Source organism: Syngnathus floridae, chromosome 9 (genome assembly GCF_059516105.1).
Source record: "Syngnathus floridae isolate MCC-2025c chromosome 9, RoL_Sflo_1.0, whole genome shotgun sequence".
NCBI lineage: Eukaryota > Metazoa > Chordata > Actinopteri > Syngnathiformes > Syngnathidae > Syngnathus > Syngnathus floridae.
Window position 1 is genome coordinate 2,715,728 of NC_142421.1, and position 68,878 is coordinate 2,784,605.

Sequence of the window (68,878 nt, forward strand, 5' to 3'; positions counted from 1 at the left end):
GCGCCTTTGGATAGGCCATCGCGCCTTTGGATAGGCCATCGCGCCTTTGGATAGGCCATCGCGCCTTTGGATAGGCCATGGCTCCTTTGGATAGGCCATGGCTCCTTTGGATAGGCCATGGCTCCTTTGGATAGGCCATGGCTCCTTTGGATAGGCCATGGCTCCTTTGGATAGGCCATCGCTCCTTTGGATAGGCCATGGCTCCTTTGGATAGGCCATCGCTCCTTTGGATAGGCCATCGCTCCTTTGGATAGGCCATTGCGCCTTTGGATAGGCCATTGTGCCTTTTCATATGGAATTATCCCATTCGGCTCCTCTTGCAGCCTACAAAAACACAGACAGCCATTAACTGTTTGCTGGGAAGCTAAAACTCGACAACCATTGTGTGTTGGGAAGCTGAAACTTGACAAAAACAGGTTTTCACCTGATTTAGGACTCCTCTTCCTCAGTGTCCTCAGCATCACTGAAAGGGCTCCTCAAGAGCCTCCTGCTTGCTTTGTATAGAAGGATGCTGGCTGGGCGGCCTTATTTAGTGCTACAAAAGACAAGCAAATGATTGCAACAAAAATAGACATTGAGTCGAGTGCCAATGGCATGATTTTTTACCAACAATTATACATACTAGGAGTTTTACATTTGAAAAAAATATTATATTGTAGTAAGTTATGATAATCGATCAAAATTATAGTTCATATTTGAATTTGATACATTCTAAGTAGAGTTTTACATTTGAAAAAATATATAATCATCACATTGTAGTAAATTATGATAATTATTCAGGATTATAATTCATATTTTAATTTCATCATTCATCAACTCCCCTCACATTGAACAGATGATCCAGGTTGGCGGCGTCCAAGACGGGAGAAAATAACCCGGGCAAATGTTTGTTGCGTAACGGAACGAGAGCGAGCGGGCGCCATCTTTGAATGGATTTGGTCCGATTTGGACACGACGTAACATATACGTTGCATTCACCAGCAGTTTGCATGACACGGAAATGGCACACGCATCATATAAAATAATAAAAAAAATGGTTAAGTTGACTAGAGTCAAACTAACATTTCCTATGGTCAGACAAACACGCGCTTATCGGCGGCGTCATTTACGAACAGTCTACACAGACGAATGAAAAAAATGCTGGCCAGCATGAAAAAAAACAACCGCGAAAGACATTTAAAATACCACCAAAACGCGCGACGACGCGACGCGACGCAAAGTGGATTGTGGCGTGCCGTGTCGTGCCGTGCCGAAACCTCAAGCACTCCCGAGACAGCGAAAATCCTGCAAGAAATAATAAATGGCAGCGTAAGAAACTGCAAACATTTGCTCACGGGCTAAATGGCCTGCGGCCTACAATTTACCTCCAGGCCCACCGTCGCGGTGGACGTGACGTTGCCGAGTCACGAGAGTACGACAATCCTGCGACAAACAAAATAAATTTTTAAAAAAAAGGCTTGTGAGAAAAAGCAACAAAGCGTGCCGTCGTGAGAAACGGCAGGAGACGGCAAACATTTGCTAGCATGCTAGCTTACGTGAGAAACCGTCCGCCGCCCCGCGCTCGGTGGCACCTGCATATGATAACTTCCCTTGAGCACACCTGTCTTCAATTTACCTAAAGCCCACAGCCGTCAATTCAAATCTTCTTCTCCTGATCGTCCAACGGCGCTCGGCACACTGACGCCACCGGGTGGTCGCCTGTCATGGTGACAACTGTGGAAAGGGTTGCTTCGGACTAGTGATGTGCATTACAGTTCTCTTAGGTGAACGAATCTTCAGAATCAGGTTCACTCAAACGATTCATTCAAACAAATCGTTCAACGAATTCCCCCCCTCCCGAGACGGGAAATTACGTCACTGATTCATAAAGTCCCTCCTCCATCTAACCCTCGCTGGCGCTGCTGATTGGTTGTTCGCGTAGATTCACGAGTGAGTCACAGACAGCATTGCTGCTATGCCATTGCCACATGACACACGTTAAGCCGACATTGATATTTTAATTTTGTATTTATTGGCTTGTAGTTGATAGTGTTATTGCACCGAATGTGTTTGTGTTTGAATAAAACGTTAAAAAAATATTAAGTTATGCCGACATTTTCAATGACCTCATATTCACATAGTCCCCGTTTACGATTTGCATAGTGTACTGGTTAGTGCTCTGGGCTCTCACCCCAACAACCCGGGTTCGAATCTCAGTGGGACGTAAAATATTTTATCATGAAAAGACAGTTGCTCGTGTGCTGCCCCATATAACCATACACCTCGCTAAAGCCAGGGTTAGGTTTAAGCTTCAGTTAGGATTAGAACTAGGGTTAGGTTTAGGCTTAGGTTTAGACCTAGGGTTAGGGTTAAAGCTAGGGTAACACAGCGAGGGTTAGGGTTAAGACTAACCCTAGCTCTAACCCTAACCCTAGGGTTGGAGCTAGAGCTAGGATTAGGATTTGAGTTAGAGCTAGGGTTAGGGTTATAGCTAGGGTTAGGGTTAGGGTTAGGGCTAGGGTTAGGATTAGAGTTAGAGCTAGAGCTAGGGTTAGTGCTAGGGTTAGAGCTGGAGCTCGGGTTAGGGTTAAAGCTAGAGCTAGGGTTAGAGCTAGGGTTAGGGTTAGACCTAGGGGTAGGGTTAGGGTTAGGGTTAGGATTAGAGCTAGGGTTAGGGCTAGAGCTAGGGTCAGAGCTGGGGTTAGGGTTTGGGCAAACCCTAACCCTAGCTCCAACCCTAGGGTTAGGGTTAGGGTTAGAGCTACAGTTAAGGTTAGCGCTAGGGTTAGGGTTAGAGTTAGAGCTAGGGTTAGGGCTAGAGCTAGGGTCAGAGCTGGGGTTAGGGTTAGGGTTTACCCAAACCCTAACCCTAGCTCCAACCCTAGGGTTAGGGTTAGAGCTAGGGTTAGGGCTAGAGCTAGGGTCAGAGCTGGGGTTAGGGTTAGGGTTTGGGCAAACCCTAACCCTAGCTCTAACCCTAGCTCTAGCTAGGGTTAGAGTTAGAGCTAGGGTTAGGGCTAGAGCTAGGGTCAGAGCTAGGGTTAGGGTTTGGGCAAACCCTAACCCTAGCTCCAACCCTAGGGTTAGGGTTAGGGTTAGAGCTAGGGTTAGAGCTACAGTTAAGGTTAGCGCTAGGGTTAGGGTTAGAGCTAGGGTTAGAGTTAGAGCTAGGGTTAGGGCTAGAGCTAGGGTGAGAGCTGGGGTTAGGGTTAGGGTTAGGGTTAGGCAAACCCTAACCCTAGCTCTAACCCTAGCTCTAGCTAGGGTTAGAGTTAGAGCTAGGGTTAGGGCTAGAGCTAGGGTCAGAGCTGGGGTTAGGGTTAGGGTTAGGGTTAGAGCTAGGGTTAGAGCTACAGTTAAGGTTAGCGCTAGGGTTAGGGCTAGAGCTAGGGTCAGAGCTGGGGTTAGGGTTAGGGTTAGGGTTTATCCAAACCCTAGGGCTAGTTAGGGCTAGGGTTAGGGTTTGGATAAACCCTAACCCTAGCTCCAACCCTAGGGTTAGGGTTAGAGCTAGGGTTAGAGTTAGAGCTAGGGTTAGGGCTAGAGCTAGGGTGAGAGCTGGGGTTAGGGTTAGGGTTTGGGCAAACCCTAACCCTAACCCTAGCTCTAGGTAGGGTTAGAGTTAGAGCTAGGGTTAGGGCTAGAGCTAGGGTCAGAGCTGGGGTTAGGGTTAGGGTTTGCCCAAACCCTAACCCTAGCCCTAACCCTAGCTAGAGCTAGGGTTAGAGTTAGAGCTAGGGTTAGGGCTAGAGCTAGGGTCAGAGCTGGGGTTAGGGTTAGGGTTAGGGTTTGCCCAAACCCTAACCCTAGCTCCAACCCTAGGGTTAGGGTTAGGGTTAGAGCTAGGGTTAGAGCTACAGTTAAGGTTAGCGCTAGGGTTAGGGCTAGAGCTAGGGTCAGAGCTGGGGTTAGGGTTAGGGTTAGGGTTTGCCCAAACCCTAACCCTAGCCCTAACCCTAGCTCTAGCTAGGGTTAGAGTTAGAGCTAGGGTTAGGGCTAGAGCTAGGGTCAGAGCTGGGGTTAGGGTTAGGGTTAGGGTTAGGGTTAGGGTTTGCCCAAACCCTAACCCTAGCCCTAACCCTAACCCCAGCTCTGACCCTAGCTCTAGCCCTAACCCTAGCTCTAACTCTAACCCTAGGGTTGGAGCTAGGGTTAGGGTTTGGGTAAACCCTAACCCTAACCCCAGCTCTGACCCTAGCTCTAGCCCTAACCCTAGCTCTAACTCTAACCCTAGCTCTAACCCTAACCCTAGAGTTGGAGCTAGGGTTAGGGTTTGGGCAAACCCTAACCCTAACCCCAGCTCTGACCCTAGCTCTAGCCCTAACCCTAGCTCTAACTCTAACCCTAGCTAGAGCTAGGGTTAGAGCTAGGGTTAGGGTTTGGGCAAACCCTAACCCTAACCCCAGCTCTCACCCTAGCTCTAGCCCTAACCCTAGCTCTAACTCTAACCCTAGCTCTAACCCTAACCCTAGGGTTGGGGTTAGGGTTAGGGTTAGGGTTTACCCAAACCAGCTCTGACCCTAGCTCTAGCCCTAACCCTAGCGCTAACCTTAACTGTAGCTCTAACCCTAGCTCTAACCCTAACCCTAACCCTAGGGTTGGAGCTAGGGTTAGGGTTTGGGCAAACCCTAACCCTAACCCTAACCCCAGCTCTGACCCTAGCTCTAGCCCTAACCCTAGCTCTAACTCTAACCCTAGCTCTAGCTAGGGTTAGAGCTAGGGTTAGGGTTTGGGCAAACCCTAACCCTAACCCTAACCCCAGCTCTGACCCTAGCTCTAGCCCTAACCCTAGCTCTAACTCTAACCCTAGCTAGAGCTAGGGTTAGGGTTTGGGCAAACCCTAACCCCAGCTCTGACCCTAGCTCTAGCCCTAACCCTAGCTCTAACTCTAACCCTAGCTAGAGCTAGGGTTAGAGCTAGGGTTAGGGTTTGGGCAAACCCTAACCCTAACCCCAGCTCTGACCCTAGCTCTAGCCCTAACCCTAGCTCTAACTCTAACCCTAGCTAGAGCTAGGGTTAGAGCTAGGGTTAGGGTTTGGGCAAACCCTAACCCTAACCCTAACCCCAGCTCTCACCCTAGCTCTAGCCCTAACCCTAGCTCTAACTCTAACCCTAGCTCTAACCCTAACCCTAGGGTTGGAGCTAGGGTTAGGGTTTGGGTAAACCCTAACCCTAACCCCAGCTCTGACCCTAGCTCTAGCCCTAACCCTAGCGCTAACCTTAACTGTAGCTCTAACCCTAGCTCTAACCCTAACCCTAACCCTAGGGTTGGAGCTAGGGTTAGGGTTTGGGCAAACCCTAACCCTAACCCTAACCCCAGCTCTGACCCTAGCTCTAGCCCTAACCCTAGCTCTAACTCTAACCCTAGCTCTAGCTAGGGTTAGAGCTAGGGTTAGGGTTTGGGCAAACCCTAACCCTAACCCTAACCCCAGCTCTGACCCTAGCTCTAGCCCTAACCCTAGCTCTAACTCTAACCCTAGCTAGAGCTAGGGTTAGGGTTTGGGCAAACCCTAACCCCAGCTCTGACCCTAGCTCTAGCCCTAACCCTAGCTCTAACTCTAACCCTAGCTAGAGCTAGGGTTAGAGCTAGGGTTAGGGTTTGGGCAAACCCTAACCCTAACCCCAGCTCTGACCCTAGCTCTAGCCCTAACCCTAGCTCTAACGCTAACCCTAACCCTAGCTAGATCTGGGGTTAGAGCTAGGGTTAGGGTTAGAGTTAGAGCTAGGGTTGGAGCTAGGATTAGGGTTTGGGCAAACCCTAACCCTAACCCCAGCTCTGACCCTAGCTCTAGCCCTAACCCTAGCTCTAACTCTAACCCTAATCCTAGCTCCAACCCTAGCTCTAACTCTAACCCTAGCTCTAAGCCTAGCTCTAGCCCTAACCCTAGCTCTAACTCTAACCCTAACCCTAGCTCTAACCCTAGCTCTAGCCCTAACCCTAGCTCTAACTCTAACCCTAGCCCTAACCCTAGCTCTAACATTAGCTCTAGCTCCAACCCTAGATCTAACCCTAACCCTAACCCTAGTCCTAACTCTAACCCTAGCTCTAAACCTAAACCTAGGTCTAGCTGTAACCCTAACCGTAGCTCTAACCCTAACCCTAGCTCCAGCTCTAACTCTAACCCTAACCCTAGCTCTAACTCTAACCCTAGCTCTAACCGTAACCCTATTCTAGCTCTAACCCTACCTCTAACCCTAACCCTTGCTCTAACCCTAACCCTAGCTTTGACCCTAACCCCAGCTCTAACCCTAACCCTAGCCCTAATCCTAGCTCTAATGCTAGCTCTAACCCTTACCCTAGCTCTAACCTTAACCCTAGCACTAGCTCTAACCCTAGCCCTAACTCTAACCCTAGCTCTAACTCTAGCTCTAAACCTAACCCTAGCTCCAGCTCTAACCTTAGCCCTAACCCTAGCCCTAACCCTAGCTCTAACCCTTGCTCTAGCCCCTAACGGTAGCGCTAACCCTCGCTGTAGTCCCTAACCTTAGCCTTAACGCTAGCTCTAACCTTAAACTTAACCCCAGCCCTTGCTGTAGCCCCTTACCCTAGCCTTAACCCTAGCTCTAACCTTAAACCCTAACCCTAGGGTTGGAGCTACGGTTAGGGTTAAAGCTAGAGCTAGGGTTAGAGCTAGGGTTAGGGTTTGCCCTCACCGTAACCCTAGCTCTAGCTCCAACCCTAGATCTAACCCTAGCTCTAACCCTAAACCTAGCCCTAACTCTAACCCTAGCTCTAACATTAACCCTAGCTCTAGCTGTAACCCTAACCCTAGCTCTAATGCTAGCTCTAACCCTAGCTCTAACCCTAACCCTACCTCTAGCTCTAACCCTAGATCTAACCCCAGCCCTACCTCTAACCCTAACCCTAGCGCTAACCCTAACCCTAGTTCTAACCCTAACCCTCGCTCTATCTCTAACCCTAACCCTTGCTCTAACCCTAACAACAGCGCTAACCCTAGCCCTAACCCTAGCTCTAACCCTAGCTCTAACGCTACCTCTAACCCTAACCCTAGCTCTAACCCTAACCCTAGCACTAGCTCTAACCCTAACCCTAGCCCTAACTCTAACCCTAGCTCTAGCTCTAGCTCTAAACCTAACCCTAGCTCCAGCTCTAACCCTAGCCCTAACTCTAGCTCTAAGCCTAGCTCTAACCCTAGCTCTAGCCCCTAACGGTAGCGCTAACCCTCGCTGTAGTCCTTAACCCTAGCCTTAACCCTAGCTCTAACCTTAAACTTAACCCCAGCCCTTGCTGTAGCCCCTTACCCTAGCCTTAACCCTAGCTCTAACCTTAAACCTAACCCCAGCCCTCGCTGTAGCCCCTTACCCTCTAACCTTAGCTTTAACCCTAAACCTAGGTCTAACCCTAAACCTCACTCTAGCTCTAGCTCTAATCCTAACTGAAGCTTAAACTGAACCCTAGCTTTAGCGAGGTGTATGGTTATATGGGGTAGCACACGAGCAACTGTGTTGTAAATTTTTTATGATAAAAAAGTTTAGGTCCCTCTGAGTTTTGAACCCGGGTTGTTGGGGTGAGAGCCCAGAGCACTAACCACTACACTATGGAAAACATTAGCAAGTACCATGTGAAAATGAGGTGACTGCAATCTCCGTTTAGAATTTATTTTTTCTTTCTCCCATTTTGCGCGTAGGTACAAGTAGAATAGTTTTAAATTATTCAAAATTAATTATATTGGATAACAATAGGCGTATAAGCATGTTTTTTTTAAAAACTACTAAGTGTTATACCACTAGACGATGCTGAGTATTTACCAGCTCAGTGGCCTGAGAGGAGAGTGTCCGCCCTGAGATTGGGAGGTCGTGGGTTCAACCCGCGGCCGGGTCATACCGGAGACTATAAAAATGGTACTCATTTCTTCCCTGCTTGGCACTCAGTGTAAGGGGTTGAAATGGGGCCCCCCCCCCTGCTGCTCACGATCATTGGGACAAGGAATAAAACACCAGACAAGTTCTAACATAAATGTTTATTAATAATAATAATATTAAAAGTAAATTTCAAACCAGCAATCCAATGTGAACGTTTCCTCAATGATCCGTTCTCGCAATGAACTGGAAATGCAAATCACTCACTCACAGATTCGTTCGTAGGTGAGCGGTAATTTACGTCATTTTCTTCTTCGTTTTGTTTTACAGCGAGGTGGCACCGGCTTCAATGGGCATTACCGACACCTACTGGTTGAAGTCATATGAACTGAAAAAAGAACGATTCGTTCACTGAAAAGATTCGTTCTTTTGAACCCATCGATCACTCACGAGCCAACACTAGTCAGTTGTTAGTTGGGTTTGTTTGGTCTGTCCTCCTCGGTGTGGAGCGTACTCCGTCCACTGTCTCTTCCATCTTTCTGTCTTGTTTTGCCCTCGCCGCATCCGCACCCGTCCGCCGCCTCGTGTCGGCCCCTCATCACGGGCGAAGGTCGGCCGATGGTTGGCTTCCCTCCCCCCCCCGGCCGGTATTCGACGTTTGGACTCATCCTCGGCCTCGTGCCACTGCAAAAAGAAAAACGGCACTCTGTTGCATGCGGTTCACTTCTGTGGACGTACTCATTACCTGTATTAAAGCGTGCTCCTATTTCAAGCTCCCTTTATTAATAGCGTATGTACACATGAATGTTTTTGTTTTCTTTTTATGTCTGTTCCTATATGAAGAATTCAATGCTTATAATTTCTTTCTTTGTTGTAAAGTGCTTTGAGCTGCATTTCTTGTATGAAAGGTGCTCTACAAATAAAGTTTTTTATTATTACCCTCTGGTCTCGCGGTCCTGTCCAGTCCCTCTCTGCGCAGGCACTCGTCCGATCCACCGCCCCAGCAATCCTGAAAGGCAGACATATTGTGGTGGTTTAGGCAAGGCGAAAAACCAAGGTGTGAGGGAGCGCTCCACAAAAACGTTGCTGAAAATCGCTGACACGGCGAATGATGACATCAAAGCAAATCAAATCATTGCAGGATTTGATATCAGCACATCGGGGGGGCTGGCGAGCCAGATAAAATACGTCGCAGTTTGTTTGCTAAAAGCATGAAATATATCTGGGAAATTTCAAGCAGAGGGAAAAGTGCACACATCCATCACGGCTTGTTGCTTCTCCCTTATGACTTCTTGCGCTTATCGCCTGTTCCACATTTCATCAAACGGCGCATTCCTCAGCAACGGTTTATGTTGTTGACTTTTATCAGACCCTTTTAGGACATGTAAAAGGAGTTTTGCGCTTATCCTGTAGATGAGAAAGAGATGGGCAGAAAGGGAATACAGTGGCACAAATGGAAGTCAGCTTCTCAAGCACAGAAGAAGACAACATGAAGGCATCTGAAATTCTTGTCGCTCGCCCAACATTCTGCGTTGGTCGCTTTCACACAGTCCAATGACACAGGACAGTGTGAAAGGATCTTAAGATGGACAAAACATTTTACTTGACAACCGCTCCATGTCAGTTCCTTTCCGGCAGTCCAGCGACACAAACAAAGATGGGAAGTTTTGGGCTCTTCCTTTTCATCCAGTGACATGGCAACAGTATCCAACTTGGCCAGATTCTGTGTGAAAGGCACAAAGAAATACATTAAATACTACAATATGCTATTTTGTACCAAAAGAGGCATAAAAAAACTTTTCATAAATATGTTACATCATCGCATTAACAGTATCCAGAACTGTGTGGTCCATCATCCAAACCCTTTTGTCTCCAAGGAAAGTAGATACGATTTCCCTCCTTTTCTCATTTTTCCACACTCCCCCCATACAGTGCGAGCCACAGAACTAAATCCACCCAAGGTGCTTCCAGACAGAACGCCGTATGTCATGTCAGCGCCGGAGCCCGACGCTAGCTCAGGAGGACAGACGGATGCGTGTAGACTTAGAGGAGGTTGCGCGCCGAGGGGATTTGCTGCGGCCTATTTCATGTAAAGCAACGGCGCTGTCTCGGGAGTTGGGCCGTCTCGTGGGAGCCACATGTGGACTGCGGTGCTTGGACTGTCACTGAGGTGATGAACACCAACTTAAAGAAGAAACTAAATAGCCTCCTTTTGAGTCTTTCATGTCGTTGTACTGTTAAGTGCTAGCAGAAGCTGTTAGCGCTAAGATTCTCCAGTATTGCAATTACTGATGGTGTTCCACAAGTGTCTATCCTAGGACTACGGCTTTTTATTCTTTTTTTGCATGACTCTAATGAAAAACAAGTTTACCGTTCAATAAACAAAATGAAAAATCTCTGATCGCACGCTTGCTTTTTTTGCTCAACTTAAAGAGAACTATCAATCAAACATTCTCTCATCTTGTGTTCAAATGGCGGTGGACTTAACATCCCTAAGTGTCTAGTCACTGACCGTACAGCAAAAAAGTGCAAAAACGCTTTGAATTCACGAGTGAGCGGCCTGCGAGGCCGATCGGATGGCGTGCGGCAGATGATGGAACACTTATTGTGATACTTGACACTTGGAGTTGCAACAAAAGAGAAGAAGAAAAAAAAGCCATTTGAAAGCATCCTTGGCAGCCGCGTTGGAAAACGTGTTTCCTGTTTGCGACCGCCAGTCAAGACAGGATTTGGAAAACCACAATAACAGTTTTGATTCAGGGCTGAAAGCTTTTTTTCCCCAACAGAGTCAGAGCAGCTCCAATGTCACGCCGGCTTTGCAAGTTTTGAATCACCTGTAAAGTGTTTTTTTTTCCTTTTGCAATCTAAAACAGTTCTCAGGTATGTTACATTTATAAAAGTGACTTTTTAATATCTTGTACATAAATAGAAATGAAAGCTGTCCAACTATCAAGTGTGAAGTTTTACACAGAACTCAATTTTGTAAATGAGCCAAAGTGTGACATAACAATTCAGCAAAGCATGTCCCAATCACAGATTTTTTCAACTAAGAAGATAAAAAAAACAAAAAAACAAGTCTGTTTTAATTTCACACTTGATGCTTGGGCAGAGCCAACTATTTGGATACAAGCTATTACAAAAGTCAGTGTGACATGACATCTCCCAGGACGTAAACAAGCACACGGTGCAACTGGAGGCCGCATTCAAAAATGAAAGAACTTGAAAGCTCTTCACTTGAAATAAAAGTCATATTTGGCATTTCTTCCCATGAATTATGATTCTGTTTCCCCCTCGCGCTTTTGCAATAAATCACGTGATGACCCAAAGTGTTGTGAGCTTCAAACTACGAGGAATGGTAGAGGGCGAGATCAGATGTCTTCGATGGAGCTCATACGCACGGCACGCTGATGACTTTTGTAGAAATGAAGACGAATGGCGACGTCGCCGCAGCGCTCTGGTCACCCAAACACATGTGGCTGATATTGGCGAGGGTGCAGGGGAGTGATTAAAAAAAAAAAAAAAAAGCGGAGGAGGTCACGGAGAGGCTACCAGCACATGGAAAAACAGTTAGAAAAAGGAAAAAGACTTTATAGTGTTAAGTTCCAATTTTGTGTTTGTCCAATTAAAAGTTACGGACATTTAAAAAAAAAAAATTGTAGTTGTTCCTTTTTTTTCTCTGTATGTTAAAACATGTTCGGCCTAATGGCAAAGAGCTAATGTGTTTTATTTAGCTACTTTTCTTCATTTCGTTTTAGTTTGACGAACCGACAAGTGATCATCGAGATAAAATCTAATCGTTGTTTGTGTTGATGGCTTCCAATAGATGACTCGTGTTGTTATCGTTGGCAAAATATCGCGTCGACGTCGTAAGTTACACCCGGATTCCCAGCAAACAACGTCTCTTTTTAACGTTAAATCGTAAAAATGACATGTACGTCGTTCGCTAGCAAACAAGTGGTGAGACACACGGGTTCGAGCGGAGTACCTTTCCCCCCGATTCTTTTGCTCTTCTTCCTTCTCAACGACTAAATCAAAACATTTGCCGAAGTGTCGGGGTGAGGCGGAGGACAGCGCGTCTTGTAAAACATATGCACTTAATATCCAGCTCATAAAACTTGTACAATTAAAAGCTATTTTGGAAAACAGAGAAAGGGAGAGAAATATTTATGCGTCTGGCGCTGGATAAAGGTGGTTTTATCTCGGGGCAGCGAGGGCCCGCTGGGGCACAGGTAACAACTGTCAACAGGCCATGGAGGGGTGCTGAAACGCTGTGGGGGCTCGCGGCGGGGTCCTGCCAGATGTGAGGGCGTGTTTTCCTCTTTTTAACTCTTAGGTACGCTTCATTTTCCAAGCAGTGATTTACTGGAACGGACGCCAACTTGATTGCGTATACAAACTGATGTGGAAATGCTAACCGCCATACTGTGGGAGGAGTTGAACCAAATGAATTGAATTCGCACGCACGATGTGATGAATCAAACTGTGTTGGCTGATTTTGCATTTTTAAATAGCACAGTTGACAGTCAGGTAGTAACACGCTCGATTTACTCTGTTTCTATTTCCACAAAGAAATAGGCTTGGCCAGTCATTTTATTGTCCTGTCTTTCTATTGGACCAAGTATCATAGTCTAGGTACTTGACAATGGGGTGTGATTATTTTATAATTATTCAATTCATAGTTTTAAAATATTATAGCTGGGTTGTATTAAAAGTTAAACATTCTCATTTAATGTATTTGTTCATTTGGCCTTCATGCTCCCAAATAAAAACATAAACAAACGGATAAATGGATGGATGACTAAATAAATAAATAAATAAATAAATAAATAAATAAGAGAAGCCCCCCCACCCAAAAAATAATTAATTAATTAAAGTTCAAGTGTCATCGCAGCTCCTGACGGAGAGCTTGTCTTATTTTGTTTTTAAAGTGTCTGTCCAGTCAGGTTGATGGAAAAGCTGCAAAAAGCAATTCTAAACGTGAGAATGTGCAGAGCCTTCGCAGTCGTCGTCGTAGCGGACGGCAAACATCGTAAATCTGGCCGCGCTCTCTGTTTACGTTGCGTTGACCTCGCCGTGCCCTCCGGGCCGAGCTCGGCGTGATCCTCCGGGCTGTTGACGTACGCGACGTGCGTGCGCGTGCTAGCTTACGCTTGCGTACATATCGTCTTGAGACTTCACTGTCAATACGTGTTCAACTGGAAGTCATAAACTAAACATTATACCCTCATCCAAAATTTTCAAGAAATAACACCGGAGTAGAAAAATGACCGAAACTATTTAAGTGCCAAACAACCCAATTTTTTGGGATATTAATATTTTTAAATAAATTGGGTTATTCTTCGACCAAACTGTTTTCAGGAAATATACCGCTGCCTTGTTACTTCAAATGATATATAAATATATTTAAATGATATATACAAATACTTCAAAATGCTGCAGCATATATATTCCCTTTTGCAGTCCTATCATTTTTTGTGGTATTTACAACTCTAAATTCTCCAGAGTACATGTAAGCTAGTCTCTTATGTGCATGTACGCGGCAGATACAACTGAGGGACCATTATGCTTTTTGGAATAATAACGTCGGGGGGGGGGGGACGCACAGCCTCTTCTTGTTGTAATAAACCACACGCACACACACACAGGGCCGCACACACCTCAGCGCGGTCCAAAATGCCGTAAAAATTTACGGGCTGAACATTCCTGCGGGGTCAAGCAATTTATCAAATGCTGCACATTCTGGTTTCAATTACACAGGCCATTGTTGCGCACGCTGGTTTTTAGCAGGTTCATTCGGCCCGCTCGGTCGGGTCACTCGGAACCGCCGGCCGCCATCTTCCCATCCTCATCCGAAAGTCACTTGTCTCGTTTTTTTCTGTTTGCGATTCTGATCTCATCCCCCTTCCTTTCTTTCTCTCTCTCTGTGGTAGAGTGGTGATAAATCCGCATTTTATTGCCGAAGAATTCCTCTCTCCCGGCAGGGCTGACAGCTCCCCACCGTGGGGGGACGCGGCCGGGTCCAAACCCGATCCCCTCCCCATCCTCCATCACTCCATCCCTGCCTCCATCTGGCCCTGATTAGGGGGAGAGAGTGGCAGGGCGTGGCCGAGCGGAGGAGGAGGAGGAGGAGGATGCGGCGTCCACAACATGTTGTCGCTATGGAGGTTGAGAGAAAACCAAGGACGAGGTGAAGACAAGCGCCGTCGCATCGGGAGGTCCGGATGAATGATACGAAGCGCTGGTTGGAGCTTTTAAAGTGGAAGTGACACGCGGGATGTAAAATATGATTGTGACAAATAAGTAAACACTCACGCTCGCCTATTTCGCTTTTATGGCCGTGAGATCAAAAGCGGATACGAGGGAGAAGCCACGCGACGCAAGACAGAGGCGAGAAAATGAGGAATGGACCATTAGGAAATAGTGGGGGGGAAGCAAAAAAATGAATTTGAAGATAAAATAGAAATAAGCTTGCTGTGGGGGGGGAAAAAAAAAAAAAAACCTTCCACAATTATGAAAGAACTCAACTTATTTGAACTATGAGATCTTTATAAGCAAAGTTACAAGAAAAAAAAATCAATATCATAAAGCGGTGGAGTGTTCCTCTGCTCCTGCATTCCCTTTGTCGTCGTCAAAGATGAGTTTGTAAAATAAAGATGATCAAACCGGGCTGCCAGACACACTTTCGATTAAATCTTTACGACGTGTGAAAGGTTAGCAGACGTGAGCTTGCCTTTGCTAATTCCGCCGTACAGCTGAAACGTGATAATGACCTCATTTGGACTCGGTGTGTGTGCGCGTGTGTGTGTGTGTGTGCGTGCGTGCTGGCAGCCATCGTGTGCCACGCAGGCCTGTGTAATAAACACAAGTGCTTTGGACAAGCTGGTCCAGCACATGAAATCCTCCGTAATGTACTTTGGCAGCCTCATCTCCACATTAGTGGAGTAACTGTGTGGTCAATTCAAATGGTGTAAAAGTTATTGTGTGATCAAATTATCAGAGATTCTGTCTTTACAAATATAATAATGCTCTTTTTTTTACTGAGAGATTATATATATATATGAAACAATGTTTATTACTGTTCAACTGCACCACACCATATTGCACTGTTCCTAATATTCAGATTTTTTTCCCCACATTTTAGAATAACCAAGCAAAACATGCGGTTTATCCTCCGACGTGGAATTTTCTATTTGGGTGAACACTTCCAATCTCAGTTAATCAACTGTCACATTTCCCCTCATTCCTTTCGTTTAAATGTAAACTCTTGTCTAATTGAGATTCACTCAGAGTAAAAAAAAAAAAAACGTAGTATGATTTCTATTCATTATTACACGTCCATTTATCTACGAGAGGAGACGCGACGGGGAGGACGGGGGTATAACTCTGAGGAATAACAATACCATTAAAAAGCCTGCGCGGCAAGTATCAATCATGCTTGCCGTTAATGTCCCTCCAAGCCTATTCACGCGCCCCCCCCCCCCCCCCCTCTCCTTTCTTAATGTCCACCCATCTGTGTGTGTGTGTTACATTCAAAGCCCTCTAATCAACAATCGCTGCATCTGGGCCAGATAATGAATGGCATTGTTTATCACCTCTCTCCTGCGCTAGGTGATAAATGCATTTAATGCCGTCATCTGAATAGGAAATGAGCGGTGCTTTTCTGCTTCTTCTTTTTTTAAATCTCAAGGAATGATCGTGTTAATAACATTTTCGCCGCCGCGGTGATGATGATGATGTTATCAGGAGGCCCGCCGAGGCAATAAAAGCGACGGGCATGGCAAATGAGTTTATAGAGCAATTGAGTTTGATTTAGTGGCTAAACGATGACAAATTTAGCAAATATCCGACAAGAACAACTCGAAAGACAGAATTGCAAGTAGTTTGTAGAAGTTTTTTTGTTTGTTTGTTGCCACTCCAAATATTTGATGGCTTTAATAGCAAGATTGGTTAAAATTGCGTGTATTTTCAGTAAACAAAAATACTATTTTGTTTGTATCCCAGCGGAATAACAGAGGCCCCATGTTAGAACCCTGTGGGACGCCTCAGTGGAATACAGACACAAGCAGCTCTCTGGACAGTTTTCAAACAGTCCCTTCTGGCCCTTTAAAAGCCCCCACAGCCCAAACGACCTCCCTCCCTCCTCTTTATCAGTATCAGACACAATCATTGATAAAGACAAGCTTTCTGATAGCTTCTCCACAAGTGATTTGCTGCTCATACCATCTCCTTACAATGCTCACGTGAGTTGGGAGACAACGAGATTTCTTACCCTCAAGTTAAACACAACTGAACTGTTCTTCAGAGAGCGGAGTACAATTTAAAAATCACTGATATTGATATACTGGCATCAAAATGATAGATAGATGGATCTTCAACTCCATCTGAAAAATGGGTAGAAAAAAACTGTGATGCCTGCTCAAATTTGATCAATGTCACCAGTAAAGTGCTTCATGATGGTTTTAATTTAAGGCTCAGACACTCAGAAGACGCTGCCTTAACTCTTCTGTCCCATCACTACCCTCCCTTCTCCCTCCTCCTCTTCTTCTTCCACCACGCCAGCTGGGCTTCGGCTGATGCCGGGTCCCGCTAGGTGCCACTGACAGCTGAATTATCCCACAGGCCGCAACGCTTGATTATCAGCGGAGAAGTCATCAGGGCGTCCCGCCGCCTCGCACCCCCAGCGCGCCTCCCCTGTGTCACCCCTCGTCAAGACAGGGGCGCCTCCTCTTGACAGGTAATCTCAACAATAACAATTACCGCCATTACTGGTGTCATACACAAGTGGCGCACCCGCAACAAAAGGCCTTTCTAATTCAGCGTGCAGACGCCAACAGGTAACAAGGTATCGGCGCAGAGGGGGCACTACCAAGCTAAATTGAAATGCAAATAATTGATGGCGTTTGCACAGATACGTTCAGAGCTAAAATAAGGTATTTTGGTTCCTAAACTTACTAAAATAATCATCATTTATATGTACTGTATACTAAGAACATTAAACTTCCAAAAAACTGAAAATGAATTAATTGTAATTAAATTGTAAATTTAGAAAAACAGTTGTATCTTTTCACATAACCGGACTTTTTTTTTTTTTTTTTAAACAAAATCAATTTAAAAGGCAAAAAAGGGCTACCACAAGATAAATACACACAGCTAAACTGATTTTAATTATTTTCTTAATAGTGTTAATATTAACACACTTTGTTGTGCTGGTGCCAACATTTAGCAAAAAAATCAAGATAGCAGGCCTCTAAAAAAACGAGACAAACCCCAATTAAAAATCACAATAAAACATGATAAAACCACAATCTAAAACAGGCAGATAAGCGCATTGCTAGATTTTTTTTTCCAACACAATTTTTTTCAAATGAGTTATTTGCTTTTTATGGTTACGCGTATTTTAAAGGCATTTCATTTTGTGTAGAAATCAAAAAGCACACTTGTAAAACCACTCACTGTAAATTATCATAAGCATTTATTAAGAATCCCTAATTTATTAGCATTTTATTGGATAAAATTCTAATTGACAGTGAGGTTTTGGGGAAGCTTATGTTAGTATTGCCAGATATTGATGATGCCATTTGATCAGAGAATTTTATTGATTTTTTTTTTTTACTAGGCAACTGTAAATCACAGATGGAACGGATAACAAGTGAGAACATCAAATAATATCATAAGGGACAGACGGGGGAAGTTAATTGAGAACACTAAAAAGATGGCATTTATTGCAAAATACAATGCCAAATTACGAGGAGGAAATGCGGCGATTTAGGATTTACTTATTTTCGTGACTTGGTTAAGTGCGTCTTGCCATGCACGCAACGACGTTCGACTTCTAAATACTCAGCTTTAATTCGGCGCCTAAATAAACCCAAATCACGCAAGCGTAGTGGAGCGGAACCGTAAAGTAAACAAGGCCCGCGGCGTCAAATAGTCAAAGGAGAGACCCTAATGAGAAGACGTGGGCTTCAATTAACACGCGTCACAGCCCACCACATCAGATGTCACTCTCATTCGGCTGCCGAACGCGAACAAAACACTCGACTCGGATCGACTGGGTTGTCTCGGAGAACGACGGCCTGGATGTGGAAATGAGTCCGAGAAAAACTGCAAGCATCGCAGCTTCTTTTTCCCTTCCGTTTTTGTTGTTATTTCACGACGTTTTTCGTTGCAGTTGTATTTTTGTGCAGCGTCTTGCAAAAAAAATAAATTTATCATGATTTAGGAAAAACGTGCAAAAATTGCTGCGCGTGTTATAAATAAAAGCACGGATTCGTCATTTTGGCATTTACAAGAAAAAAAATAATTTAAAAATAAATTGCAACACCGGAAATATACAGGGTTAAAATTGACATTACAAAATAAAACCTTAAAAAGTAAGATATCCTATTCGTGTTGATCATTGTAAATGAAAATACCAACTATATAAATTGCGAAATGAGCCTAAATTCAATGTTTTATCAAATAAGTATTTTACTAAATAATGAACCCCTTACAGGATTTATAATGTTGAGCATGTTCAATGTAAAGCATCAATATAATGTGATCACTATAAATCTATTCTCCACCCTATCCAAAAATATACTTTAAATTAAAAATAGAGAAGCTAAAACAAAACAATTATTTTGAATTGTTAAATCGGTCTGAAATAACTACGGTTCAGTGTGCACAAAAATACAACACAAGCTGTCAAACCACTTAACAAAAATAGGCCAGAATAATAAAATAATTTTTTCACAATTGTTTTAAATGTCATTTTTATTCAAGTAGAAACAGTTCTTACATAAAAACACCATAAAAAACAAATTCACTTCTACTGAATTCATTTATTCTTTTTTGTCATACATGTGAAAATGAAAAAGGCGGTAATTTGAAATCAATTAAATCTACCTAGCAACAACATTTTCCTGCTCAAATGCAGGATAAATAAAAAAGAACATTTTAGTCTTAATGTTCTCCTGACCTGAGCCGCTCGTCTTCCTCGGCTGGCGTTTTTCTGGCCCTCCCGTCTGTCTGGGCTCCTTTTTTTTTTTTTTTTTTTAGCTCTTGCGCATATCATTTACATTTTTCAGCACCTTGACGAGGCCTGGCTGTCACATCGTCGCTGCCGCTGGACCGCTAGCTTCTCCGCGGACGATTGCCGCTGGCAGAAACAAAAGGCCGAGGAAAAGTGCAGCGAGGAGAGAGAGGGAGGATAAATGAGGCCTCTGTGTACCCCCCCCACCCCCACACACTACGCTCCCCCCCACTCGACAAGCAGCCTGGCCCTATACGTGACTCTTGAACCGGGCTGCGTTTTGTGTTAAGCAGCACCCCTCTCATGACAGATCTGCGGCGGGGTCGGCGGTCAAAGTTGAGGACCGGGTCGTGGTGGTGGTGGGGGGGTTGTACTCTGCAAACTCTCCACCCGCATGCCTCCCCCCCCCCCAACACCACCACAAATTTCTTTCTGGCATTACCTCACTCAGCTGACCCTTCAAAACAAAGCGCATTGCCGAATGTTTACGTATTTGCAGACATTTTTCTCGCGGCCGTTAAAAGCTCGGCGAAAAGCGATAATTCACACGATGTAAACACGCCGTCGAGGCTGGGAGGATGAGAGCTAGCTCTTGCTAAAGCTAGGCTCAACACTTTGGAAGTTGTTTGCGTTTAAAAGCTTGACTGCTGAGTTGACGACAGACGATACCGCAAATTTCATGCCATTCCAAGGAACGGGTGTCACCGATGTTTGGTTAAGATGAGAAATAAAAACCTTCGTTTTATCATCACTACAGCGTGTCAATATAATCAAAATTGGTTCAGAAGTTTTCAACACTTGCTCAGAATGATACTTTTTCCAGTGGATGTGAATTTAGCACACATTTGAATACTGATACGAGACCAGCAAACTTTACAAAAATTTCGGTCTTCATATATATTCAGTAAAAGAAGCTTGGCAATATATCAATTCGTTAATCATTACAACTTGAGAATGAATTGTACACAGAGCATCACTTCACAATGTGAAAATCAATTCTGGTACACAATTCATCATTATAGGTTGTAAATATATCTCATTTCTTTTGAAAACAAAAATGTGATGGGAAAATGTACTTTTGACTTTTGGATTATTGGGAATGTACCCTTTTTTTTTTTACAATAGTTAATTAAACAAAGTATTGTGGTTTTGCCTCGCACACATTCTCACAAACACACTTCGATATAAACAAAGGTGGAGACAAACCACATGAAGCGGAACACCGCCGACCACAAGCAGAAAGACGGAGGGAACGTGTGATGGAGTTGGACTTGAGGATCAAACAATAAACAGTCCATTAAGTGTGTGGTGGTAGTGGGGAAACAAGGTGGGTGGGAGAGGGGGGTGATATCAGGGTTGGGGGGGGGCAGCGGAGGAATGATGGGAGTTTATTTAAAGCACAGTGACCCCGTGGCCGATGGCTGCCTCAGTGCAGGGATGAATAAAACTTTAATGGCTCATAAAACACAGCGACCCCCCTCCCACCAAGTCCCCCACCGCACACCCCTTTGTGTGCGACTTTGCTGCGTTTATTCCCGCCGGCCAATCAGGTGTCTCGATTCTCCAAACAGCAGCAATGAGGAGGAGGGGAATGATGGTGGGGGGTGTCATGTGAAAAGTTTGGGGAAGTACGCCTGTTAGTGTTCAACTTCAGTACGTCTAATAATCCACAAAGTGATTTTTAAATGCTGTGAAATAATGTCACAGTGCTCATGCAACTGTTGTTTTGATTGTAAAAAAAAAATTGTTGTGATTGCCAATACCAATGTCAATTTGATCTTTAGCTCTGGCTCATAGGCTTGTTGTAAATCACATTTTGGTTAGGCTTCATTAGTAGCAGAAGTCATATTTGCAGGAGTCACGTTGATAGTGGTTAAGGATTGCGTATCATTGGTCAACGCCAAAGCGGTTTTTAGATTTTTTTTTAGATTATTGTGCAACGTGAGAGCTCAGTGTCATCAAGTGAGAAAGAGAAACAAGATAGATGATCATTTCTTCCAGTCAGAATTATTATGGACTAGGATGCTAATGCTAAGCTAGGCTAAATGGATTTCGAGTATTTCAACTGACGGACAAACTGGGTTCCTCCATTCCCAGAGAATACGCAAGACAGGAAACGAGGACAACACACAAAGTCGAGATTGAAAAGTAGAGCGATGAAGAATCGAGCGAGTTTTCACATATGCGAGGAAATCACACACAACCTTTCCACCTCTTTTGACAGAAAACTGTGAAGGTTCAAAGTGTCGGCAGCGGTCAAATCAAACCTATGTGAAGAGAAGAAAAGCCAAAAGCCCGTTTGCCTCTTTGGAAACAACCTGGGATGGTCTAAAACACTTTGGACGGGTAAACAAGATGCGGAAATGTAGAACGTCGGGAAAAGTTCTTATTGACACACAACTGCGAAAAATGGATTTCATGTTGAGAGGGTGGTACAGTATATATTTAAAATATTTATATCCTTATAGTATTGTTGCCAAAGTCATCCTTTTGCCATTTGGCCACTGGGGGCAGTATGATCATAAAGTTATGCAGACACAAACGAAGAAGAGTTTCACTACTACTGTAAAAGAGTCTATTTGTAATTCTATGTTTGTGTTAGCATAGTGATATAATATTATGATATTTCAGCTCAACTCCATCTAAAACCGAGGAACCCCTTGGATAGTACTTGTATTGGTGTGGTCCAGTAACGCATTCACGTCAAATGGGACGCGATGGACTTGACCCCGGCAAAACCAGTGAGTCATTGCGAGACTTCCTGCGCTCAATTACACGTACCGTATTTGCCGGTGTACAGGTCGACTCGGTGTATAAGTCGACCCCCTAAAATTCGACGGAAATTTACGATTTTATGATATATCCTTTGTATAAGTCGAGCTCAATTGTTGCATTATATTAAACTTCAAAATTCAATATGCGAAATTTATTGACGAAATGTGTTCAAATTCCGGGAGGCCGTGCGCATGCGGCTGTTTATAAGCACCGCGGAGGAGATCGCGGCCGGCGAGCTCGCGCACGCCACCCGGCACCAACGGGAGGCCGGTGTTGTGCTCGATTTGGTTCCCCCGTGAGATTTTGTTCCCCCTGCCGCGGGAGCGCGCACGCCTTGTTTGGAAAGCGAAAAACCGATCCCGTACGGCGTCGTACGGCGTCAGCACTATGTTGTTTTCAATAAAAACATGAAGAATTCACGTTTGCGTCAGTCAATTTTAATTTTTATAAAGGATTATTCTCATTTGATGTCTTTAAATTCATCCGCGTTCTGCCATTGAAGCGGGGTGCATTCAAAGACCAGTCGTAAAGACGGAACACTCACTCACTTCACCAAAAAGCAACGATATAATTACGTGAGCTCTTTGCATAAACCTCGATGCAAAGAAACTCCTCCTTTTGGGTACCGTTACATGCTACAAGGAGTACCTGTTCAAATTTGCCACACTACCTGAGCAGACCCCCAGGAAGACAGAAAAAAAGCCAGTCGATGTCCAGGACTCACCGTTCTCAAAATGGGAGGGGGGCACAAATATTCACGCCTTGACATTTTTTATAGCGTTTCTGTTACAATTTTTATCCCACCACCTTTCACTTTGCTTGGGACAAAAGGAGCCTTCAGAACTGAAATTTCTTCTCAATTATTCATTCAAATCAATTCACTCAAATCATTGTCGTTATGAAAGATTTGATCACAAAACGTGTGTGGCTTTTTCTTCAATGAAAACGTTTGACATTGCTAGAGTGTCAGCTTTTAATTATATTGCGCTGTCATTTTAAAGCAAATTAATAAATGCAACAATATTAATTCGCTTTGAAAATACCTGAGTAATGAAATGGATGGATGAATGATGATTACAATTAAGAATAAAGTCTCCTTTGTAATATATACTCCTTGTAGCATGTAACGGTACCCAAAAGGAGGAGTTTCTTTGCATCGAGGTTTATGCAAAGAGCTCACGTAATTATATCGTTGCTTTTTGGTGAAGTGAGTGAGTGTTCCGTCTTTACGACTGGTCTTTGAATGCACCCCGCTTCAATGGCAGAACGCGGATGAATTTAAAGACATCAAATGAGAATAATCCTTTATAAAAATTAAAATTGACTGACGCAAACGTGAATTCTTCATGTTTTTATTGAAAACAACATAGTGCTGACGCCGTACGACGCCGTACGGGATCGGTTTTTCGCTTTCCAAACAAGGCGTGCGCGCTCCCGCGGCAGGGGGAACAAAATCTCACGGGGGAACCAAATCGAGCACAACACCTGTTATAGCTCCAAGCCGAGCGGATGGCACTTTATAAGCACCGCGGAGGTGGTGGCGGCGCCTCATTCGACTTCCAGCGGCCGGCGAGCTCGCGCACCCGCCCGGCACATCCGGGAGGCCGTGCGCACGAGCCAAGTGGCCGAAAATAGCCCCCGCCGAGCGGATCGGCTGTTTATAAGCACCGCGGAGGTGGTCGCGGCGTCTCATTCGACTTCCAGCGGCCGGCGAGCTCGCGCACCCGCCCGGCACATCCGGGAGGCCGTGCGCACGAGCCAAGTGGCCGAAAATAGCCCCCGCCGAGCGGATCGGCTGTTTATAAGCACCGCGGAGGTGGTGGCGGCGCCTCATTCGACTTCCAGCGGGCCGCGCACTCGCGCACGCCGCCCGGTTCAAATTTTCTAAGTGCAACGCACAATGAGATGCATGAGAAACGGCCTTGGTTACCATCACATTTGAAGCGATGAATACGAAGTTAAATTTTATGACTCGGTGTATAAGTCGAGGTCGATTTTTTTCGGTCGATTTTGGATCGAAAAAGGTCGACCAATACACCGGCAAATACGGTAATCATCGAGTCATTTAAAAGACTTGATCAAAGGTGTGAAAAGTGGCTAAGAGTAGGAGAGTAGTCACCACGCCTGACAGCCTGGCAACGGTTTAGAGCAACTATCCCAGACCAACATCCAAAATCTTGACATCATCTCCCGCACTGACATCACTCCACGTGTGATCTGGGCAAGGCGGGAAAAGCTTTCGCCGGCCATTATCGTGTCATCAAAGCATGTGAAAGAAAAAAACAAAAACGCCGCTCCCCGGAGGCCCGCACTCGCCCAATTATCGCTCTGTTATGTCAAGTGCATTTGAGCCCAAAATTGCTGCAAGTTGGACGGTTCAGAGCTATCGGGTTGCCGTGTGAAAACACAGCGACCGTGACATCACTGCCACTCAAGCGCACATTAACGCACACGCAGTTGTTCTCAAGGTGACGGAATGACAGTATATGGAACTTGGCTTTATTGTTATAATAAAAAATGGAGGTGCAATACTGTGGGATTCGGTATCAATCTGATATCAAGCTAACACGGACGGTATCGCCATTTACTGATAATGACACGTTTAAAAATTATTATCAAATTGTTAAATCTGAAGGGATTTTTTTTCTTATTGATAACACTGGTCACCAAATTTTGAAAAGTTTTTTATAGAGGATTTTTTTGAGTCGATTCTGAATCTGCCCTCATTTTTTTTTAAAACACAAAATAATAACATTAATGCAAATAATACTACAACTAATAATGTTGTTTGAATAATAGATGAAATAACACATTCTCCAGGTGAAATACAAAATAGACCTCAGGCATGACTGTCACCCTGATTACTTGCTCATTAAACTTGTCCTTTAGCAACACAATACACTAAAGTGCTCTTTAGCGTCTTCACACCAACACACACTGGGCTTTGTGATTACAGGGTGTGAGAAGTTTGTCAGCCCAGTGAAGGCGTCTTCTTTTTTTTCTCCCCGAGATGGTTTGGACCATTACACACGACCCCTGACCCTGGCGGGCACCCTGAGGTGAAATAGTGCAGGCCTGCTCTCACTCAGCCGAATCCAGTAACAGCGAGGCAGGCGCTTGTGTGTGTGAGAGAGAGAGATAGAAAAAGAGAGAGAGAGAGAGACAGAAATCTCCAAGAATGATTTTGCTTGGTGACTTTTGTTTTATTTTCTGTCCCTGATGATTTTCGATTTATGGCCATGACCAGGAATGGGCGCAATATACCAATTTTTTAATTTATTGTAAATAATAACACTAAAATAAATGACTAAAACTAAAATCATTTCAATTTTATAACTCTGGATTGATTTGATTGTTGAAAGTAAAAATGACATACAGTCCAGCAAAAAATAAGAAGGCTTACTTACTATTTCATGCCAGATTTTTGAAAAACTCTCCAGCTGCTCCAAAACGCTGTCGCTTTGCGTACTTGACGAGAACCCTAGAAGATGACATCATAAACAAATTGAAATTATTTCTTGTTTTGGTCCACCGCTAATTGACTTTTTTTTTCTCGATGAAGTATTTAGAAAACAAATATAATCAATCAATATAATCACACTGCGCCTGGATTTGTTATGTTGACATTGACATACACTAAAGTGACACAAACGTCCAAATAGAGCGGACGTGAGAACCAAACACGAGTGGTCATCTGAGATCCAGTCACAGACACACATTTAATTTGAGCGACGGTTAATTAGCGACTGTCCACTCCACTACTTAACATGTGACCACTCATGCATGGACCACCATGCTAATTATGGCTTAGCCTAGCCGCCACACAAAGGTGGATGACTTTACTGACCATGTGCAAATATTCTCAATTCATCATCATGGCTGCTTTTGCTCTTCTGGCAGCAATTAAAGCAAGAGCAATTCATCCATGGCACCACGCTAATGTTTTAAGTGGTTATATAATGTAATTTGTTTTTGTAGTTATGTTTGTTTTGGTGCTGTTTTGAAATGAAATACACAAGAGTTGAGCTCATTTCCTTCGAAATGAACGCGGCGGAAAAAGTTGACAAACTGTGTACAGTCATCATGTGAAGGAAAAGTAAGAAAATAAGTGTTGACAATTGATTGATATGCAAATAGAGGTCAAGTCAAGTCTGCATCCGCCGGCGCCCACGCGCTCAACGCTTTTGTTTTGTGTGCAGTCACACGCAAACAATGAGGGATGCTGGGGGTCGGAGTGGGGGGGGGGGGGGGGGGGGGGGGTCAAGCCTCCTTCCCACCAACAGAAGATTGAGGTTGGGGGGGTGATCTCTCTCTCTCTCTCTCTCTCTCTCCCTCTCTCTCCAAGTCCAACCAAAGCAAACGTGTGTTGAAGTGAGCCGGAATTTTCTCATCGTTCGCCGTCACCATGAAAGGCGCTCGGAGAAAACCTCAACATCTCACAGCGATTTCGAAACGGGTCGAGGACAAGTGAGGTCATCGCTCGGCGGTGCCAACTTGGCTTCAACGTGACGCTTGCCATTAAATACACATCCACGCATTAAACTATACACACAGAAAATGTGCACTTCCCGCACAGCCATGCAAATAAACACACATGTGCATATGACACATGAATACATACAATTTTCCTGAGGTCATAGATCATTATCTCCATTTCCATGAACGCACGCACACAGAACGGTCACACATGGTTACACATAGACATATACAGAAATATGAAACATTTAATATTTAAGATTTTTGGCCCGACTCGTTTCAGGAGACAAATTTGGTCTTAACGCACTTTAGCCCGCAAGATAATTTTAGAACGCTAACAAGTGTCATCATTGTAAAGAATTTAAAAGCAGCTTGAGGGAGCCAAGAAAACTGTCAAAACATTTGCAGCATTTGTTCTACGTCAAAGTAAGAACGACACTTGAGGTAGAAGGCAAGATTTATTTTGCGCTTGAGTGCTAACCATAATTTTCGGACACTGTTTATTGCGATTATGTAGCGTTCCGTTCCAGTTTTGCCCATTTACACTAACAATGCTACGCTTCACGCTAGCATTGGCTCACGACTGTCTCGAGAGGTGATAATTATGAAACGAAGATGATTTTTAAGGTTTCACTTAAGCTACATCAAAGTATTTCGAATTATTCATCTTGACAGTTATGCTAACCCCCGAAAAGAAATTTGACAGTGGCCTTGACACCTTCAAGGCCTGGACTGCACTCAAATTATAAATAAATCCTGCAAAAAGGAGGTGACATCTTTAAAAATTGATCTTGGAGAGATTTCAGCCACACACATACATGCACGTCAGATTAATTGATGTTATGTTTAGCGAAATGTTAAATATACATTTGCACATGTGCTCACGGCGTTTCGAGAAAAATAATCAAGTCGGCGCTGGGGATCTTACCTTGCGGTCAGTCAGAAGGAGGAGGGTTCCATTTTGGGAAGAATAACGTCATATTTTTGGCATTGACATCCCGATGGAGGGGTTAGGGTGAAGGCTGGGTCAAAGAACACACAAAGGGCACCATTAAGAACTTTCTTAACACAAATTCAAAAAGAGAAGCATCAAAGCTCGGAGTTGTACTTCTGCTTTTGTCTCGACTTGTTTGCGGAATTTTAGCTGACAGTCTTCGAAACACACCGAAGGTACGATCGCCACCCGAGATGCTTCCAGATGCCGTTTAATTAAAACGCCGACACTTTATTCACAACATCTGATCCGTACACACGCATGGTGGAAATGTGCGTACGATCACGGACATCCCAGCTGCAAATACGCAACGTTGACATTTGCGTGTTTTCAACTTGTCTCGGGGCGCAAAGGCTAATGACCTCTATACGCCTGCATGTGTGCGTTGCGTTCAAAAGCGTGTTGAGGGGCGAAAGGTGTTCCCCTTGCTGACGCCAGGCACACGTGTAGAGACACCCTGGCACGGGAGATGAGAGTGCCACCTCGCCCCTGACATAGGATTCGACACCTGTCGTGCACGTCGACACACACCTGTATAAAACACACACGCAGAAATGTCTAAATGAACATCGCACAAAAGCACCCCGCCCGCCAAATCGGTCGCACACACAACATTGTCTGCCACCTCAGCGCCTGTTGACAGCCTGCTGTCAAGTGCACACACACACACACACACACACGGAAGTCAGCGAGTAGATTTAAGTCTTGTGGACAATGATTACGGGTTAGTTAAATGATCTCAAATTTTCGGTGCATCTTTTTGAAAAGTTTAGTTTTATCTACATCATAACAAAAGTGGACCAGAACCACACAAAAAAAAAAGATTAAAATATCAAAAGGATCCAGAGGGCTGTTATGTAAATGTGGTAAGAATAAGGTCATATTATATATTATAATGGAAGAAAAAAAACAACATTGTAATGTGACATTCAGAGAAGTGGGACGATGGTTGCCCACCAGAATGAGGCCGCGAGAAACGACAATCCTGTTCATGCTAAGTAAAGGGCTGGCTGATGAATTGTTGATTAATTCAAGTTTTTTTTTTTATCCAGATGAACATTGTAACCAACCAAATAATTTGATTATATTTTATTTGAAGGCTGTATTGCTCAGCTCTACCAAGCGGGCTAACTTTGGTACCCCCTCCCCCTTCTTTCACATTATTAATAAAATCAGCACTCCCTCGGCTATTTAATTTATCACCTAGAGATAGAACTCGATGAAATCCAATATTTTAATTGAATGTTTAGATGGCGCGCAGCTTTGGTGATAAATTTCCACTAGCGCCCTGCACTGCCATATCATATTCCTAGCTTCTAATTACATTTGCATAAATGATGCTGGTCGTGATGATTGCCGCAGGGTTGGCCTGGATCGTGTGGTTATTTAAAAAAAAAAAAAAAAAAAGCGGAGGGGAAGTTATCATAAGTGTTGATATCAACCTAATGTGACCTATTGTATGAGATCAATGAAAAACAAATGGAGCTCCTCTTGATAATGTCAGACGGAGCTAATGTAAAAAACACCGTGCTTTATAACGTGGTGACCTTTACTTGTTGTGGCTCATTTGTCATAGTTAGCGTCAAGGCAACTCAATAAAGCCACGCTTGTTGCTAATCCCCTTGAAAACTCCAAATATGTTTAAAATTGATTTTAAGATGAAGTATAAGCTCAGCGGTCACTTTGTTAGGTACACCTGCACACTCTGAAAGAACTTCCGGTCAAAAACAAAATGTCTGCCAAACAACGAGCAGGAGCTACTGATGTATACAAACACAATAAAATCACATGAATACATCTTTTCAACTCAAAATATGCGTATGGAATTAAACTTAATATTTTTTTCATGAATTTGTATTATCACACTAAAGCCCCTCATTTGCATAACAAGAATTTTTAGGCTAGAATTACAAACTACATGAGATAACCCCAAGTAGATAATATGATTAAATTCGATCATACAATTCACAAATACATATATAAAAGGAATAAATGTGTATACATACCAATATGATATAATAAAACTTTAAAAGAGCAGTTCATGAGTTTGTACATGATAGCAACAGCTTGTGCCACCCGCTGAGCCTCATGACAGACTTATGAGTGATGGCGGCGGGTAAGGCGATGCCTGGGAACAGTCCGAAGACATTTGCGGTGTTGTGTACACGCCGCGTCACGGCTCTCGAGTGGGCGCTAACCGCCGCAGCGGGCGGCCTGTGGGAACCATGTGTTTTGGAAGAGGAAGAGGAGATGAGGAGGAGATGAACACAGATGAGCGATATGGAACGTGGCCACCATTCCATTTGTAAAAGTTTGGAATTTTGCCTTTTGAAATCAAAAATGTATTCGTTTTCTCAAACTCCAAAAATATTTGATTTTTAAATCAAGACAAATCTCACAAGGAAATCGGGAAGGGATACTTTTCCTCGCCTGTGAGTGACGTGCTGCTTCTTCACTCAGTCGGAGAGGGTCGTTAATTCATCCGCAGCGGAAATATCTGCTCCGATGTCTTCTTCACCACTTTGGAATGTTCTCCTGCTCGCCCGCAGACGCTCCATTTCCTCCTCCTCCTCTTTCTTCATCCTCTCCTTGGCTCTCTCACGCTGTGAAAAGTAAGTGAGAGAAATGATGACGTGAGATGTACCGGAGGAGAGCGACACTGTAGGTAGCAATAAGAAGCCATGTTGGAAAGACGCTGACGGGCCGTTACACAGCAGCCCGCCAAGTGGACCCGCTGTTTTAAATACGAGCGTGTCTGCTTAGAGTGATTGAGAAGGACCCCTGCCGCAAGGCCCTCACTTCTGTGCGGCTCATCAATATATCACTATTTTATTTTATCTTTACTCTTTATAGGCTCACTTTATTCACACTCACAAATGATTTTTTTGCAGTATTTTATTTTATCATCGTTACTCCTTGGAAGGGAACTGCTTCAAAGTATTAGCTCAAATTTAATGGGTTGTTTTTGGCTTTTCATGGTGTGCTGCCATTATTAAAAATAGTATTTATTTTATACTATTTTGTTGGAATATATTTGTTTTATTTGAGTTTTTATGTAAACAGTTTTACATTTTTTATCATTATTATCATTGTTGTTTTTATTCAAGACATTTCATGTTTCTTTTACTTTATTTGACATCTTTTATACTGGCAGTTTATTTTGTTGTATTTCATTCTAGTTTAGCTTGTATTTTAGTTTATTTAAATTGTTGTGATTCACAGTGTATTAGTGTGTTTACATTTATAGGATATTTATTTAAATCTTTTGACTATTCTACTTAGATTTTTTTTCTTTTTTTTATTGCCTTGTGAAATTTTATTACATTCATTATTCATTCATTTAAATGTAATTAAAATGTAATTTATGGCATTGATGCTGTCCAATAAAAAGCCATTTCTGTTGTAAAAATCAAATATCAGTTGTATGGATATTCAACAATTATATGTACTGTAAGATTTATTTGTTCATGTATTATCATCACACATTTTTTTTTTGTTTCATGATGGTTAGCATGAATATGGATGTGACCTCTTTCTCCATGATGCTCGACTACACACACACACACAGATACACACATGCACGCTAATTATGATTCACACATACATGCATATGCTTTCTCTTCTGACATTTCCCATACATTGAGTTTGACAAATTAAAAATGTCCACATATCTCACCAGTTTACTACATTAATAACCAGCAGGCCCAGATTTGGTCCATTTAATTGCCCTCGCCATATCTTGACGGATTAATTAGAGAATAGCGATGTCGTGCTAATTTTCCGCAGTTCCTTAGCGACACGTAAGAGACGTTTGCTTTTATGAACAAAAATATGATTGCCTCAATTATGCATATTAGTGTGGATAATCACGGAGATGAGAAGAACTTGTTGGCGAGTTTAAGACCAGAGACACGATTGTTATTTTCGGTGGAGATAATCACACAATGAAATAAATGAAGTGCTGCCACCATGAGAGAAAATTAGGCTTGCAGGGGGATAAGGTAAAAATAAATAAATGGCTTATCACTGTATATATATATATAAATGTTCAACTTTGTTTTCCGGAACACGAGGCTTTGAAGAATCACATAACGCAGCCCAGATGATAGCTAACACCGCCATCTCAGTCACATCTTTGTCAGTGGTACTTTCCCAGTTGGAACATTCCAAAAAAAAAAAAAATGTGGAGGAGGCATGAGGGAGGGAGGGAGTGGAGTAATTACACATTGTTGCTATCAGCGCCCTTGAACTCTGCTGTTTGTCAAGCCGGTCCAACAATGTAGCCTCTGTGCGATAACGGCCGGCGAGATTCGCGTAAGGACGTCCGAGGCCTCGCCGGGGGAAACAAAATGGAGTCGGCTGGCGGTTAAAAAATGAGCCGGGCATGTCTTGTCAAGCTCCGAATGTTGTTTGTATACACGTGTGAGAGGTTGAGTGTATGATGGGGTCCAAACTCAGACAAGAATCTCACCAAAAAAATATACTCCATATCACAAATGTAAATCATGTGATCCGAAGGGTTGACGATGGTGAGATTTAAAAGATGCTCTTGTGCCTTGCTCGCTCGGCTTTTAACGGCTGGCATCCTCCTCCGCCTCACACTCGGGGAAAGTTCAAAACCCAAATTCCTCTGGCCACCATTTGTTTTCTTTTCCATTGATCACCGAGCAGCTGCTGACGGATTCTCTCACACTCACACACATACACACGGCCGCAGTCTTCCTCGTCGTCCTCATCGCTATGTGCAACACGGCCTTCATCCTTCTTTGTCTCGCCCGGTAATAAACGAGACTTGCTCGTAATTGGCCGGCCCGAGACGACATCATCACTCATTCAAGTGTCCGATAATGACACGCACACGCGCACTGGCGCGCGCATGCAGATCCATATCATTGATCTGCGCTTCCCCCACCCGTCCTGTCTTTCAGAAGAAACGAGAAGCTAGAGGACGTTGGAGATTTCTCCAGCCACGTCATGTCTCAGTTCGGACAAATGCACTTGCTGCAAACCCTACTTTTAAAACCTTGACCCAGATTAGAAACTGTCATCTGAAAAGTAAGTAATTTATATATATACTGTAAATATATATTCTTACGACTCATATTTTTGTTTGGGCAAAGTAGTATGTTAGCGTAGTATAGTTTGCGTGGTCCGCCTTGAGGCAGGCTCATCCCAGTGGCCAAGTAAAGATTGATGTTGCTCATCTTCGGGAATGGCCTCGTAAAAACGAAAGCACTGCGCTGGACGGGGAGGGCTGGCTCTGCCTTGCCGCCGTCGTCTTTTCTCAATGTTCATTCATGCCTCCTCCTTGCTGCCGTGATATACAGTAGGCCAAATCCTGGCTCCAAGCCACATCATCTTTCTACACCATGTGAGCTCTATAGCGAGATAGACAGATCCCTGTCCGAGTCCTTGAGAACCCACAATGCATTTTTCCGTCGACGCGCCATGCTAGTTGCTCGCCAACTATTCACTCTCTTTTACTCCATGGTCTCCTTCTTGCTGCCCTTAGTCTCCTCAGATGTAAAACTGCCCAGATTTGAAAGACAACAATATACACACAAACTAATGTTGTGCTTTAGATCTGGACTCTCCACAATCTCATTCCTGCTGTCTGAGTTTGTCCACAGTGTTCACGTCGCTGTTTATTTGCTGAATTCACTCTCCACTAAGACATATAATTGCCCCCGTCGTAACTTTTGAGTACAACAATAAACATGAACGCTCACATCCAATTATAGTTATTGGTCCTAGTTTTTGGACACTACTGCCTTCTAGTCCATAGTCTCCACTTTGCTGCAGTCGCCCTTAATCTGCTCGCCGATATAAAATAGTCTCATCGGCATTTGAGGATACGCGGCTAGAAATGCCAATCGTAAACACATACGCTAAGTTAGCTAAGTCTGTCACTGTGCCTCAACAGCCCTTAGTCTCCATATGGATACAATTTCCACAGAGACAACAGATCTTCATTTTTCATTGCTGTTTGTTTGTGTTTGTCATATTGACCGATGTGTTCAATGTTTTTCACAGATTGACATCAAAGTGTGTTCCAAGCAGGAATTATTTCATTTTTCACGCCGAGACAATTTTTTTCCACAGCACTTTGATGCCGACTATAAATGGTCACCATGGCGATACGTTCAATATGTCCAACGAGGCCCCTCCGGATAGCTCGCGAGAATTACCATGTTGGAGAGCAAAGACGGATCGAGCGAGGGAGCATAATAATATCCAGTGGTCTGCTTTTCCCCAAACGGAACGCCCGGACCGCTTATTTCCCATGGTGCCCTTGGCGGGGCAGTCACACCGTTTGCGCTCCCAGCACATCCTCACTTAATTTCGCATTCTTTAATATTGCATGAAGCTCATTTAAAGGCGGTGGAACACGCACATGCACACACACACGACACTACAATGGTTCCAACGTAATTCTCCCACCACCAAGCGCTCTCAAGAGTGTATTTTAGGATGGAGCAGTGGGTTGTGGATTGATGTGGTTACAATCGGTGTCTGAGCATGCGTGTGCAAAACTGGCACGTGTGTGTGTATAAGTGTGTCAGTGCACGTGTGTTAATGGAAGCATATATTTCCACAAAAAGACATCAGGAAGCATCTTGCCGCCGTTCTCTATCGTCATCAATCACTTCTAGTTCTATTGTCTTCAATATTGAGGAAAGGAAAGTCAAAGTAGGGTTTCAAATTAGGGTAGAAAAAAAGAGTTAGGGTTTGACATAAAGATTTCAACTAACAACTTATATTCACCAATGATTTACTCTTATAATAATGTTAACATGCTAACAATTCTAACATATAGCCTAGCATAGCTCAATGCTAACTCCGCAACAAGTAATCGTAATAAAAGCCCCCAAAAGTCGAAATAAGAGAACCAAACTTTTTTTTTTTTTTCCTCAGCCGTTTTTACAAGTTAAGCGGATTGTGTGCAGCCATATTGATTTTATTTTCTCGCGCGTTCGGGCCGTGGCGCCGACAAAATGAGGTCTGGCCCGGAGGTTTATGTCCTCGCCGCCGTTAGACGGAAACGTGAGCCGAGGCTTCGGCCGGCCTTTTATTGTAAACGCGCTCCCTGTAGATGGTCGGAAAGTGTCTGTTTTCCTGCCGATAGGAGGGGAATTAAATATGAAGGCTATCAGCGGATGGGCAGGAAGACTCCAAACGAGTGCTCAGGGACAGTTTCCCATTATTGTCATCTATTATGGCCGACAGATAGTCATTCTGCACGTCCATTACGACATTGGTGGCAGGCGGAAGGCCTTTTTTTCTGGAAAAACAGTTAAGTGCGAGAAAAAGCAGCATCGGGGCCAACTTGGCTGAAACGATTGATAAACATTCATAATTTATGCAGAAAATGAGACAATACGGCCGAGTGGCACTCATGCCAGGTTGTCACCAAATAAACAGCTGCTTTCCACTCCATTAAACTGAGTGTTTGACTTTACTCGCTGAAAGGCGGGGGATTCAAAGTAAGGTTTCAAGCCGGGGTTAGGTTTCCAAACAAAATCTTATTTAATTTATTTTGTAATTAATTAATTGTATCTCCATTTTCTAATGTAAGTTGGATAAGTCGGATTTATTTGGGTTGTTTTTAAATTGGGGTTTTAAGGGCAAATTGGAAGATCAAAGCAGAGTTGGGGTTTCAAATTAGGGTGCAAAGTCTGGGGAATGTTTGAGATTACTGTTTCAAGTTTGGGTTTCAAAATGGAGTTGGGGCTTCAAATTGAGGTTTCAAGACAGATTACAGTTTTGAGTAAGAGTTGTGGTTTCAGCTTAGGGTTTTAAGTCAATGTTAGGGTTTCAAATGATGGTATCAAGTTAGGGATGGGATTTGAAATGAGTCTAACCATCCATCGTGACCTCCGAGTGTTGCCAGGCGATGACTAAACGAAGCAGAGCAGCTGCTTTACTCCCACATTTTACTTCTCTTGTGTGGTTCAGCGTTGGACTTCTTGGAAACACTGTGAATCCACACCTAGCGCCAGGAGAACCAAAACCGGCAGGATGCTTCCTGGTCCACAGGCTCCAGCTGTCTTCCTCTGCTAGCTTAATAACTACTAGCTTAGTGACTAGCCTAGCTTCCCGCTGCCACTGTGGTGCGAGTGTGAATAATGGAGCCGCTGGCTGTAAATGTCAGGCCTTTAAATCAACACAGTGCAGCCAGCAGAGAAGACAAGTCTTCATCACAGTTTCAAGTACGTTGACTTTATTTACTTACTGTGTGTGTATGTGTGTCGTTATAAATCACGAAACACACCGACATGCGCAGAACAAGGGCAAGACGGCTCGGCTTGTTTTTTTTTTTTTTAAACAAGGTTTAGGATTTCAAATTAAGGGGTAAAATGAAGACTAGGGTTTCAAGTTAGGGTTTGAAACCTGATTTAGGGTTTTAAGTTCTTCCTGTCCTGCGATGACGGGTTTTAATCCCAACGCGCCTCACAAACACGTGCTGTGAAGTGTGAAGAGCAGCATGTGCGTGTTCAACTGTCAAGTAGAGCTTTGACGCCGAGCCCATGCCGAGAGAACGCACAATGCTTGGCCCGCGTTGGACTTTCCCAGGGAGCTGACTTTTCCCCACGGAGGAAACAGCATCAGCTGCTGACATTCCGGAGCTCACCTAGCGCCGCATAGCCACTAGGCTGGCCCTGAGCCTTGCTTTCAAGCCTTTGGGTTGAAGCGGCCTTGCCAGACGGGCAGGTTGGCAAAATAATAATAATAATTGGAAGGGTGGCCTGAGGGGGTGAAGCAATCGGCGTGTTTGAGTGAGACAGCAGATTCTCAAGTGTCGTTTGGCTGGAGGAACTGTGAGGGAAGTCGAAGAAAAAGCTTGACAGCAGACATGAGGCTCAGTCAGGGGAGATGTCAATCAGCAACATGAAAACTAGACATACACTTTTTTTTTTTTTTAACTGTATAAAGTATACAAACCAAAAAATGGACGCCTGCCTTAAATTAATGCCTGGTTACAAATTTAATAAAACATTCCAAAAGTATACCAAAAATATGTTATTTATTTTAATATTTTTGTATAATTGTGAATGATTATATTGTTAAAAATGAAAACCAATATTACAAAAAATAGCATTATTTTAATATTTAAAATATTCCCAATTGTAAATTTAAGTACATTTCATCCCACCATACGTGGAAGTAATACGGCAAGAGTGTATTTTGCAGGTAGATGTGGTCTGGTCGTGTGTGTTGGTGGTGGGGGTGTGTGTGGAGGGGACAAAATGGAGAATGTTTTGAATTATACATTCCTGCCATGAGTGACAAATGGAGAGAAGGATTCGTCATAAATCACAAGCAGCCCAACACAAAGTGCTTGCTCGGCAGCAGCCTGAAATTTAGTGTTTGCTTCGTCTGCAAACGCCACGATTGGGCCTGTGTGTGTGCATAAACGTGCGTGTGTGTGTGTGTGTGTGCGCTGACGTAGTAGTGCTCAGCAAAGTTAGCCAATTAGCCCGCTAGCATAGTTCATTTTTGTGGCTTTTAACAATCTTTTCCTTCCTTCCTTCCTTCCTTCCTTCCTTCCTTCCTTCCTTCCTTCCTTCCTTCCTTCCTTCCTTCCTTCCTTCCTTCCTTCCTTCCTTCCTTCCTTCCTTCCTTCCATATTAAGTTAAGTGCATGCAAAGCAATGAGCAACTGTGTCAAGCATCTGCATTCCATATAATCTAATATTTATTTAATCTCGATAAGCAAACCCAAAGAAGACAGTCTTTGTATATTGGAGACGTGGAGATTCCGAAGAGACGCATCGGGGATCAACGGGAGTGTTGACTAAGCATCCGCGAGTAAATAAATAACCTCAACCGACACGACGATTTCCAAACCGCATGCGTGGTGGATCTTCCCGGCTTCAACCAGGAGGCCGCCCGCTATCAAATATTTTGTTTGGTGCGGCGCTAATATCAGCGTTTTTCCTTCTTCTTTTACGTTACCTGTAATGGCATTCTTATTGATCGTCTGCTTAATGGTCGGCCTCATATACTGGATGGTGTTCATTTAAAGTAGAAATGAATAATGGCCGTCTGAAGCAAAGCCATAAAACCTCGCATGTACGTGCGTGCGTGTCCATGCGTGTGCGTTTTCATCGTCATTGAGATGTGGAAGCGGAAAGAAGGGGAAAAGGGATGGAGTTTTTCATTTGTATAGTGAGGTTGGGAAGGAAGGAGCGGGGGGTGGGAAGACTTTAAGAACGTGGGCAATAAAAACTAATTTACCCTCGCAAACAGAATTTGTACTAAAGTATTTCTGCAAACGCAAAGCATTTCGCCTCCGAACGCTCGTTCATCACTTCTATGCGTTGGCAAACAACCCCCCCCCCCCCTCACACTGCCTGCCTCCCCTCCTTCGTCCTGCTCCCTCTTAGGTCATCAACCGGAGAAACCACAACAAAAGGGGATCGGGCGGGTAGTGGCGGGGGGCCGGTGTTGGCGCGGTGACCTTGGCTGTGACATCATGTGGCGGCAGAAAGAAATGAAGCCATTAGGCCGAGGCAGCGCTCGGCCATAAATCAGACTGTTTCCAATAAGCTGCCTTAATGGTCATCCATCACCCCCGCCAGCCTGCGCCCTCCGCGCCCAACCGCCTGGGGAACGGCCGCTGGGAATGGGGTGGGGTAATAACGGCGGGGAGCTGCGCGGGGGCGGGCTCTGTCCAGGTAGACTCTACGGGATACGCTCGGAGAGGGAAAACACGGCAGAATGAAGGATGAGGTAGAAAATGGGAGGCGAGGGGGATCGAGAGGTGAGCCGAAATGGAGGGATTGGGGGTAGTAGAAGAGGCGAGCGTGCAAAAACTGCGATTGAGAAACAAAAGTAAGACATGAGGAATAGGACTTCATTTCAATGTTTAGCCGAAAAACCGATCCGTCGATCCAGCACATCCATCTTTTAGTCGATTCAGATGGACAGCCGCAATTCTATGGTTGGCTGGATGGATGATGGATGGACGGACAGAAATCAACACTACTGTAAGAAGCATCAACCTTCAAGCGGGTTGACAGTTGGATGATGGATGGACAGATGACGTCCAACAATAGAAGATGGACGGATTGGATGGATGGCATAAAATGCTGCGCCACTGGCTTCGGAAACAGCCGTTACGCAACAACAACAGAAAATTCATCTCTGCGACTTTCTCCCTCAGGTTTTCCACTCGTTACCATTTCGGTGGCTTCCAAACCCAATGACAGCATTTTATAAATGGTGGCGTTTAACGACATGAGCTAACACTCGTTCCGACAATTAGAGGGAAATTGCCGCAGTTAGTCAAAGTGCATCGAAGGAGGAGAAGAAGAAGATCACACGGAAACATTGCCGGTGCAGCCAAACCCGAGCGTCGCGGTCGCCAAGCGGGACCGCGGGAATGACTTCACACGCTTAGCCACATACACTTTGCGTCGAAAGCTTTTTGGGCGAAGCGAGCTGCATCCGTATCCTTCACAGCAGGACTGGGAAAAAGTTGATGCTCGAGGGCCAAGTCTGATTTGTAATGCCAAACATTTGGCTTGGTCAATGAAAGAGATCAATTCATTCCTGTGTTTTAAATTAATTTGTGTTATTATAATAAATTATCCAATATTTTTTTATTCTATTATTTGCAACACATTGCTGATTCAGTTATTTCATTAAAACATGAGTGAAAAAAAATTATATGCGAAATTATTATTGATTTCTAGTATATTATTTAGAAGGGTTTGTTCAGTCTAAATACTATACTTCCAAATAAAAAAATTCCAGAAAATGTAAGAAATTTATCTAAAATATTAATATTATTTTCTTAAATCAATAAATTCATTTTATAATTTTATGTTAATATTTTTAGTAAAGAAACCAACTAATTATTTGACAGTATTGTCTGTTTTTATGTATAAATTAGTTTAGTTGACTTTTTTTATTATTAACAATAAATGAATGAATTTCTCCACAAAATAACCTAATCATGCAAAATGAGCCCTCTAATTGGGATTACGGACGCAAAAAATTTTTTATAATAAATATTATGTTATACATCAGCCTACTGTAATGTGAAAACGACCCTTTTTGAAGGACACACTCTTGCACACACACACCGGGGACCCAACGTGGCCCCTCTCAGCTGGTACCAAGCCCCATATGCTTCGCAGACTCCCGTTATTATTGTTGTTGTTTGGCTCATTTGACATGTGGACCCATGACAGTGTCCAGAACCCCTTCTGAGCTGCACGTGTGTGTGTGTTCAGCCACACGGTTCAGCCAAGATGGTGACTTGAGCATCATTCATGTCAAATGTCATTCAACTTTAATATACCGATCGTCTCAGATGAGACAATAACACATGACAAATAAAGTCAGCAACTTTCTTTTGAACCTTTGTACTTAAATTAATTAAAGATGTTTTATATTATTGCTACATCTGGATCCAATATTGGTGTCACTGTTGCATTTAATGCCAATTTTGATTATTAAATAGGGTTTCACATGCAATATTTTTCACCAAGTGTTTTGATGATCACATAACGTCTCAATTGTGGTATCGTCAATATTTTCGGACGCATCTGTGTGTATCATTATAGTACCTTGATATTAGAATGATTCCAAAAAATAGCACAGCATGAATTTCTCTGCAATTCCCACCTCGAGTTTGGGCTGTCATCAGCGCAGGAACGTATTGTGGGAGACATCATCAGCTAGCCACTTGAGGCCTGGCTGGCGGACATTGTGCAGGCGTGGTGCGGAAAAACAGGAAAAGGGGAAGGCTTGCCTGTTAAAAAGCCAGAATGACATTTATATGAATATTTACATTTGTTCACAGCTGTTCCTTGCGGAGTAGTAGCACTCCCCAGCTAGTAGAAAGGTCACAGCGCAGTTTTTACTAGCTTAGCATGCATATAAAAATCTTTGTTTGGATCAAATGCTTCTCCTTCCTCTTCTAATGTAATCTCACAAACGGCAGTTCAAATGAGGTTTATATAAGGAGGGGAATGGTGGGGTAATTGTTGGTAAGCGCATGTTTATTTACAATTAGATGGAATGCTAGGGTTAGGGTTAGGCTAATATGTGCAACTTGGGCAGAGAAAGAAGAGAGGTCGATATCGATATTAGACCTTGCCATAGTCTCTCATCATTTCAGATGGAACGTGCTAAAATGCTAACATGCTAGTTGTTAATGTGCAAGCATAATGCATAACATAGTGCAACATGAATGGGGCAAAAAATGCTAACATGCTAGCAATTAAATGATGCAGCTATACCTAATATTATGACCTAAATCCCACCTTTCTTCAAATGTAGGCATCATTCAGCCTTGGAAAGCGCACCACCCCCTCAACAAGCCTCCTTCTTTCTCAAAATGGCTCCATAAATCACGAGGCTAGATGTAATCTGCAGTGTCCAGAATGTGAGGGGCGAGGCCGGCCAGCATAATGCGAGCAGTCCTCCATTGTCATTCAGCTGCATGCAGCAGCAGCAGCCCGAGTCTGATAAGAGTGCGCTGAGAGAGGGCCATAAATCACGAGCTGTGCCAACGCTTACTCCTCTCATCTCAGCGCGGGATTGGGGGGGGTGTTACGTGCAATGTATGGTCACGCACACACACGTGGAAATGTGTGAGAGGACCAGAGTGGTCTTCAAAGTTGCTTGTGACCTTCACCAAATCAACACTGCACTGCGTCCGTTCATAATAATGACTCAACAAAAGCCAACATCTAATGAAGACCTTTTATGCACTTAAAATATGTAGAATTTTTCAGGGATTATTTTTTACACACCTATATTATTCTAATATTGAAAGGTGTCTTTCTATTAGTATATTTATTGATTAAATTAAAATGCTATCATTTTGAGTCACGATTTTGAGTCTACGGATGACTTCCCAATTGGAATACATCTTGAGTCGCTCTTCATCACCAATGAGCAAACCAATAATGATTTTTTTTTGTCCCGCGGTTACGTCGAGTGTCAGCTCTCACTCTCAAGCGTCCATTCAGTTGGCCTTATTCATATGCTAAAGGCCTTAGCGCACCAGCGCGGCCCCTTTGGCCGGGCCCACTGTGAGCTCCGTGTTAACACGTGTAATCCCCCATTAACGCCGGGATGAGACAACGTATCCCACATTCCCGCTCACTCGTACCCCCTCTTGGGATTAGCCCGGGGGGCTGCTGGCTAGCAATGTTCTGTAGACCCCCCCCCCACCATCCACATCCCTGGAGTTTGACTTTGGGATCAAGGAGGCTAAGTGTGTTTGCCTGGAGGATTTCACTGATTATGTGCTATGAGAGGCTGTTTACCAGATTTGCATTCATTGAGAGCCAAAAGGGCTTGTTTGGATTTGCACATTATACGATACAACAACAGTAAACAGAAAAATCACTTCAGCGTTTTATCGAGCGGCACACATCATGACATCAGCGAATCCTTCGCATGTTGCCGTGGTTCCATCACGTCTGCAGGAGGAGCTTTTTTTTTTTTACATCCCAGTCTGAGGCCTGGCTGGCTCGCACATTTTGTACTCGGGAGGATTTTCAAAGGCAACACAAGTGCGAGAAATGTTTGCGACATTGTGGCGAGCTGCTTTTTATATCTGTTCCCCAAAAAATAAAAAGTCCCGTTTCTTGAAAATCAGCAAATTCCTTGTGCTCTCCGGGAATGTGAATTAGTTGAAAACAGAGGACAATTACAAGAAGAATAAAAATCCGGGGGGGCGGGTGACTAGGAAAACAAACATCTCGTCTAACAAATGTTCTTTACATAACATACCTCCTGTGAAGTCCAGCCAGCATTCTGCCCTCCTCCTGATAATTCGTGCCTGACCAGTTTTGGAGTTTGCACCTTGAACAAGGCAGCAGACACTCCGACGCATTCCTGTCCTTTGTTCTGGCGAGCCTGTAACATAATTTTAGAATGATGTGATTGCATGGAAGAAGTCCTTGAAAGGAGAATTTTTTTTTTTTAGGCTCCTCAGGTCGTGGTAGGGACGAACTTCCTGCCTGTTTAAAAAATCAAAACAATCTATTTGTGGGGCACAAAGGAATGTGCCCCAGTTTGTTGTACTGTTCAATGCATCGCATATCGTGACGGTTATGTAAGTTGACGGCGCGAACCGTGCCGCCTTTGACTTCTCATTTTCTTCACACCCCCCTCAGGCTTTTCATTTTGATGCTTAGCGTGTGGCACTTGCATCCAATAACAAACCTGGTGAGGGGCAGGGCGGCACCCCGGCACTATTAATACGCCACCGTGCATCTGTCATCTGGAGGCCTCCCTCCTATCACCTTTTCGCTCAGGTGGACACACGCGGATCTTTGGCAGAGGTCACTTGGGCTGACGCCAGCGGACGTAGGGAGTAAACTGACAAAATAGCCAAATGCTCATTAAAATGAAGGCAGCTGGGTGCTTCAAAATCAACAAGGGGGAGTCATTTGGTCACTTGGATGGACAGCAATCTAGTCAAAGCCCAGAATCAGCATTTCTTATAAAAAATATTAAACACAAAAATCCCACTTTAAAAAAAAAATAATAATAATAACCAAAATAAATAAATTAGCTATTTACATGTAAGTCAAACGAAAACAATATTTCAAACTGCTAATAAATGTCTGAACATAAAATATTTGTTATTATTTAGTATTCAAACCAGAATCATTATTGCCTTCTCAATAACAAACCGCAATCAACTTCCAAAAGTCACGACTTTAACACCTGTGTGCCAAAATCCAAAATAAAAGTGTACAAACATTCCCCATTTATGACGATAAACATTTTGGACAACTGTCCGCTTCGTTAACATCGGGCTGCCTTTTAATTGATCTTCATTTCCCTCCATTACGATTATAATTAAACACCGGAAAGCTGTCGGAGCGAGCGGCCATCTGTCGATGTTGATAACGTGCAAGTGGGCACACGCTGTGGCGCTTTTCTGCCAACGAGGCCAACGTACTTCCAAATGGCCCATGTGGGAATTGGTTAGCTGTGAATTCTTCACTGTTTTGTGTCAACGACGAAATGTTTCAACGTTGCAACATTCCACACATGTGAGGGAGGACTTGAGTATTTTTATCCTTTTGATTCTCCCAAATTATCTTTGGCACATTTGCGTACTAGGCGTCAGATTGCCGTTGATCGTATGGACTTTAGCATGCTAGGTTGGAAAATAAATGACCTCACCGTTCCAATACAAGAAGGGAATTTTTTCCAACGGCAAACAACAGAATTTCTATATCGGCTCTCATTAGTCACTCAGCACAACTCAAAAAATGGCTTTGTGGCACATTCGAGACGTCAATAGTCATCCGGTGGGAAGGCAGCGAAGGAAGCTCATAAAATGGCCGACTCTACCATGTTGATTCTCATCCGATTATGTCACGGCGTTAGATTTATAGTCATTGCTTTTTCTTATTTTTCAAATCGTGTCAGCTCAAACCGAGTTATGAACTTAATCAATGGGCCCCTGCTTGCTCTCTCGCATTGAGCCTTTTAATGCTTGTCCGAGGTCGCCGAGTTTTATTGACCCGCTATGGAAATGGCGGCGTGTATTTGACTAGCAGAAAATATGAAGGCACTTGATAACCCCCTGCCGGTTAAACGCATCGTAAACGGGAAGCGGCGTGAAATGAATCACTTCCGGAAGCGTTCCCACCATCGGAGCCGAGATGGGCCCCGAGTGTGATGGATGAGGTGGAAATCTCAATCTCCGGCATTCCTTCCATTTAGGCTACGGTGCTTCACCTGCGGATCTGCGGCGGCCATCACCAAGCACCTACTTCATCTACTGAGCTTTCGCTGCCTTTTGCATACGACAAACGAGTTGACGCGTTAAAGAGACTTTTCCACGATGAAGTGAGAAAACCCGACAAGACAATTCTATCATTGCACAAGCCAAAAAATGTCAACTCAATTTTTTTTTTTTTATGCACTAACAAACCACACCATCCATCAATTTTGCTTGTCCTTGGCCTATTCCTGTTGAATTTGGTCAGGAGAAGCAAAGTACAGTCTTGGAGTACTGGGCACCAGCCAATCACAGGACAAATATAGAACAAAAAATACTATGAACTTGCTTCCCAAACACTGATCTGCTATGGTGAGGATTTTACATCTCATAAATATATTCATAAGGCTTGTGAAAGGAGCAACAAAGAGGAGAAGTGGGACCAAAGAGCCAACTGGATTTAAATATGAAGTTGGAAAAGACCAGATCAGGTTTTAATACATTTGGATCAACACGGCCACAAATGGCCAGAGGTCGAAATGATGGAAAAAATTAACGAATGTTGGTGTGGACGCGGTTGGACGGTTTGGAGCGAGTCCAGCCTGGTACATGAGCACATATGGCTTTACCTTACATCATGACTTCCATTAAGTCATTAAGGGCCTGGCCCGACCTGAGCGAGGGCCTGTTAGTTAGTCACATTAAAGAGTTAATACTTTCTGTCTCCCTGAGCCCACGGACTGACAAGACGCTCCGTGCCGCATAATTAGGAAAATTGCTCTTGTAGTAATGGTCTCATTTCTTCCATCTCGCTATGACCGGAGCAAACTGCAAGAAGATGTCCCCTATTAACACCCGCCGCCAAGGCCGCGCCGGGCAAACTTTTGTGATCAAGGGCTGCGTTATACATTGGATGGACTGGCCGAAAAAAAAAAAAAAAAAATCTAAACATGTATGTAAAATTATGAAAAAAATTGCAGTGTTTTAAATATGAAAAATAGCATTTAAATTGAAAGTAAAAAAATAAAATATTTTAAATGTATTTTTTAATGGTCACTGTGACGAGACTTCTTCTGCAAGCTGCAGTAATATTGGTCAATTGTTTTGCAAAGGATAAAGAATTTGTACTGCGAGTGTTATTATATTGTCTTTCTAAATGTGTTGCACAACCGTTAGTGTTCAAATGTCCTTTGCTGTTATAACACTGCAAAATCGATGCTATTTGTTAGCCTGGGCTTGATTAAATTAATGCAAGAAATAATTTGGGACTCTTGATAATAAAGGACCAGATATAATAAAAAAAAAGCGGGTGGCAAGTGACCCCCCAGGCCATACTTTTCCCACCCCTGCACTGGAGCCTTCTAATGGGCCTAATGAGCGACGCCATAGCCTGCTCGCAGATCTTTACCATATTTGAGGAGCCCTTTGATGGAGCAGCTATCATTTGAAACTTTTCAAGGGGGTGTTAATGCTATATGTGAGGAGAGGGAACGGATGGGGTGAGTGGAGGGGAGGGGGGCAATTTAGGAAGAATGAAGGATGGTGAGACCATTGGGGCGCTGAGCTTTCATCTTGTCCCAGTCCGCCATCCCTTCATCTACCCCCCCGACTCCTCTCGCCAAATTCAATTGAAAGCAGATGGAGCCGGGGCCTGGACTGTGCGTTGTGTCAGGTTGTCATGGAGTATTAGCTATCATTGGACATCCAAACAGCATGGAAGAAAAGGAAAATGCATCAAGAGACAAAGATAGGGAGCGTTTGCATGGCACAGCTGGCACAGCGAGGTGACGAATACCAAGCGACACGGAGACAGCCTAGCATCAGGGAGCTTCGGGATGGGGCTGAGGTTTCATAACGGATAACGCACCCCCCACTTCACTGAATCTGAATACAAACCCAATCATCACGTAATTAACTTCTGCATGTGGCAGTGTAAGAAAACAAGCCACAGACCTCCCCTGTTCTTTGTCAACCATCTCAATTTGGACAAGGAAGCCGATGTGTCTCGACTAGAATTTAAATCCAAAAAGAAGGAAACAATTCTTATATTATCTTACAATTTAGCAATTTTCCATTCGCTGAATAGAGGCGATAAGAAATTTATAAAGCAAAGTATGTCCAAGAAAACTTAAGAGGACCTAAGGTTGAGCCGAGGTGTATCCCGAGAAAAACAGATTTTCACCCCAAACGTTGTTCGAGTATTCAATGAGTAAAAATCCTTTAGAAATTAAGACTAACACAAGCGTACAGTGCTGACATTCGTCTTCCCGACCATCATCGTCCCACTTAACCTCTGGCGGGGCGGGGGACAGAGATTCAAGTTTGACTGGTAACAGCGATACGGTGTCATTGCAGGTGTCATTAGCCCTGCCCGTAATTGACAGAAGCATTAACAGGTCATTAACACATAAGCTTAGACTTATATTTGAACCTTTTAATGAGGCAATCAGTCAACATTAATAGATTAGTTATCATGCTTAATGTGCCAGGTGTCTTTGCCTGTCCCTGCAGGGCATCATAAGGAAAATCACGGCAATGCTTTTGCTTGAGGAGGTTGCACAAATAACGAGGTTGATGAGGGCGAATGTAAGGAGAAAGAGCGTCCATTAGCTTAGCATTAATACAAATAGTATTATGTCCTTGTCCTAATGTGTAAGTGCTCAGGATGGCTTTTGGACTTGGGAAATTCACAGCTTATCAAATTTGGACCTTTCCCATTCCATGTTGGTACATTTCACACACTTGTGAAAGGGAAAATAATTTTTTTGAGTGAGTAACGATATTTTCCACCAATTGGCTCATTTGCTGTCCAACCATTCAGCTACTTAAAACTCCACAAGCAACACCCCGCCCCCCCGTCCCTCCAGTGCTGCATACTGATCCCTGCGAGCTGGAGCCTTTCCTTGTTTACATCAGGCCACAATTAATCTCCCGGAATGTCTCCTCCCCTCGGCCGCGACGGCTGATTGATGGCGGCCGGCTCGGGCCTGGCGCGTCGGAGTCGCTCAGAAACTCGGGTTTCAGGATACGCGAGCGGGTCAGTGCTTTCAGAAGCGACCAGTTGTGGCCGGCGAATGAGCCGAGGCGTCTCTGATGTGAAAAGCAGGTATCCATCCAAGCCGCATGCCCCCCCCCCTCCCCCCCATTCCCGGTTGCTAACATTTCCACCCGAGTTCTACTGCCTGCCTGCCCGGTGGGTTGATGGATGATATTTTGCAGCTCAGAAGCACATTGTTTTCTTTAGCACAGCAGGCTATTCTGTTTGCGGAGGCCTGGCCCGTGAAATATGGAGAAGATCCATCAGTGGCCTCCGTTAAAGCCTCCCAGATTGATAGCTCCGACCGTCTGATCCCGTAAGTCGGACACACTCGGAGGCAACCGAGCTACATAAATCTGCTTGAGTGCTAATAGATGATAAAATTCAGCATGTCATTCAAAATTCCAAGGTGGATTTGTGAGTGTTAGTATTAGGCTAGCAAGAAATAGGAGTGCCGCAGCAAAGTGGAGACTATGGGCTCAAGGAGCATGGTGTTGTTACATCAACGTGTTGCCACACAAAAGGCAGCTGAACTTGTGACCCTCCCCGGGGTCTTGGGGCGTGAGGCCCAGCGGGAGGAGGGTCCTGGGGGTTCTGCTATCACTGAGCTGATCCACTCCATGCTCCCCCCCCCCCTCCCTCTCTCTACTCCCCCTCCCACAGGGTGTACCTACCACATAAGCTGATGTCGGCTTGTCTTTCACTCCCACCGCTTCAGCCTGTAAATGGGAGAATACAGAAAATATTACTACAAATTAAAAGCAACAGGTTGAAAGAACGGGAGAAAAAAATAATGCTTAGAATCACTCATATATTCGAAATACGCATTCATATTTTGACAATGACAACTGCGACATGATGCCATCATAAAAAAAAAGGCCTTGACAAGAAATAGCAAATTTAGCTAAATTTAATAAACCTAGTGAATTTAATAAAAATGGAGTATTATTATCCCCATTTTGATACCACTCCTGCAATGGATTTTCATAACACGGCTGAAAATGTGAGTTTAGCAAATGTACGCACCCCCCCCCCTCCAGTCTATTAAAGGAACGTCATCGATCATGTGGCGCAAGGGTGTACATTTGCTGTAAATGAGGCCAAATGAAGTCATAAAGGTAATATTGTCATCAAACATCAATTAATAGAGCAGGATGGAGCTGGCACAGTCCAGATAACTCACGTGAGGGGACGCTTATGGACGTTCATACGTTATGATGAGAGATATGACGTGTGTGTAAGAAGACGTTTAGGAATTATGAGTGTCCACGTTTGAATGGAAGCTGCATTTATCAAACGCAGGCCTGGGAGGCGACACTGCGACGAAATACAGAGGCACTTATTGTATTAATTACGTATTAAAACATAAATAAAACCAGTGCGCTTTTTTTTTTTCATTGTGTTAAAGAATCATGAATTGTTTTTTGATCAGTTCAATAATGTCAATAAATCACATACAATATATCAAGTTAATTATGTGTGTGATTATACAAACTACCAAGAATAATAAATTCAATTGTATTGAAATAGAATACAAAATAATGTAGTACAATAATAGTTATTGCTGTTCATAACTGTCACTATTATTATTTTATTCATTCATTCTTGTCAGTTATGTACAAAAATATTTGTGCTATAAAACTTTTTGTGTATTTATATTTATTGTGCAAAATACTACATTATTGGTAAACAACCTTTTTATAAGTAATCATTAATTCAGTATTTTAAATTTAATGTCACAAGCATCAACCAATATGTCAAACTCCATCTATTTTATCAAATAGTCTAATTCCAATAACATAATTATGTCAATTATGTTAATACTAATATGATAAAAGTAACAATACAATAATAATATAAAGTAGCAGTTGGTATTATTACTATTATAACGCTATTATTTTTCGGAAATTGATTTTAAATATTTTTAAAATTGTGTCATAGTAACTTAGCATTATTATAATTAATAAAATCACACTTTAATTATAAATTCATCCTTCAACACGTTGCCAGCTGTTATTACTACTAATTTGAATGTCTTTAAACTTAATTTTACTTTGGTAAAGTGGTATTATGTTTTATTAGATTTTTTTCCATATTTCAGTTTACTGTGCAATACAATTAGTAGCAATACTTCATCCTTACTTTTCATGCTTATCTTAATTTATTTTTTTTAATCAATCTCATTTAACAAAGTCACAAATTGTCATCTACAATGTCACATGGCACTTACATTTGAATGTCTACGGCGGGGATAAAAATAATTAAAATGGGAATTAATTACCAGCACACACATTGGTACAAGTTGAATAATTGGGGCATGATTGAAAGTTATAATAATTAGGATTGTGTAATTAATGGGACATTTCATGTGACCCTAATAGTTCAACGTGGTGAATAAAAAGCACTTTTTAATCATTAGAGGCGGAAAAATGTGACATTTGACAAATTATGCACATCAACGTGCACTCACATTTTTGCCTTCCCTTCCCAGTTTATTAATATTACGTATATTTTTTAAGACAAATGTCAACTATTTTCCTGCTTGTGGCTTTTTTCGAGCGAGAAATCATCTCAAAGAATATATTTTGATGTTTGCATGAAAAAGAATGTCATCACAAATTTTGGGTGTTAAGACTAAAAAGCAAAAACACACCAGAAGTAAAGAAAGGATGAAGAAGAGGAGGAGGGGGGAAGAAAAGTGGATGTTAGCATGGAGAAATGGTTGTCAGGGTGTCAGCACCCCCTGCTGGTTTTGGCTACTGGACTGTTTCGGATGCTCATGAGTACCCCCCTCCCATCTCAGGTCAAAATGATGACGTCAACTCACACTTCTAATTAACGTGCTTTCACTATTCTTATTTTTGCAAATTGCTATTTGAACAATAACCAAATAATCAAGCAAAATTAAAACCAATTCAATCTGTGATAGATTGCTACATTTATGAGCAGGAAAAAAAAAAAATCTTTTTATAGCTCCTGGAAGCTGATTTGCATACAAAGGCTCAGCACGGCCACTCGTTAGCCTTAATGGCGAGAGCCCCCAATTTAGCAACACGAGGGTGTCCAATCAAAAGCGAGATGTCACCGACATGACTGACACGCGGCCCTGACCCGGGTCCATGTGCGGAAGAAGGCTGACACCTCCGGGAGCGGGGCGTTGGAGGGGGGGGTTACACGGTGTGGCGTCGTTATCCCAGAAAGGGCTCCTCTCTCTGGGTTATCAGCCTTCTGTCACGACCCCCCACCGCCACCTCCAGTAAGCCTCCAGCATGAAGGCTGTTGTGTTGTTTCATTATCGCAGTGCTTCACGTAGCAGCGCCATCATTATCCATCAGGCTTAATGAGACTATCCCGCCTGCCGTAAAGGTCAGGCAATTACTGCTGCAGCAGTTTTTCCGCCTCTGACATAGACACGCACCCACACACACGTATTGACGCCGTTTGATGACTCCTTTACGCATAGTGAAGTTAGTGACGCAAGTAGGAAAAAAAGAAATGAGTCAAAATGTAAATATAGAAATCTCAAAAGATTTTAATATTAAATTAGCCTTTTTGTTCGATTGCATTCGATGCATTTTGACCATTGTTAGCCTTAAGTTAGCTTCCGACTGTAGCTTCAACATTAATTTCCCAAATTACAATATCATTAGCTTCTAATGTTACCTCTATCGTTAGCTTCTAAAGTTAACGTCAACCATAACCAATAAGGTTACAGTAAAATGTTAGCTTGCCGTATTAGCTTGTATTGAGTAAGGTGTCTATTTTTGTAAACAGTAAAAAAAAAATCCCAGTAAATATCTATCACCTACCTATTATTATTTCATCATACAATATCTTGTCTTCAAGTAGACGGGTTTAAATAAAAAAAAAAAAAAAAAGCTGAGGCAGCCTCAGGCAATGGCAGAACAGCTTTTTATGCACCGGAGCGAGCGCAGTTACCCTGTTTTAACAGCGGGATTAATGGGGTGGCAAAAGTGGCCATAAATTGATAATATAACCATTGAACGTACTTGGCGGGACAATTAAGATAACATGGCGGGAAATGGCGGCGCACGCATCATCATGCGTGGCCTCGTTGCTGGGCACAATCGGTGTGGGGGGGGGGGACGCGCTGAAGGGTAAGAATAAAAATTTGCAGGGCGTAAAAGTTTAGGGGTTCACCGCCCTCCACTAGCGTGTAGCATTAGCACCATTGGTGAGAGGTTAGAGGCAGCAAAGAATCAATAACGTTGGCTTCCATTATTCATTGACAAACTCACCGACAATATGTTGTTTTTGTGCTTGAGACTGACTTTTTTTTAGACAAAATTAGTGCTTTACTAAATTTTGTGGTATCTATAGGTAATTATAAACTTTGCATAGTATTGAAGGTATCAAAATGTTAATTTTAGTACCGATTTACATGTATTAATTGGTGATTCTGCCTTCTAAACACTGTTTAGATATACAGAGGTCAACCGTCATTGATTATGTGGACGCGGCAGCGTTGCTCCTGAATGCTCAACTTCACTTAAATGGACTCTCACATGTCAATGGATTAAATAAAGAGAAGTTTAAACATTCTTCTCATTGGTATTTATTTGAAAAAGGACAGAGAAAAGCCTCAATCGCACTCAACTGGAGGCAGTAAATTCCATTAAAAAAATATTAAGACATAGCCTAATTTTAAAAAATACAATGTAAAACATTTGATATGATAAAAAGTTGGAACCAAATAATTATGTATTAGGAGTATTAAAATGAGAATTAAGTTTGAAATCGCATGACTCTGGACGCTCTGAGACAAATATACATATAAATAAATATTTTTCTGAATATGCTACAGGCTAATAAAGGGAGCATTGCCCCACCTCTTAACGAGCGTATACGCGGCAGGGGTACGTCTGTGGAAGTAAAACAAAAGGCCTAATGAGAGTGTGAAGAACGATGGCGGCGCATCTCTAATGAAGATAAAAAATGTCACTCCGACGTCTAACGATGATGCATGACACCGCGCTAATTAGCAGCCTGCCCCGCAATTAATAGCTCATAAAATATCACTTCATGCACACTTTCCATACACACGTATGCAGCTCATTGCCTGAGCTTGTTAATACTGTATGTATGTTGAGATTTGATCCTCTAATATTTTTATTCCACTAATGTCCACTGGTTGGGTTAACCTTCATAAAAGATAAATGGACCTCGGACAGTTTCCTGGGGAACCCCACTCCGAATTGAAAAAGATTCACTCAATTGAACTGGAGCATTTGGTAGAAAAGCGGCTTTAAATTACAAAGCATATTGCCGTATGTGTGTGCGAGGGTCCGTGTGGGTGGTGATTGTCGGGTGGGCCCTGAATGGCACCTGTCAGCCTGTTGATTAACGAGGCCCTCTGCCCTTCAACCCCGACCGACGCCACACCTGTCACTCACATAAGATACATTCATCTTGGTCGGCCTCTTGTCAGGTCAGAGCTGCTTCTAGTGTGTGTTTGTGTGTTTGTGTGCATGTGTAGATTAAAGGCATGTGTGCAAAGTGAAGCTGTTACAAACACTAGACTTGACAGTAAGAGTAAAATCTATATATAAAAAATACCCCAGATAATTAAAAAGTCATAATTTGTTGAGAAATGCAGGCAAAAAGGTGGTTGCACGAACATTTTCTCGTGTGTGTGTGTGTTGTGTGCGAACAGATGGAGACGGCGTTGCAAGCTAGCAACACCATTGTTCCGCAGCCAATCACGGGCTGCTGCTGCATGTGAGGAAGCCAATCAAAAGAGCCACAAGCTCATTTAGAGAATAATAAAAAAAATAGGGCCATTTATCATTCAATCACGCCGCTGTCAACGCCAGCCACACAGACAGAATATGTAAAAGTAACTCATTAAGTACACTTGGTGTGAAAACAATAGAAGAGTGAAAAACAGGATAAATTTGTAACTAGCATTCCTCCTGACAGCAGAAATGATCGGGCAGACCTCCACCAAGACTCAAAAGTCGCACCACATTTTCTAAAAATCAATCATTAACGACAGAACCCAATTATAAGACAGTCAATACTGTTCCGCCCCAGTCCTGCGGGGGGCGATAATGGTTAACTGCCAATAGAATGATCCATTGTTTTGTTTTTGTAAATCGTTTTGTTACGATGCATTGTATTATATTTTTAAAAACATGTATGGGATTGTAGCTGTTTCGACGCTAAGTGGCTGCACGTTAGCATTGCTAACCTCAAACATTTTAGGTTTTTACACATTGCTGTGGAAGCTCGGCGGTCCCTCCTCCACCTAACACCGCCCACCACCACGCTTCCCGCTCCCCTACCAGGCAGGAAAATGATCCCCGCTAAATAATTTATCAAGATAAATGATAATTGCTGCCATTTTTTATGTGGTGCACACTCCTTAATGAGCGCCATCAATTAGCCACCAATGCAGCTGACAGAAGACGGAGGAGGAGAATCAAGAGAACCCGAATCAGGAGCACCAGCCTTAATTTGCACGAATGGAAGGACGAAGGTGCATTATCATAATATACTGTATATTATACAACAATTATTCGGGAAAAATTTGAAGTCCATTTTCTCTTTAATCCAAGAGGATTATGGAATACGATTCTCTCATCCAGAACTGAATGCACCTGGATCTACTTGAGTGTAAAATTTTATATTGTACGGTCTCGCTATAGTGCAGACGTTCCCTGTGTTGCGATATTATCGTTGCCGAACGGCCTTGAATATATTATCGGTAACATATGCGCACACACACGAGTACAGTAATTGTGGATGGCTCACACTTCATCCAATTGTCCCTCCGTTGCTGTCAGACATCAAAGATTGGGGGGGGGGGCTCCTTTGAGGCCGCCCGATTGAAACCTGGCAATGGCAACAAACATCTGCTTCAAACAAAAAGACATCTGCATATTTCACATTTGTTTTTCATAAATTAACCAGAAAAGCCTGCCAAAAATCCGGCCCGGGAGCCTTGAGTCAGTAAAGTTGAGAAGCTGGGAGAGTTGCAAATGAGCATGAGGGGAGAAGATGAGTTAGACTACAACTTTGAGGTATTTCTTATTGTGTGGTACTGTATGGAGGGGCATAGGATGATATATGAAGGATTTACTTTTTTCCATCACAGCGCCATCTTCTGGTGGGTCACTGCCCCACCAAAAATGTATTAAATGTAAAGTTTCGTGCTATATTGAGCAGATCAAGGCCATTGTGACAACAGTATGTTATGAATCTGATTTTGCATCTACAATGATTTTTTTTTTTTTAGCAGCTTCACACACTCCCCTCCAAAAAATCAAATAACATGTTAAAAAATGCATGGCATGAGGTGCCAGGCTTCTTTTGTGGGGCGAATGCGGCGACGACAGGGGAGCGATGTAATTACATCAAACATGGCAACCGGCGCAGGTGCTAATATATGCTAATGAGTCATTTCCCGGGCTCCGCAATCTGGACACGAATGTATTTAAAGAGAGAAGCAGCAAAACAAGCCCAGCAGCACTTTTTTTTCTTTTCTTTTTTTTTAACACACGGGTACTCATGGTGATTGGCTGTAAACATTTTAGAAATGCTAATCAGATAAGTAGCGGAGGCCCTCGGCGTACAATTGTTTACAATATCTCGATGTTTAAATTATAATTCTTTTCTCACCAGATTAAGGAGGGACATTTTCTTGACGAATTACAATAACTTCCTTGATAGATGTAATTCAATTTAAGAGGTTGGAAAAAGGGGGGGTTTAATGTGTGCACAATTTGGTGGAAATTGCATTGCTTTTTGTTTGTTTTGTCTAATTTACAAAGCGAAATGACACCTTATGGTCCACTTAAGTCCCCAACTACAGGCTACTCCGCTTTCCCCCCCCCCGTAAAGGGACCAAGGGATGGCGGCAACAAAAACTCTCGCATCGCGTACGTGAAAAGTGGCCGCTCCAGTGCCATATGCTCGGCGGGATGATAAAAGCCGGCGGAGGGTCCTCCATCAAAAGGCGGTGTATGAAAATATCAACATCACAGCGGGTACAAGACTTCTGCTACTGGGGCCAAATTTAGATCAAACGCAGCTTAGACAGGAAGGGGAAGGGGGGGGTCAAGTTGGGGTGTACATTTCTACATGGAAATGTGTTCATATTCATAATCACAACATGTCATTTATTTACCCACAACCAATTTGGAAGTTTGTTCATATCCTTTGGAAGTCAACCGATAGTGTACAGTACCGGCGTGAATTTGGCAAAATGTGGCTGCAAATGAATTTGGCAAAATGTGGAATGCAAATTAGCGTTTTGATCTTGTCGAGTGTGTGCGTCGACTCGAGTGCCGCGAATGAGTTTCAAATTGCGAGATAGAGCTGCAGGACTGACGGGAGGAATACACAAATTTGTTGTCAAACTAAACATCAAGCAAATAGGATGAGGTGTTGTGTATTTAAAACAAGTTGGCCTTAAGAATGCCCTTAAAAAGCAAAAGACAGGTGAGCTTATAAATCACAGCTCCTGATGTCATGTATCACTGTTAGCGCTCACCTGGCATATTTCATCCTCCTCAGCTGCCGGCTCTCCCGAGAGGAGGTCGCGCGCCGCTGCCATCTGGCCCGCTTCCTGTCATCATTAACCCGGGAGGGGTTGCCTCTGCAGGGGGGCGGGGGGGTGCTGCCGTACACCATGTACGCACACATCGCCCAGAAAAGGGGGAGAAAAACTGAAAAGGAAAACAAAGGGCAACATTTTGAAAAATGCGCCAGGAAAGTGTCGAGCATGTCATTACACAAAATTAAATTATTTTTACACTTGTAAGACAGTTAAGAATGTTAAAATGGGTTTTGCATTCATTCAGCTGTTTTTTTTTTAATTATTTAAAAATGTATTTCTTCATTATCTATTATCTAATCATGTATCTTAAATATTTGGCTAATTGATTTATTGAAAGGATTATTAAAATATTATCATTATTATTATTAGTCCAAACCTTTTAAGTAAACGAACCAGAGGGAATGTGGTGTGACACACCTAAGACGGACAAAATGGTGTCCGTGTCCTTGTGCTTAATGACGTATCCGGTCACATGACTCTCACGGCCTCACACGAGTGCCTCCAAAGTGCTTAAAAGCTCATATGTGCCAAATTCATCTTAATGTGCCAGCCATGCTCTTGCATATTCATATAAATATGACATGACTGTCGCTCCACGTGGGAATTGATTGCTTCTCCTCACCAAGCAAATGAAGGAGGTGTGGATGTGATGGGACGGTGGACGTGGGGGTGGCTTATCTGAATATTTAATCACTTCAGCACTCTGCGGGACATTTATCATCAGCTGTGTTATTATAAATAAGGGGTGCAAAAAGCCCCCGGGCCGGACTTTGAGCACCACCAGTTTGTAGCATAAAGTAAAAAGTCGACGATAGAGGCTCGTCCTCGTTGACTTTGTTCGGAATGTTCCTCACACTTGTGTTTCGGTATTCCCAATCCTTCCCAAACGCCAGCTGCCCGAGCCTTCAGCTCTTCCTTTCCACGCGAGAGAAACGGCCAGCGGGATTCCGTCCGACGGGGAGCCTGGGGAAGAAGCGGCCGCTTGGTTTTGACGCTTTCCGTTGGCAGCGAGACAGCTCATAATCCCAGTTTGGAGAGCGAGTTGGCACGCGGCGGTTCTTTTGGAAGCTCTCCACCGCCCCACATGCTAGCTGTCACCCGAGAGCCCGAGGCCATATTGGCACAATCTGAGATGCAACCAACGTGGGGATAGGCAGTAGAAGAAGAATCCACAATGTACATAGAGAGGGATGCCGAAAGGATTCATCAAATTTAAATTGATACTGCAATGTAGAAGAAAGCAATTCTCAAATCTCAAAGGTGGCATTTCGGGGGCAGAAAAATGCTTCATTTCAGTCGGTCGGTAGACTTTGTTTTATCTGACTTAGGTTTACGCTACAGTTGTTTGGAATCATTCTACAAAGAGTGTTGTCATTTCATGTTACAAAAGCCCACTAGCTTAATGCTAAGCATAAATGCAAAACGCCATCAACTGGCTAATGTAATTTAGCATGTATGTTGTATTAATGAAAATGAAGAGGCTCAATATGGCGGCAATTCACTGCATAGCCTGACTTGTGACTCCTCAGAGATGTGTTGCTGCGGGCCTTCAAAGTGGTTATTATTTGTGAGCTTCTTATCATCTCAACAAACTGGCGTCCACCCAACAACTTCCTCTTCTTCTTCGCAGCCTACACCTGCCCCAATCCCCTGACGACGTGGTCCCCGCTTTTCCTCGCCATAAACGCCAGCAGCTGCTCGGGCAAGCAGCCATGCGTTCTTGACTTTTTTTGCCGCAAAACCCGCCTGGCCGCCGTAAAGAATTTTTGCACAATTAGCGCTCTAATTGCCTCTAAACAAGCCAGGCGTCAACGATAAATAGAATGTGTGTGGTGAAGGTAGAAAGACGCAAGAGGAACTTCTGGAAAAGGACCAAAAACAACCCAGGCTGCAAAGTAAATCAAGGAGTTATACAGTAGCCAATGCGTGCGAGAATGAGCGCCCCCTAAAGGCTGCAATTAACATGACTTGCACAAGCTAATAATGTTCAATTAAAAAAGAAAACATATTTTTTTAATGTTCTTTCCATATCTTTCACTGTGTATGAATGCCTGATTGGCTGCAGATATACAAAATACTAATCTTTTCAAAACTTTATGAGTACAATTTCATTCAATGTTGTATTGTTAAAGGTTTTAAAAAATATGTCAACCTCAAGTCAATTCCATTTCGTTTGGATTTTGGTTTAGAATTTTTTAAGTGGACTTCTAATAATAAGATTACGAAACAATATTGCTTATAAGCACATTTAAAATACAGAGTCTAGCAGTTTTCATTTCTTAGAAGTAAAATTTCAATAAAACACTAAACTTCTAAAGACAGTTAAAGAAACTTGCCTTGTGCTTCACGACTGTTTTGCTGCTTCGCGTTTCGCCCTTCCGGAAACCTTCTAGGCTTCCGTATGACGTCACAAACAAACATGGTGGCGCGCTTAAAAATACTCGACTGAAGACGACAACACAATAATAAAGTGTCGTCGCTATTTGGAATCGTTTTGAGTCGATCAACAAAATAATGTTGAGCAGAAGCTACATCGCTCACAACGGTTTAACTCACCATGTCCAAGCCGAGGACGGCTTCCACGATTACCGCTTCGTCATCTTCGTCGTGTGCATCCTCCACTGATCCGTCTCGGTCAGTTTCCAAAGTTTTTCACGGAAAAAGTCAGGACAAGAAGGACGCCGAAGTTCCCTTAGCGAATATCTGCAAAGGTGAAGAATGAACATGCAATGATTTACGTGCATGTTTGTTTTGCATATTTTTGTTTTGCATCTGTAGCAGGCAGGAGTGATGGGGGAGGGGTTGTTGGTGAAAAACAAGTCAAGAATTTAAAAAAAAACAAAAGTTTGCACTGTGTGCAACATAGATGAAATTGAAATTTGAGGACACATTTCGAACTACAGAATTGCTAAAACAATTTTTCCTTAAAATTATCCAGACAAACTCGGAATCAATGGATAAAAATTAATTGCACAGTAATATCAGTGGCTTTAAAAAAAAAACTTTGGACAGAGAAGTGAACATGACATTAAACTCTATTTCATGTTCAAAGATCTGCAAAGTCCTCCGCGCCGAGCCCACTGCATATTCAGTGACTCCAACCATGGAGACTCTTCAAATGACCTGGAGCCATCACAAGACATCGTTTGGGGTGCCATGTCACCCCCCACTGGTAAAAATCAAAACAACAATGTGTAATTTGCTTCCTATTTTAGCTGAAAGACACAATTTTCTTGACGTAATCTTAGATACAAGGACAGGTATTCGAAAGACCGGCTATTAAAAAGTCCATTGCCCATATTTAGTTCCTCTAACCTGCTTTTTGTTTTCAGCGGTGGGGCCGAATGTTAGAACCTTGGAAATATCTGACATCGTCAATCTCATTGCGCCAAAGGTTAGCTGCTTTTCTAATGGGAGGGGAAAAAAAAGTAATGGTAAACTTGACTAGTCATCCTTGATTTTTGCATTTGGCAGGACTCAAAACCAAGAGGTCCGCTGTCACCTCTGTGGCAGTGGCTCTGCAGCCCGACCCCCTTGACGCCTGACGCACCCAGAACGAGGAAGAAATCCCATCGGTGAGTTTGTCACAAAAAAAAAGACAATTGTACCTTGATTCAGTGAGTAAAAAACGATGGCTCCCTTCTCCAGGCAGAACAACGTGAACGAGCTGATAAAACTGGCCCGGCAGTTTGACGAGAACATGCAGCAAGACAAGCAGGCGTCGGCCCAGCTCAACAACAACAACCAAATTGACAAAACGCCAACAGAGACTCCGTCACCACTGAACCAAACCGAGGCCGAGCTCCGAGCCCTTTTCGACTCGTCCACTCAGAAGGTCAGCGGCGCCCTCAGCCCGGTCTCCTCCAAATCATCCCAGGACAAAAGCCAGCTCAACAAGTCCAATCCTGGTCCTGAAAAAGTCAAGGAGTCAAGCAGCAAGTGTGGCGACTTTGACGACGACTGGGACAACGATGACCTGCTCAACGATTCTTCTTTGCTGGCCCTGATGCAGAATCCCGACCAGGATGGCAGCCCGGTCCGGCAATCCGCTCTGACCAACCTGCGGGACTTTTGTCCCAAAGTCAAGCCCACCACTCGAAGCACTTTGAAGTTGGAGACCAACCCTTACTTCCAAACCGTTCAACCCAAGCCAGAAACAGCCACCAACAAGATCTCCGACTGCGAATGGGACGACGGGGATGACGACGCTCTCTTCTACCAGGCGTGCGACAGCGTGGAAAGTCTCTCTCAACCCGCACAGTCCACCCCTGCCGCCACGCCTCTCGCCATCCACCAAACGTTGCCCGCTAACAGGAAATCGCCTCGCACCATCATGCGGTCCAGTTCGTTACCGGGCAACACTTTGAAGGTCAACCAAGGATGGAAAGCTCCGGTTTACACGAATCTCCCGATAGGATGCCGCGTGCCGACAAAGCAGGAACCCTTGTCGGCCTTGAAGAGGAACGTGTGCAACGCGGCGGTGAAAAGCAACAAAGGTGATGAATTCGAGAACCAGACTTGTTCACTTTTTCTAATTTTTTTCTTCTCATTTTCCGTTTTTCTTCTCATCCGCAGTGTTTGTCACCAACCAAATGACGGGCAAGTGTTCGGCAGCAGAAATCGAACGCAAGAAGCAAGAAGCTTTGGCTCGAAGGCGGCAGAGGATGCAGAATACGCAGAAATTGTAAAAAAAAATTACACCTCTGGACTCCACCATGCTGCTATTGAAAAAACTGAGATTTTTTTTTTTTGTTTCACAAGTGCCGCAAATACTTTCATACGTCTGTGTTTGCTGTGATAGTATTAGACAATAATGTGATTTGAGTGTTTTTTTGTTTTTTTGCATAACTTGTCACGTCTTAGCGCACTAGTTCTTGTAAATAAAATCTTTGTTTTGCTACTACACTGCTTTTTTTTTTTTTTTCAGATGTAAGATCTTGCAGAAATTGGGTTTGGTTCCGTGCAGGTGTTGGTGCCTCCTCGCCGCCACCTGGTTTGATTCGGGTTCTGTTGACAGGCCCGAGCGGACATTTCGCTGTTGAGAATGAGGAATTATTTTTAATCTGACGTATAATTTGCTGACCCGAGAACACAATGTTACCCTTTGTGGTCCCGACTAGTCAACTTCCCAGGTGTGTTTGGAGTATTAAATCTTCTGTTCCATAAATCACAAGCAAAGAAATTTGCAGCATCATGAAAAGATTTTTGGTTTTATGACAGCCATTATGCTTTTTTTTTTTTTTTTTTTACGATGATAACTTGGATTTATTTCAGCTATCTGATGAAGCTAGCAGGTGTGCGGAGAAGGCGCAGTATCATTCGCTAGGAGGGGATTAGCAACTGATCATGTTTGAATGTCTTATGTTTTGCAGACAATTTCTTCGTCTTGCATTCTGCTCATGTTTAGCGCGCACACACAAACACACACACACGTTTGCACAGGCGAGCTGCAGCAAGCTGTCAGCGGCGTGAAATGACCTGTGACCATTTTCACGGTGCGTGTCATTAGGCAGCTTCAGATTTGTTTCAACAGCGCTTCACCTGTGGGCTCCATTCACGGGCCCCCAGGTATGACGCCCCCCCCTCCCGGTATCCCACAATCCCCTTCGCAAAATTCCCCTGCTCACACCCCCAAGCAAGAACGTGGAAGGTTGTAAAAACAGGTTTTGTTTTTACAAGGCACTGAAGGCATCTTCATGGCGCAATGTCAACTTTTTTTGTTTGCCTTAGTAGCAAACTAGCATGTAGCTAGCAAGTTCAACTACAAAATGGAGTGGAGATCATTTCCAAAATTTAAATCACGTCTATTTATCCCGTTATTTTCAAACCATTCCATCGGCAAAATTTGGACCAAGGATTTTTCACAGTCCTCAAATTCCTAGCTTTTTCAACATTTTCCAAAATGAATGCAGATATTTCGTTATTTACACCGAACACTTCCACAACTAATCCACATCAAAATTTCAGCTTATTCAGAACAAATCAGTCAACCGGCAATTTTTTTTCTATGAATTAAATCCAATTTAATCCAATGTGGGTGACAGCGTTTTGGAAACGGAGACTATTAGTGAGGAGGAAAGGGGAGGAAAAACATGATATTTATGTTGCTGACACAACATTGTAATTTACAAGTCGTTAATGGTGCGAATGTCTGGCGAGTAAAGTCATGTGAAGGTCAACGTCACCCAGACGAAAGCGATAAGACAGACAAAATTGTTATTCCAAACTAAATCACAACTTTGGAATGAGAGGGGAGTAGCAGCAAAACATTTCTTGGAGAAGGATTTACGATCCCGAGTGAACCGGCGCAACGATTTCACGTCACGTTCGACGGCGGGGATTTTTTTTTTTTCGAGAGCGATCCTGTATTGATGCGCAGGCACGGCCATGCTTTATTAAGCGTGCTGATAAGGCGACGTCAACCGGCTCGTGCGCGGCCAACAAGCATTCCTGCAGCTTATATCTGCCAACACCTTTGCGCTACAATGGCTTTGGCCTTAAAGCCGCCCCTGTGTTCCCTAACACACACACACACACACACACACCATCCCCTCTGCCTTTAATAGTCAGCGTGGGATGTAATGGTGTGTTGACAGCTTTAGGCTGAGGTCATGTGGTTGCTCTACAGCGACATGTCCAAGCTACCCCGAAAGAACAAATGAGCAGCAGATGCTGACGAGCTTAAAATCAAATTGCGGAATTATTTCACAAAAATCTGATTTGCTAAATGACTTTCCTTGAAAAATATGGTAATATGTTAAACTGACAACAACCCTTAAAATGTGGCCAAAATTGTTGCTTCAAAGCAAAATGGCTGACTTTTTGTTTCAGAAATGGGTTCACGTCCAACTAAATTTTGCCTCGATTAGCATAACTGTGTTCCAGACTGATTTTTTTTTTCTTTCTTTTATTATTTTGACTTCATAGTGAGTTTTTGAGCCAGTTTGCGTTCTAGCTATAAAGCTAACAGTGCTTGAGCGGATCCAAATTGTATAAAGGGTCTCAGTCATCTGGGAAGCTATTTCTCCGTAACGTTGGCTTAAAGGCAAGAAAGGCAAGAAGTGCCAATGAATAAATAAGCAGTGTTTGCAAATGGGGGCTCCCCAGTCAAATAAGACGAGCCGAGGCAAACGGATCGGCTCCGCGCGGCAGCTAAAGCCGCCGCTGCCGTGGGAGGAAAAGAAATTAAACATTTCCATCAAAGATTTTACTCCCAGGACTGCAGCGTTTCCTTTGAAAATGTTTTAAAACGAGCTTCAAAAGTAACCGAGTTGTTGTGGGAATTTGCTCAGAAACTCAACATTGCTCCGTTTATTAGCAATGCTGACTTCGGAATCACAATGATCAATTTTTTTAGAATGAAATCCGGTAAATTTTTGTTGACTCCTCAAGAAAAAAAAAAAAAATCTCAATCAGTATCACAGGAGCATGTCCCTCCGACATACAGGGCTTGTTTAAACGCTGCCACACACACACACACACACACACACACACACACACACACACACACACACACACACACACACACACACACGCTACAGGTTATCGCAGCGGGATTAATCTACATGTGAAATGCGCTTCCTCCCTCGCGCCGGCAATTCTTGTGTCTTGTCAGCAATCTAGCTGTCTGGCCATACAGAAGGCCTCAGTTTGTATTGATTGAATGAAGCTGGATCTCACACACACACACACACACACACACACTGATGACTTTGTTGCAGATGGAGGGATCGTGGGAGGGAGGGAAGAGTGTCAGGCGTGGCGTGATGGGCGAACATCAATCATTGCCTGTCAGCATCGCCCACTGACACCTCCTCCTCTCACTTTTCTTCTGCTTCACTGCTCGCCCTTTGTTTTCAATGGCCGTGCGTGTGTGTGTGTGTAAGACGTGGGCTGTTTGCAGGTGTTAACGTTCTGAGCTGCCAATTAGCTCTCGTGTCTTCTTTTCCCCCTCGCGGGTCATGACAAACTTGATGCGTTTGATGAACGCGTGTTGACTTTTGTTCGTGCACCTGCATGAGTTTGCGTGTTACATAGCTCGCTCACCTATCCAATTAATGCATAGCTGCTTGGAAAAATTAAAAATATTGTGTATTTAACCATTTGCCGACAGTCACGAACTTGTATAAGGTGCAGTAGTTGCGCAACTAAAAACAGTAAACCTTTCTTCTGGGTACTTTCAGCACAGTCCAGCAGATCTTTTTTAAGCGTTTTTAGAATTTATTTGAGGTGTAATTCTACCGTGGACCACTAGATGGCAGCGCATTATTTTGTTTGCCACTACATTTGAATAAAGAAGAATGAAAACAGAAAGCCTGACAATGATCAAACGTTCAAACTCCTGCGTTTGACGCCAACAGAAAGCAATGGATGTACATTTATTTTATACTCGACATAATCGGGTTTGATTATTGATATATACTGAGAGATAATAAATTTGAGCTATAAACACAGAGATTGATACATTGTTTGTACAATATTTTTACTTCTGAAACGTAACAAACACTCCTGCTCGGAATCTAATGATTTATGGATGCTTCACAGAAAAATATATATTAATTTTTTTTGACTTTGCAGCAGCAGTCTCGAGCACGTTCTCTTTACGCACTGCCAAAATCCTCAACAGCTCGCCTGTTTGTTAGCGAGAAGCCCGAGTGAGTGTTATTTGTAGCGCCAGTGGTTTCAATTAGCGCTTGCTAGGATGACGGATGGCGCTAAGACAATGCCGCGCAGACTAGCAGCTGGCTAAATGTGTCCAACTTTGTGTTTCCTTTTGTGTGTACGTGTGCATTCGCGCCTTTGTTTTGACGCCATCACTCCTCCGTTCAAGATCATATATTTCATCTTCATTAAGCCGTGTTAGGGTGTCGAAAACGCAGCAGAAATAACATCAAATAAATGCAAATACATTTAAGGATCTGTGAAGATTCACTTGGATTTAGCGGTAATGTGTCAATTTGTGTCTATTTTTCTTTTATGAAAGTGGTCAAATATACTTGTTCAATAAAGTCAGAGTGAAAGAAAAGACAGCTTCTTCTTCTTCCAAGAGTGAATGACTCGTGTGTATTATATAGTTGCACAGATGGAGTCTATGAATGATTAATAGCAGGTGATGTATTTCACAGCACGTCCAAGGTAATCTCCGAATAAAGAATTACCGTCATGTCACCACAATTTTTTTAAAAAAGCTGAAAAAAACATAAGCTATTTATATCCATTTAAATGATAATAATAATGGTCTTAAAATTGGTTATTATTGTTTGCTTCAAAGTAGCTAATTGTGCATACTTATTGTACTGGACATACATTTGATATTTATGAGCGCAATGTAATGCATCACATTTACTCCATTACCATTTGAAATATTAAAGACCCTACTTTGACCTTAACACCATAATAAAGGATAGAATTGTTAAAAAAAAAGAAAGAAATGATGTGTAAAATCGAGAAAACACAATAAATGTATGCAACTTCTACTTTTTTGCACTTATGAGACATAAAATTAAAATCTGAAGTTAATGCTTCTTTTTGGGGGTGTATAATCAAATATGCATGCATTGTATTTTTGGAGTCATTCATCTCCCGATGTCCAGCAGGGAAATACTACATATTCATAAATCATAGGCAGAAGTTAATCTGGGATTCAGGTCTCGGTTGAAGTCAGGCTGCTGTTCACAGTTACAACAGTGACCTCTAGTGTAGCTTTTTCACTGGATGTTTTTAAAAAGTCACACTTCCCTTGCCCTCTCAAATTTTTTTAAAAAATATATTCAATCTGCAAATGTATGTTTTCTATTTGAAATATTGATCAAACAAATCATACTCATTTGAACAATGACAGACCTAAAACATTAATATAATTTGAATATATAAATTGTTTTATTTTTATCTCATTTTTATCGATAATATTAATAAATAATTATTAAATAAATATAAATTCAATATATAAATAAAAATGATTACATTTCAACAATTACATCTGAAAAATAAAAATAATATTTTATTCTTATTGGGCTACATTAGAGCATTAAAGAAAAAAAAAATGTCCCAAAGCAGTAAAAGAATTCTGTATGACGTATTATACAGGTGTCCCTAATGTAGTGCCCAAAGAGCGTACATATTTGCAAACGTATTCAGCACGAACCGCAACAGAGTCCCAAAGTACTCTTCCCGTCTCCCATACGCGCATGCTTGTGGTGCACCAGCGAGCCCTTTAGCCTGGAGCATCGCACCATAAATGCTTGATGCAGCCATATGGACTCGTACTGGCTGAGGAGATTTACAGCCAGGCCTCTCAACAACGCTGCTGGACAAAACAAGGATGTCTGAACACAGCCAGTGCTCTAAATCAGGAGCACAGATGCCAACACTGCTCAACTAGCCCAAAACCATGTACATAAAGAAGATTCACCACCTAACTTTTGGCCCATTTACCTTTTGCACAGGTAGAATTCAGACTCCAAAAAGTCTCTCAGCAATACTGATCATCACATTTTATAAAAACTGATTTGAAAAACAGGTTGACCTCTCTGGTATTATATTTAACTGGTTCAGCTCCTATCTAACAGATTTACTTTGTCAGCATGGATCCACGTTCCTCCAGAATACATAAACTAGATGGTGGGATGCCCCAAGGGTCAATTTTAGGTCCACTTTTTTTTACATGCTAAATGAATATCACGACTGTCGTGTGTTTACATGCACATTCCTCGACATGCTGCTGAACTTCACCTAAGTCAACGCCAGTGTCGGAGTGCCGTGTAAACATCCAGTGTGTCGCCTCCCCCCGCCGGCCCCGAATGCAAGGAGCCCCTCGGCTTCAGCTGGCACGGCCGCCCCCCCAGCCCAATCCGAATAACAGTCGTCGCTTTGTTGGCAGGTGATTGATGACACGTAGGAATTTCATTCACGGCCGCCCCAGTGTTGTGGGGTTACTGTGACGACCAGGTGAAAACAGAGTATGGGAGTCAGGGGTATCTAGTTGCACGGCCTTGATGGTGCAGGGTGGGGTTGGGGGGGGGGTGTAAAAGAAGTTAAACAAACAGCCAAGGTTGTTATCTTCAGAAAAAAAATAGATAAACGCTGGGAATCACCTGGTTGCTTTTTCACAGTTCGTGTTGACGTTCCACAGGTGTGACCAAATGGACACTGAAAACGTACGTTTGTTTAATGTTCAATATTTGTCACCGCCGCACCCTGAAGGACACACACGGAGTGTTACAGGCTCACCTTTATCTATTTCAATGTTTGTTTTAGACAGAAAATAGGATGCAGCGCCCCCTGTCTGCACTAGGCTTAAAATCTCGTTCGAAACCTTGCACCTCGGATTCATCCCCAGAACTTCAAAGTTGCGAGGCAGAAATGCAAACAACGTGCTGCCCCTGAGGCGCTACGTTTAGTTTAATTGGTTTCATTTGAGGGTCGGAATTCCTGAGTGGGAATCGAATGTCATTGGGTCCTGATTGTGCGAGCGATGTTATCAGGAGGGGAACGAAGCGAAGAACATGAACGCAATCAGCAGGGTCACAGCTTTGACCAAAGCCATCCATCACGCCGAAGGGAAAGTCGACACCAAACGCAATTTTTTTTTTTTTTCACTCCTTTTCTTTCCTTTCTCACTCGCCGTCCCGATGAAGTGTCGACTGAAACGTCAGGCGCTGTGACATGGACGCGCCGTAGCGTAAATGCTACGTGGGGAATGCGAGAACCCATCCTGGTTCCCAAGTCGATGGACGTCTATTCGTGCAGTATTTCTCTAACCTTTTCATCAAAATAAAAACTGCAGACTGCATCCAAATATCCAAAAACAATAGACTGCTCTACTGCATGATTCCGATACACTTGAATTGAAGTCCAACAACTTGGAAAGCGGAAAAGAGTCCAAAATGAGGACGAGAAGGAAGGCGGGAGACATTTTGAATGTTTATTGCCTTTCCATTGGCTTTTGTGGGGTTTTGACAAAAGCGCCATTAATGAGACGCCAAAAAAGGGAAATAAAATGCTACTGATGACATCTGAATGAAGTTTGAAAGTGAGTTTGTCCAGGTCGACCGCCATGGCAAGAAGAAGAGGCGTGGTCGGGCATGCGTGCGGCGCCCTTGGCCGACCCTCCTCAAATAGGATGTCTGGATGTGTTATGGGGGCTATTGTTTCCTCTAAACATCTAGCACCAGGGCAATAACAATCGCATCAGGCCAAATCGGGTTAGCCCGGAATGGAATTAAACCCGCCGCGACCCCGCTGTCTGTTCGCCTCGCAGGCTCTCCATTAATAATGTCTAATCTAATCAAAGGCGCTCGGATGGATGGACGGCAGACCTGCGTGTGTGCGAGAATACCGTACGCGTTGGTCTTGACTTAATTGTACGTTTCTTGACTATCTGCGGCTTTGTGTATGTGTGTGTTTCCGTGTGTCCGAAATAAATGAAAGACGGGACAGATGAGAAGGTTTCATCCCCTGCTCTTATCTGTCTCTCCCTTGTAACTGATAGACAAATAACCCCCCTGTGACTGATAAAGAGGCCTTGTTACAGAAGGATGGAGGGATGAAGGAGGGAGGCTGAGGAAAGATGAGATGAAATGAGAGCGGGATGGAGCAGATAGCATGAATTAGGGGATGGACTGTGGACGCTCAATGCAGCATTGTGTGGTTAGAAATTCAACTGTGGCTGTAGAGAAATGTTCTTTACAAATGTATGGAGACACTTTCTTGTGATTTTCAATGATTGTGTTCCGAAACTTTGATTGGACTAGTTTATTGTCGCTCCTTTTTGTGTGTTGGGACTTCTCTGCCGGGCTGCAGTATAATAAAGAAATGCAGTCACAAAAGAAGAGTTTCACAACTACTATAAGTGAGGCAGTCAGATCGTAAGAATTTTACGAGAATCGTTTTTTGTTGGGGATAAGGAAGAAAGTGAACCAGACACCTGTGGTTCAGCACTGGCAGATTTTTTTGTTACATTTTTTTTGTCAATATAATTTCTTTATCAGTATATATTTTTCTGTCAATATAATTTTTGTCATAGTTTTTTGTCAATATATATACTATATATATTTTTTTGCACGATTTCGGATTCCTACTTTTTCCACGTTTTGTATGTGCATTAGAGTGTCCTCCATTTTTGTTCGTTTCTCACCCGCGGTCGTCCTTTTCATGGGACTTGAAAGAAATCGTCTTTTGCGGTGTTTGTAACGCTTATTTCAAGCAGACCTGGCACTCACTTTCTCTTTCGGACGCTGGGAAACATTCTTCCCTCCATCATTAGAGCAGGAAACAGATTATTATTATTAGCTCCGAATCAACTTTCCAGGAGCTTTTGGACACTTTTTCGCCTCCTTCTTTTCTCTTTGCCAGCATGTCTGTCTTTGCTCTATAATTCCCCCGTCTTTCCAATCATAAGTCTCGTTTATTGCTTCATTTTTCCTTTCCTACACTCTGTCGAGCCCTCGTTATTCTCGACCAAAGGTTTGCATCACGGCCTCAGATTTTGTTGGA

The 68,878-nt window shown here is 43.2% G+C and overlaps 1 protein-coding gene and 2 long non-coding RNA genes across 9 annotated transcripts in view; 1 reads left to right on the forward strand and 2 right to left on the reverse strand.

Annotated features, from left to right (window-relative positions):
* LOC148392884 (uncharacterized) overlaps positions 1–1,633 on the reverse strand; it is a 6,308-nt gene extending 4,675 nt beyond the window's left edge. For 2 of the 7 annotated variants that reach the window (XR_015860514.1, XR_015860516.1), the window contains exons 1-4: positions 1,536–1,633; positions 1,365–1,422; positions 425–1,284; positions 1–324 (exon numbers count right to left, since the gene is read on the reverse strand). The exon at positions 1–324 is cut by the window's left edge and continues 954 nt beyond it. This is a non-coding gene — a long non-coding RNA (uncharacterized LOC148392884). The remainder of the gene's footprint in view (positions 325–424; positions 1,285–1,364; positions 1,423–1,535) is intronic. The other 5 variants (XR_015860519.1, XR_015860517.1, XR_015860520.1 and 2 more) reach the window with 5 other exon arrangements.
* Positions 1,634–7,946: 6,313 nt separating this feature from the next.
* On the reverse strand, positions 7,947–40,470 carry LOC148392885 (uncharacterized). Its single transcript, XR_015860305.1, has 8 exons — positions 40,336–40,470; positions 39,695–39,821; positions 29,066–29,662; positions 27,422–27,590; positions 26,994–27,087; positions 24,997–25,070; positions 8,740–9,523; positions 7,947–8,484 (listed from the first exon to the last, which is right to left on the reverse strand). It is a non-coding gene; the product is annotated as an uncharacterized LOC148392885 (long non-coding RNA).
* A 17,299-nt stretch (positions 40,471–57,769) lies between these two features.
* Positions 57,770–60,287, forward strand: LOC148392886 (uncharacterized). Its single transcript, XM_088384903.1, has 6 exons — positions 57,770–58,095; positions 58,437–58,556; positions 58,717–58,778; positions 58,859–58,959; positions 59,033–59,880; positions 59,960–60,287. The coding sequence occupies exons 1-6, from the start codon at positions 57,942–57,944 to the stop codon at positions 60,070–60,072; spliced, it is 1,398 nt and encodes a 465-aa protein (XP_088241029.1). The 5' UTR covers positions 57,770–57,941; the 3' UTR covers positions 60,073–60,287.
* Positions 60,288–68,878: the final 8,591 nt, after the last annotated feature.

Coding starts and splice junctions, on each gene's coding strand:
- LOC148392886 (XM_088384903.1), top strand. CDS start 57,942: ATGTCCAAGCCGAGGACGGCTTCCACGATTACCGCTTCGTCATCTTCG. Junction 58,960..59,032: donor ACGAGGAAGAAATCCCATCG/GTGAGTTTGTCA, acceptor TCCCTTCTCCAG/GCAGAACAACGTGAACGAGC. Junction 59,881..59,959: donor GGCGGTGAAAAGCAACAAAG/GTGATGAATTCG, acceptor TCTCATCCGCAG/TGTTTGTCACCAACCAAATG.